The 72,089-nt window shown below is 31.5% G+C and overlaps 7 protein-coding genes across 18 annotated transcripts; 2 read left to right on the top strand and 5 right to left on the bottom strand.

Moving 5' to 3' along the window:
- Positions 1-11,350: 11,350 nt before the first annotated feature.
- On the top strand, positions 11,351-13,044 carry LOC123204638 (flavonol 3-O-glucosyltransferase UGT89B1-like). Its single transcript, XM_044621409.1, has one exon. The coding sequence runs from the start codon at positions 11,428-11,430 to the stop codon at positions 12,826-12,828; it is 1,401 nt and encodes a 466-aa protein (XP_044477344.1). The 5' UTR covers positions 11,351-11,427; the 3' UTR covers positions 12,829-13,044.
- Positions 13,045-20,361: 7,317 nt separating this feature from the next.
- On the bottom strand, positions 20,362-22,107 carry LOC123204215 (UDP-glycosyltransferase 89B2-like). The gene has a single exon (XM_044620808.1). The coding sequence runs from the start codon at positions 22,048-22,050 to the stop codon at positions 20,479-20,481; it is 1,572 nt and encodes a 523-aa protein (XP_044476743.1). The 5' UTR covers positions 22,051-22,107; the 3' UTR covers positions 20,362-20,478.
- Positions 22,108-27,635: 5,528 nt separating this feature from the next.
- On the bottom strand, positions 27,636-29,129 carry LOC123203844 (flavonol 3-O-glucosyltransferase UGT89B1-like). The gene has a single exon (XM_044620293.1). It carries the CDS (start codon positions 29,068-29,070, stop codon positions 27,688-27,690), a length of 1,383 nt encoding a protein of 460 aa, XP_044476228.1. The 5' UTR covers positions 29,071-29,129; the 3' UTR covers positions 27,636-27,687.
- A 1,410-nt stretch (positions 29,130-30,539) lies between these two features.
- On the bottom strand, positions 30,540-33,534 carry LOC123204933 (phosphatidylinositol 4-kinase gamma 7-like). 2 transcript variants are annotated; one of them, XM_044621751.1, is made up of 2 exons: positions 33,309-33,534; positions 30,540-32,667 (listed from the first exon to the last, which is right to left on the bottom strand). In XM_044621751.1, exon 2 carries the CDS (start codon positions 32,455-32,457, stop codon positions 30,676-30,678), a length of 1,782 nt encoding a protein of 593 aa, XP_044477686.1. In that variant the 5' UTR covers positions 32,458-32,667; positions 33,309-33,534; the 3' UTR covers positions 30,540-30,675. The 2 variants fall into 2 exon arrangements, with proteins under 2 accessions (XP_044477686.1, XP_044477685.1); XM_044621750.1 differs by having other exon boundaries at positions 33,304-33,533.
- Positions 33,535-46,723: 13,189 nt separating this feature from the next.
- Positions 46,724-52,152, top strand: LOC123204596 (transcription factor BIM1-like). 8 transcript variants are annotated; one of them, XM_044621343.1, is made up of 13 exons: positions 46,784-46,879; positions 46,954-47,101; positions 47,284-47,680; positions 47,814-47,891; positions 48,421-48,786; positions 49,107-49,197; positions 49,313-49,443; positions 49,547-49,655; positions 50,128-50,197; positions 50,286-50,381; positions 50,927-51,366; positions 51,448-51,577; positions 51,807-52,152. In XM_044621343.1, exons 3-13 carry the CDS (start codon positions 47,524-47,526, stop codon positions 51,909-51,911), a joined length of 1,773 nt encoding a protein of 590 aa, XP_044477278.1. In that variant the 5' UTR covers positions 46,784-46,879; positions 46,954-47,101; positions 47,284-47,523; the 3' UTR covers positions 51,912-52,152. The 8 variants fall into 8 exon arrangements, with proteins under 8 accessions (XP_044477276.1, XP_044477274.1, XP_044477278.1 ...); XM_044621346.1 differs by having other exon boundaries at positions 46,801-47,101; positions 47,439-47,521; positions 47,617-47,680; XM_044621345.1 differs by having other exon boundaries at positions 46,801-47,101; positions 47,284-47,521; positions 47,617-47,680.
- A 2,315-nt stretch (positions 52,153-54,467) lies between these two features.
- On the bottom strand, positions 54,468-58,003 carry LOC123204661 (rhamnogalacturonan I rhamnosyltransferase 1-like). The gene is made up of 8 exons (XM_044621442.1): positions 57,158-58,003; positions 56,990-57,057; positions 56,771-56,859; positions 56,527-56,692; positions 55,995-56,284; positions 55,691-55,895; positions 55,444-55,601; positions 54,468-55,199 (listed from the first exon to the last, which is right to left on the bottom strand). Exons 1-8 carry the CDS (start codon positions 57,456-57,458, stop codon positions 54,950-54,952), a joined length of 1,527 nt encoding a protein of 508 aa, XP_044477377.1. The 5' UTR covers positions 57,459-58,003; the 3' UTR covers positions 54,468-54,949.
- Positions 58,004-66,943: 8,940 nt separating this feature from the next.
- LOC123203906 lies at positions 66,944-71,544 on the bottom strand. 4 transcript variants are annotated; one of them, XM_044620384.1, is made up of 5 exons: positions 71,030-71,544; positions 70,563-70,663; positions 68,728-68,936; positions 67,920-67,972; positions 66,944-67,265 (listed from the first exon to the last, which is right to left on the bottom strand). In XM_044620384.1, exons 2-5 carry the CDS (start codon positions 70,661-70,663, stop codon positions 67,212-67,214), a joined length of 417 nt encoding a protein of 138 aa, XP_044476319.1. In that variant the 5' UTR covers positions 71,030-71,544; the 3' UTR covers positions 66,944-67,211. The 4 variants fall into 4 exon arrangements, with proteins under 4 accessions (XP_044476319.1, XP_044476316.1, XP_044476315.1 ...); XM_044620381.1 differs by having other exon boundaries at positions 68,728-69,926; positions 71,030-71,543; XM_044620380.1 differs by having other exon boundaries at positions 67,920-69,926; positions 71,030-71,543.
- Between the last annotated feature and the right edge of the window lie 545 nt (positions 71,545-72,089).

Here is a 72,089-nt window from a genome sequence, read left to right as displayed (position 1 = left end):
ATCAGGACTCCAGCAAAGTACATCCATTATAGAAAGGTCATAACCAGTGTCAGGAGCAGCACCTTTAAGAGTATGTACTGTTACTCCACACTGGAGTTCCCAGTATAGTACTGTCCCGATTGAATCAATTGACGCCAAGTATTCGCTATTGGAATCAAAAGCTAAACCAGTTACAGGTCCTCAATGCCCTTTAAGAACCGTTGCGATCGATCCATCTATTGTATTAATAAGCTTAATGCCTTCATCACCACCGCCAGCAGCCAGAATGCTCCCAGAATTATTAAATGCAAGGACCCGAATTGGCAATGTAAATCTAGTAACATTGCTCTGAAATTCTCCACCTGATAAACAAGATTGCAAATACTAATCAAGCTACAATCACAAAAACAAGCATAAACGGAGTCATTGCCACAAGCTACAATCACTATGCATACTTAAAGTGTTTGTATATAGTTTTATTGATAATATTTTTCCTATAATTAAGAACAAAGAATATATTTTCATAGAGTAATATTATATATATAAACTTATTTATATAAAATAAAGTCATAACATTTGATTAAGTGATTTTAAAATTAGAAAAATAAATAAATTTATATATAAAAACTTAGTGAGAATGTTGGTCATTAGGGTTGGATTTGAGTCGAATCGAGCTTGAGCTCGTCTCGATTTGTATACAGTAGAGCTCGAGTTTAAGTTTAAGCTCGAACTTGATTCGAATTACATTTGGCTTGTTTCGAGCTCGAGTTTTAAACTATTTCATCATTAAAACGACGTCGTTTTAATATATATTAATCAAAATGATATAGTTTATATCAAAATTTTTAATTGAAAATTTTGATGAGTAACTCAAGCTCGAGCAGGGCTTACTCGTTTCAGGATCGTTCGAATCGGGCTCGGTTTGAATCCAGCCCTACTGGTCATGCATACAAACAATGTAGTTCATCTTGATGACAGTAAAATATGCTTAACAACAATGGCTTCCATGTGACAATGTTCTTTAAAGCCAAAGCAACTGCTCTTTCTTTAAACCTAATTTCGATCCAAACTCGCAAACCAAAACCCTAATTTTCAAACTGTTAAAATTTCACAGTGCGCATACTAGAATCCACATAAATTTAGAATCCCGAAACCCTAAAAAACCAGCTCTCTCGTACCGTTTAAAGTACAAACTCTCTTAAACCCTAAAAATAAATTTGAATGGCAGTTCTTCCACAGCATCGCCATCATCAAAAACATCCCACTGTTTTTCCAGTATCTGTATCTGTTCTTGTAAAACATTTAACTTTAATCTTCTTTATATGGAATTAGATTGACCAGTCTGCCTTAAATGACGAGATATTCTAAGTAAATAAAACGTGAAAATTTTTTATTATTAGTTTCATATAAGCTTTTTCTTCATCGTCAATGGAACAGATTAATTTATTAATTTTTGCTAATCATGCTGGCTAAGTGATTCGATGCAAGATCACTTGTTCATCACGTTCGTCAACTGTTTTAACTTTGATTCTGCAGCTTCTTGGAATCCACAGTTCCCAATCACCAAGTCCCTTTTTCTCGTTTAAATATTAATTATCTAAAACAAATTTACTTAAGTTAATTATTATTTGCTAATTATATTTCTGCAGACCTGCAACTCTTTCTCGTTCTTTAAAATTTAGCCTGCTATTACGCTTCAAGGGGTATCCTTGTTTTACTATAATTAATCTTGCTTTATTTTATAAAATCTGGAGATAATATATAATATTTGTTGTTGAAATATACCGTAATAAGCTGTACAAATTCTTGTTATTCTTATTATTCATACTTTCCTAGTTTAGAAGATTACAATTAATTAGAGGAAATTAAGGGGCTGTAATTGAGCAAATAGGATGGTGATTGTGGAATCATAGCTTAATTATAGGGATTTATAGGGATTCATTTCATGTAACTTCTCTATTTAATCCTGTGCTTGTACATATGCAAGAATATAATAAAATTCATTGTGATTAAGATGGTATCAGAGCCTGTTTTTAGACCGATACACGTTTCCTAATTTTTTTTTTGTGAGTGATTTAAAAAAAAAAAACAATATGAGTGAAATATCAGGATCCAAAACATTTCTTGTTGTTGTCCAATCTGAAGGAATATTCAATGCAGGAATAATCCTTACAGAAACAAATTATGATGTATGGTCTCAGCTAGTGGAAATGCAAATTGCTGAAAGGGACAAGATCTCTTATATTCGTGGCAAGACTAAGCCACCTGCAGAAGGAGATGAAGGCTATGAAAAATGGTATGCTGAAAATCAAAAGGTAAAAAGATGGTTATTAATGTCTATGGCTCCAGAAATTATGAGGCGTTATTTACGCTTACACACTGCTTACGAAATTTGGGATGCCTTGTCAAAAGCATTCTATGATGGAAATGATGAACTGCAAGTTTTCAATTTGAATCAGAGGGCCTTCTCAGCAAGACAAAACGGACGAGTTCTCTCTGTGTATTATGGGGAGTTGACTGAAATTTTTCAAGAATTAGACCATCGTGATAAGGTGATTATGAAGGATCCAGATGATGTCAAAGCTTACCGTAAATCCATTGAACGGTTAAGAGTTCACATATTTCTTGCTGGATTGGATGAGGATTTTGATCAAATCCAACGAGAAATTTTGTGCAAAGATCCAGTGCCAAATCTGGATGAGTGTTACTCTTTGGTTCGACGAGAAGCTGTACGTCGTACCACCTTGAAAAATGATTTCGGAACTTCTGAATCCAGTGCCATGGTGGCTAGGAACCGATCTACTCAAAGTCAACAAGATCGTGTTCGATCAAAAAATAGTAGAACAAACAATGGGATTGACAAGTCCTCTTTTAAATGCACTCATTGCAATCAATCTGGTCATACCAAAAGTAGTTGTTTTGAGCTCGTGGGATATCCAGAATGGTGGGATCATAGTCGCTCAAAGAAAAATCAGAAAAGGTCTTCAACTGCAGCAATTGTTGAAACAAAGATCGAAGATGATGTTATTGAACAAACCTCAGCATTGACATTATCTGCAGACAATGGTGGTAAGGCTTTAAATATTTCTACACCTATTTTTAATAGTGCATGGATAATTGACTCTGGTGCTACAGATCATATGACATTTGATTCTAGACAGGTCTCACCACTTGATCCTTCCAATCAAAAATTTGTCTCTACTGCAAATGGAACATCTACCCCAGTCATTAGGAAAGAGCCCTTGAGTCTAACTGATACATTAAATTTAGACTCTGTGTTAGTTGTTCCATCTTTAGAATATAATCTTTTGTCAGTTTCTCAAATAACAACTACCTTATCTTGTGTTGTAATTTTTTGGCCTGATTTTTGTGTATTTAAGGACATCAAAACCAGGAAGACGATTGGTTGTGGTATTAGGCAAGGAAGGCTATATTACTTGGACTTGGAATCACAAAGTACCGAAAGCTTACGACAAGCTTTGAAAATGGGTAGTCATGAGGAGGATAAAAGGAAGTCAGAAATCTGGCTATGGCATCGTCGTTTAAGACATGCTTCTTTTGGATATTTGAAAAAATTATTTCCTAATTTATTTACAAAAATTGATGTTGCTACTTTCAAGTGTGACGTGTGTGAACTTGCAAAGAGTCATCGTGTTTCTTTTCCATTACGATTGAATAAAAGTCCACTTCCTTTTATGCTCATTCACTCTGATGTTTGGGGTCCATCTAAGGTCACTACTTTGGGTGGGTCACGGTGGTTTGTAACATTTATTGATGATTGTACCAGGATGACATGGCTGTGCTTGATGAAATCCAAAACTGAAGTGAACTCAATATTCCAAAAGTTTCATAAAATGGTTGAAACTCAATACAATGCAAAGATTCAGATTTTTCACAGTGACAATGGTGGAGAATACCAGAATATTAAACTTCAACAATATCTAGAAGCACAAGGAATGATTCATCACACTACGTGTCCTAACACACCCCAACAAAATGGAGTTGCGGAGCGGAAAAATCGACACTTGTTAGAAGTTGTCCGAGCATTATTAATTAAAGCTCATATGCCATTATCTTATTGGGGAGAAGCACTTACTACTGCAGCCTATTTAATAAATCGGGTACCCTCCAGCACTATCAATTTTAAAACACCATTCCAAATCCTTAATGACATAGTTGATGCCCCATCTGTCCCAAATTTACCTCCTCATGTCTTTGGGTGTGTAGTGTTTGTACATCTTCACAAGCATCAACGCACTAAGTTAACTCCTCAAGCAGTGAAATGTGTTTTTGTTGGATATGCCACACATCAAAAGGGATACCGGTGTTACCATCCTCCAACCGTCGACTATTTGTCACAATGGATGTCATCTTTCATGAAGATACAATGTATTTCTCTGAGCCTGAATGTCAGGGGGAGTACTGAAAGGAAATTCAGACTCTCAATTATGATGAAAATGGGAACATGGATGTGATTAACTTAGATCTAAGTGGTCCAACATTGGACTCTAATGATGATGACATTCAGACTAGACAAAATCAAGAAATGGGTGAATTGACATTGGATCAAGGTATAGTCGAAGAAGTGAGGCTACCTCCAAGTCAACCTCACATTGAGATCCTTGAAAATATGGCTACACCTTCATCTGACATACCACACCAATCGCTTGCTGAAGATAATCCTGAGCCACACAAAAGACAGTTACCACAACGTCAAAATAGAGGTATTCTTAAACCCACATATGAACATGAATTGTCTAGTAAAATAAAATATCCCATGACTCATTATGTGTCTAACCATCGGTTGTCGGAATCAAACATGTCATTTGTGAATCAATTATCTGCTGTATCTATTCCTAACAGTGTGCAGGAAGCCTTAGCAGACCCAAGATGGAAGGCAGCTATGAACGAGGAAATGAAATCTCTGGAAAAGAATGAAACATGGGAACTAGTTGATCTTCCACTCGGAAAGAAGCCAGTTGGATGTCGATGGATTTACACTGTGAAGTATAAGGCAGATGGCACAATTGAACGCTTTAAAGCGAGGTTAGTAGCAAAGGGATACACTCAGACCTATGGGATTGATTACACAGAAACGTTTGCCCCTGTAGCTAAAATCAACACAATTCGTGTATTGTTATCCTTAGCTGCAAACTTAGATTGGCCATTACAACAATTTGATGTGAAGAATGCTTTTCTACATGGTGAACTATTCGAAGAAGTCTACATGGATCTCCCACCAGGGCATAAGATACCAGAAAAACATAACCAGAAGGTCTGCAGGCTAAAGAAATCATTGTATGGGCTAAAACAATCTCCTAGAGCATGGTTTGGACGGTTCACAAAATCCATGAGAGCCTTTGGCTACAATCAAAGTAATTCAGATCATACTCTTTTCCTCAAAAAGCAGCAAGGAAAAATCACTGCACTCATTGTATATGTGGATGATATGGTGGTTACAGGAAATGATCCTGAAGAAAGGAAAGCTCTTCAAAACTACTTGTCCAAAGAATTTGAAATGAAAGATCTAGGCTTTCTAAAGTATTTTCTTGAGATTGAAGTATCCCGATCTAATAAAGGAATATTTCTATCTCAAAGAAAATTTGCTTTAGATTTATTGTAGGAAACTGGTATGCTTGTATGTCAACCAGTTAATACACCAGTAGAAGAAGGCTTAAAGCTTCGTGAAGAGACCAGTCAAGTACCAATTGATAAAGGAAGATATCAAAGACTTGTAGGGAGATTGATGTACTTATCATATACCAGGCCAAATTTAGCTTATGCCTTGGGTATTGTTAGCCAGTTTATGCACAATCCTGGAGAACAACATATGAATGCTGTTATGCGCATTCTGAGGTACTTGAAATCTGCTCCAGGGAAAGGAGTATTGTTCACTAAAAATGAAGACTATCAAAGTATAAAAGCATATACTGATGCTGATTGGGCAGGTGATGTCAATAACAGGCGATCTACATCTGGTTACTTTACCTTTCTAGGAGGTAATCTTGTGACATGGAGAAGCAAAAAACAAAATGTTGTAGCTCGCTCAAGTGTTGAAGCTGAATTCAGAAGTATGGCACTTGGAATTTGTGAGACGTTATGGTTAAGACTCCTCTTGCAGGATTTGGGTTATTCAACTAACCAACCTATCCAACTATTTTGTGATAATAAAGCAGCATGTGATATTGCTCATAATCCAGTACAACATGATCGTACAAAGCATGTCGAAGTGGATAGATTTTTCATTAAAGAAAAGCTGGATGAAAAGATTGTGGAATTGCCCGAGATTCGATCAGAAGATCAATTGGCTGATATACTTACCAAAGCAGTCTCAAACCGAGTATTCTCAAATTTTGTAGACAAGTTGGGCATGCGCGACATTTATGCACCAACTTGAGGGGGAGTGTTGAAATATACCGTAATAAGCTGTACAAATTCTTGTTATTCTTATTATTCATACTTTCCTAGTTTAGAAGATTACAATTAATTAGAGGAAATTAAGGGGCTGTAATTGAGCAAATAGGATGGTGATTGTGGAATCATAGCTTAATTATAGGAATTTATAGGGATTCATTTCATGTAACTTCTCTATTTAATCATGTGTTTGTACATATGCAAGAATATAATAAAATTCATTGTGATTAAGATTTGTAGCCGTTCTTTTATGGTGCATTTGGCAGATTCAGCCGATTCCATTGGGTTATGTGTTGTCAAGAGTGATAAAGATCTTTGGACAAAGAAGGTCATTGACAAAGAAGACAACCAGAGCAGAGAAAGTTGATGAAATCACTGCTATTTTTTAAATAAATCCTAATAGAGAGAAAATGTAATTTTTTAAAATTTTAAGTAGAAAGAAATTGTTATTTTTTAAAATTAAAACAGGAAATATGATAAAATTTTATTTTAAAAATATTATTAACTAAATGACAATTATACCCTTAAATTTAACAAATTTTATTATCTTTAATAGTTAATAAATAAATATTTGAGTTTTTAAAACTTACTCTCAATATATACACAAAGGACAGAATTTTTATCCATTTTGTGTAGCAGCCTACTAGGCAAATCTTTTCATCAATTTTTTTATTTATAATCTTACTTTATTTATTTAAATTTTCTAAAATTTTAAACTTATATTATATATATAATGAAACTAGCATGTGGGTGCTAAGAGTTCATCATCCCCAGTTTGTAGTTAGGGTTTAGGCTTAGATTTGAATCTGTCATAGATTCCCAGTCAAACCCACATGGTCTTAACGATTTGATCGAAGTTGGAGACCTAGAGCTACATCTTTTTAAATTATTTTAAGCCTGGATTGTCTCCACAACCTTAAAAAACTGTGCCGTGGTCTGACTTTGGCAGCCGTGAATCTCTTTTACTGATTCACATCTTTTACATTACACCTTGTGATCTATTAACACAAAAATTTACCTTTGGAAAGTCCAATTATATTTTTGCATGGGGAGTGCAGAAGCAGAAGTATATATAAATGAAATCGGCAAAGCTTTGTGTAGCCAAAGCTTGGTGATCACCAAGACAAAACTCTCTCTGTTGCATGCATGGCGGCAGACAGGCGCTAACACCCCGTATCTTTCATTACACGCTGTCGTAGACCTTTTTCCTTATTTTAACAGAAAAACATTAGCCTAACAGTTCCTTCGAACAGATCTGACCAAACCAATCAAGTGAAACACTAGATCTAATGATAACCTTACAAATTAAGAATTTAATTTTGAAATATTATTAAAAGAGATTTAAACTTTTATTCTTATGTTTGAAATCTCCTCTATTACCATTCAAGTTATCATTTCGAGTCTTTCCTAACATTTTTTAAGCCTACCCATAAAACAATCTCAACTTTTGAACTCAAAGTTTTGGACACTCCTTTGGTTTTTTGAGTTTCCCTATATAGCTATGAAATATGAATCTATATTTTATCAAGAAACTGGAATAAAAAAAAGTTTTGGAACCGCAGCTTTGGCTTGGTTTGGAATCTATAAAGACCATACTCTCTTCAACTTGGCATTTCTTTGTTGCCGTTGAATTAGTGACCAATTACCTAAAGAAGAGAAAGGAAGACAAAAATGGCGCCATTAAGGTTTATTTGTTTTGTGTTTGTGTTGGTTTTGGTTCATTTAAGAGACTCCACAGCGCAAACCCGCCAAGGTATTTATGTTTCTTTTCGAGTCAGGCTATGAGATTGAATTCATGAATAAAGCTTAAACGATATTTCTTGAATCTGCAGATATGAAGAAAACTGTGCTTGAAGCCGCAAGAAGGAGCTCAACCTCAACACATGTTGAAAAGGATGCAGGCTTCGCTGTGCTTGGAGGACGGAAAAGGAGGCTGAAAAAGGTTTTAAAGAAAGAGGAAGTTTTGAATCGAGAAGATTCAATTTCAGGTCTCAGAAATAGAAGTTCTCGAGCTCATGATCATGAGAAGTTCAAAATGGGTGGTTCTACAGCTCTTAGTGCTGATTACCATGTTCCACAATCTCATCCACCTAGAAATAACTAAGGAAAAAGCAGTGAGGCTAACACAGATATAACAGCAAGAATCATTCTGTCAACTCTTCCAATTTTGTTTCCAGTAGTTTGCTCTTTCTTTTTGATAGATTTTGTAGCTGTTCATGTATGTGCGGAAGAATATCATACTTGTACGTAAACAAAAAGAAACATTTCAATGTTGAAAAGCAATTTCTTCTGTTAATGGTTTATTTCTAGAGTATATATGAACATTAGGCTCTTACTATCAATGACATGTATTGATTCTCTCGTCACAATTTTACTATTTTAAGGATATTCATATATTTATACAAGTAAAAAACAATTGATGAAGGAATTCCATTTCTATAAACATGGCATAATCACAAATTAATACTAATACATTGACTAGATGATTAATTTTAGAGCACTCACTCTAACAACATGTGAGACTTGATCCTATAGTATATGTGTGAGACTCAATATCATAAATTTTTAAAGTTTTATGAAACTAACAAAAATATGATTTCTTTTAATTAGTTTTAAAATGATAAGTTTTTTAGAAGGTTGTTGCGATGAGATTTCTTGTGAGGTTTCCATATCTATAGTAGGGCACATCTACAATAAATGTGTTATGAGAATCTTATTACATGCATTTATAATAGAGGTGTAAAGACGAGTTTATTTATATTATGTCAAATTCTTACTTCAACATAGTTTTATCAACACAACTAATTATAGTTAATTTTCAAAAAAATATTTTTATAAAAATGTTTTCACCAAAGTTTTCTGGAGTGTTTAATCATGAATTTTATTTCATATCAACACAGATTGGATTCGTAGGTTTACCCTAGATAATGAGTTCATGAGATAGAGAATATAAGATGTTATGTATAGAAAGAAAGAGAAAAGGAATGTAAAGTCTCGTATCTCCTATTTATTTAGTGGTTATCATTCACTTCTTTCTTTTAATGTTTTATAGGTAACAAATGATGGCAGCTACGAAAAGACAGTGTTAGTCGAGACATGCATAAGGGGATTTATTAGTTTAACATACACATTGTGACTAATTCATTGTTGGGATGTCTTTTGTGCACGTCTTATTTTGTGGAATTCAATAGTGTTGGGATTTGTTTGGTTAAATATAATAAGTTGTTTACTTGATTCTACAAGTATAAGTTTATTCATGTCAAGTAGTTTAAGTAACATCTTTCTCTGAAAGGAATCTTCTGAAAGAGGGGTGTTACAAACCCCTTGTGATTTCATCATCTACTACATTATTATGCATCTATTGAACATCAATGTTGGTTTCAAAAGATACATTTCTTGATTTAAAGATATTTATCACATAAACTATAGTACATTCTCTCAAATGTTAAGAAAGACTGATAAAACAATTAACATTTTCATTATCCACTATCTTGATAGGTCTTCTACCGTTGACATCTTCTAGTTTCATGTTTATCTAATATGGTTCTGTTTACAATCAATATGTGAAGATGTTTGCTCATTAATCAAACTAATCCCTCAAATGTAATGTTCTCAAGGAGCTTTACCTTTTTTTTCCGCATCTAATGTATTATATTCTATTATCGTCTATCCTTATCCATTTTTTCCGTACTAAACCAAAACAATCAAAACTCGACATATTGATCAAATCCTAAAATGGTAAGATATAAAATTTCATAACTAAACTAAATATAAATTTCATAACTAAATGTATAAATCTAATTTGAAAATGCAATTACTTGAAAATTCTCATTTAAGCTACCATTTTCAACAATTTTCCTATTCAACACTTATGTTGAAAAATATTAATTAACTCTCTATATGATAAAATTATCATTTAACCTCTCATGATAAAACATCATTCAACCTCATTTTACAAACCGTGTGTATGTAAAACACAATTTAACCACACGTGTAAAATATCTAGTAACCCCTTAACATTTTTTCTACGTGAAATTTAAGTTTGTTAAGTTTTGATTATGATGTTGGTTTGTTTAAAACTTTAAGAGACATTTGGTTGAAGGTATTTAAATCAATAAAACTATATATATCTATTTTAAGTACTTAAATATGTACATATTTATATGTATTATCATGTGATTAAGTGATTTTAAATTAAAGATAAAATAATAGTCACTCATGTGATAACATGTGTAAGTATATACCATGTGTGTACCAAAATGGATACACACAGTATTACTTATAAACATTACTTAGATAATATATATTTTATCAATAATGTTACTTTGTTTAGTTTGTTAAATAATAAAATATTTTGATAATCTTTTATTATCAATAGTGATCTAGTAAATAATATAATAAGTAATTTAATTATCACATTCATGATTCATTTTAGATATTGACATATTATTAATGTAGAATTAATTTTATTACAATTTTTTCTTACTTATTAATTTTTAAGATAAAAATACTTTCATTTTTAATTAATATAATAAATATAAATTTTTTTTTTAAATTATTATATTTAAATAAAATAATACCTTATTATCATTATATTAAACTAAATATAATAATTTTTTATATTTTTTATTATTATTAAATATAATAATAGTTTATATTAGATAATTTTTAAATTAATTTATTTTTATAATAATTTTTTATATTTGATAATAATGTTAAAACTTATGTAAAATGAAAAAAAATATGTGAGCATTTAAATTTACATTTTAATTAAATTAATTTTGTAGGTAAATATTGCGAATAAAAGCCTTATTACAAATCGTGCCCCAAAAAAAGACACGTGGAAAATGACGTCATTAATGACGTTAAAGGCGTGGAAAACTTGGAATCTCGCAGAGCAGAAGCAAACCTGAGTCAAAAGAGATATACTTAATTCAAATCATCGAGACTTTTGTCCATTCCTATATAAAGGAAACTCTTTCGTTCCAAACTCAACAACAAAGCTCAAAAGCAAAGCACTCTAAAATTCCGAAAATGCCATCCGCCGGAGCACATATTCTCGTCTATCCATTCCCAACCCCAGGCCACATCATCCCTCTACTCGATGTCACACACCGCTTACTCAGCCGCGGCTTAAACGTCACCGTTTTAGTCACCCCCAACAATTCCTCTTTACTCGACACCTTAACATCCTCCCACCCTTCCTCCTCCTCACTCCAAACCTTGATCCTCCCGGCACCGTCGTGGTCAACTTCTTCAACGAACAGGCTTGTCGGTGTGATCCGCGGATTGCAAGAACTTCATTATCCTGAGCTCCTTGCTTGGTTCAAATCTCACCCTTCACCTCCTGTTGCTATTCTCTCTGATTTTTTCCTCGGTTGGACTCGAAAGTTAGCTTCTGAGGTCGGCGTGCCACGTGTTGTGTTCTCGCCGTCCGGCGCTCTTGCACTGTCGGTTGCTTATTCTATGTGGACGGATTTACCAAAGAACGAAGATCCAAACAACCTCAATTTTCAGGTACCGTTTCCGAAAATTCCCAATTGTCCGACTTACCCTTGGTTTCAGATCCATCGTATTTATCGGGAAGGTGGAGAAGGAGATCCGGATTGGGAACTGTACAGAAGCTGCTTTCTTCAAAACAAAGCGAGTTGGGGAGTGGTGTTCAACTCAGCGGCTGAGTTGGAACGAGATTATATCGATCACATTAAAAAAGACGCCGGTCACGATCGTGTTTGGGCTGTGGGGCCTGTTCTGCCACCGGATGACGATTCGGTCGGATCCACATCACGTGGCGGATCCACCGCCGTGCCAAGTCAGGACGTCCTCAAGTGGCTAGACTCTCGTCAAGACGATTCAGTCGTTTATGTATGTTTCGGCAGCCGTCAGGTCTTAAATTCTAAACAGACGGAGGTGCTAGCCGCCGGTTTGGAGAAAAGCGGCGTCAATTTCATATGGTGCGTCCGGGAAATCAACGAAAGAAACGCCGGATCCGAACACGGCGAGCTCCCTGACGGATTCGAAGATCGTGTTGCCGGTAGGGGTTTCATCATCAAAGGATGGGCTCCACAGGTTGCCATATTAAGGCACCGAGCCACCGGCGCGTTTTTGACGCATTGCGGTTGGAACTCAACCTTGGAAGGGATTTCCGCCGGCGTTGTGATGCTGACGTGGCCGATGAGCGCCGACCAGTTCACAGACGCGCAACTCTTGGTTGATGAACTGGGAGTGGGGATCCGAGTTGGGGAAAATACAGAGAGAATTCCTGACCCAACAAAGTTGGCTCAATTGTTTGCCGAATCTGTGGATGGAAGAGGACCTCAGAGAAAGAAAGCGAAAGAACTCAAAAAGGCTGTGATGAGGGCGGTAAGAAAAGGAGGAAGCTCAGATAGAGATTTGGATGAATTTGTTGAGAGTATAAATAAGCTTGGAAAATGAAGTTGGGGTGGAGATGACCGGGTTGTTGAAGGCATTCTCCATTTTATCCCAAAAACAAATTGTGTTGCAGATTGGATTGCAAAAAAAAGGCGTTACTTCCGTAGATTTTTCTTAAAATGTATTTTTACATTTTTTCTGAGCTTGGAGTGATCCTAAAGCGTGATTTTAGAAGAGTCTTAGCGTACTTTCGATTTATTTGAAACTATATTTTATGTATTTCATATATTATATGTTTTAAATATGCGATAAACATATAATATTATTTAAGAAATTTATGATAATTTAAAAATAGATTAAATCCATTAATTATTTGGTTGAATAGGCTGAATTATGAATTAATAAGATAATCGATTCAACTATCTATCTGGCTCTAAAAATATTGATTTTTCTTTTTCTGATTTACACGATTAGGATGTCCATGTAGCTAGTGCCATAACTGGACCGGTGTTATGAATTGGTGTTGAAATGTAACACGGAAAAAATGAAATTACACATTTGATATATGGATATAAATCTTAATATGTGGTCCAACCTCTTCCTAGTGTAATATTTTAAATATACCAAGAAGATGACTAGCTGTGGTGAGAATTATGGGGGTCAACTGTCAAACTCTTCCTAGATTCGATACCAAGAATATGACCAGAGACGTCAATGGGCCGGGCCGGGCCGACTCCAGCTCGGCCGGTTGGGTTAATGGGTCGGGTCGAGCTGGGCCTGAGAGCCAAACAGTAATAGGCCTTCGAGCCGAGCGACCCTTTAAAATATAAAGGCCCAAAGCCCGGCCCATATACTAACAAGCTTTAAATGGGCCGGGCCTTATTAAATATTTAAAAAAAAGTTTTAATTAAAATTTTTAAACACAAATTATTTTTCAATTATTAAAATCGAGGACAGTACCCCGAATATTTTATTTATAATCTCTCACTTATGGCGGAGGAATACCGTGGTTACATGATAAAAAATATTATAAATTGTTAATAAAATATAAATAAATTAATTTACATATTGTATAAATTACAAAACATAAATAAAATTTATCTACTATATAATATTTATCTATTCATCTTCTACATCCAAATCTTTGAATTCTTCAAAGACATCTTCTGTCACACGATTCTGTAATTTAAAATCAGCTTTGATCCAATCTTTCATACACATTATCGCTTCGACCATATTTGGATGTAAATTGGATCGTCTATCATCCAGCACGCATCCCCCTGCACTAAAAGCGGACTCCGATGCTACAGTTGACACCGGAGGTGTTAGTAGATCTCGAGCCATGGGTGCAAGCACAGGAAAGGCTTTTGTCTTGTCTTTCCACCATGCCAAAACATCTAGTTTTTCAATATTATATCTTTGAACAATTTCAGGATAATGGTCAATATTTATATAATTGTAAAATTGACTATAATTTGTACTTTGACTAACAGTTTGTTTACCTTTGAGCAATAAAGACCATATGTGTGACTTTTTTTTACCTGAACTACCAGAACTTACCTCTGGTGCAGAACTTTGTCCAGTTTTTTCATATTTTTGTTCATAAATACTATACATATCAAATAAAAATTCTTGAACATATTCAACAGAATTTGCATTGCTATTAATTGACAAATTTTCATTAATAACATCAAATAAATTTTGTAATCCATTAGTTTTTGCCTTAGGATCTAAAATAGTAGTTGCAGAATAAAGTAAAGGAATTTCACTCCAATATTTTTTAAATTTTTGTTCCATTTGCATACATATATTTTGAAAAGTATTATGAGAGTGACGATACCTATGTTCTTTAAAAATATCACTTATTTCTACCATACTATATATTATAAAACAAGTTGTTGGATAATACACACCTGAGCAATGATCTGTGGCTGTTTTCAATGGCTCTAACAAGTTCATTAAAGTCATAGCTATTTCCCAATCTTGATCTGTCAAAAAAATAGGATCTTGCGAATCCATTGGTTGGGTATTGAAGTATCGTGTTATAGGAACTTCATACCCTTCGCATGCTTTCAACATGAGATATGTTGAATTCCACCTAGTGCTAATATCTATTTTTAATTTTTTCCTTCTTAACCTCATTGATCTACATAATTGATGATATGCTTGTACCCGTGATGGGGATGATGAAATATATGCAATGACATGTCTAATTACTTCTAAATGTTTTTTTGCCAAACTCGAGTCATCTTGAGCGATTAAATTAATAATATGACATGCACACCTAACATGAAATAATTTTCCATTAAATGGAGGAGATAAATGATTATACATATATTCAATAACTTTATTATTATTTTTAGCATTATCAAAAGTAATTGAAAAAATAGAATTATTAATTTTATATTCCTCAAAAATATTTGCTAATACACGATAAATTGCAAGAGCACTATGTGGATATTCTAAATTTCTAAATGCAATAACTTTTTTGCATAATTGTCAATCATAATTAATATAATGAGCAGTTGCACAAAGATACCCTATATGTTGATTTGTAGCAGTCCATAAATCAGAAGTTATTGAAATAACACCATTAAAATTACTTAATTCTCCAATAATTTTTATTTTCATTAATTCATAATTTCTCAATATATCTGACCTAAGAGTTGACCTAGGAATTCTTCTAAATGCTGGTTGAATACTATTTTGCATCATCCATTCTAAAATTTCATCTTCTGCATAACTAAAAGGTTGATCAGAAGCAACGACATACCTGGCTATGTAATCTCGCACCTTCATTTGATCGTACGTAAAAGTCAACATTTCTCCCATATGTCCAGAACCGCTCGGACCTCCTGCTGAAGTGGCACCTGGACCAACAGATCGCGATCTGGTGAATGCAATTTGTTTTTGTCCTCTAAGTTCATGTGGAATTTTTTTACAGTAATTAGTAACATGTCGGCGAAGATGTCCCGTCCCACTTGTACTTGCACATGTTAAACAAGAACCGCAATGTTTGCATACTGCTCGACGAATTAATTTCCCCTCTATTGTTTCCTCTATTCTATCAAAGTGTTCTCATACCATTGACGTTTGTTTTATTTTTCTGTCTGTCGAATAATGCGAACCTGTACTCATACCACTTTCACCTGTTAGTGCTCCACCTATTCCACCTTGTGCATCATCAATAATATCATCAGCGTCAGCATGATAATATTCAAATAGATTGAATTCATTTGACATTGGATCCATTTGTAATATTTTGTAATGATAAAATTAAAATAAAATGAGATTAAAAATATAATAAATAGTTGAGTTTGAGAGATTGGGAGTTTGAGAGTTTGAGAGGTTGAGAAATTTGTAATTGTAATTGAAAGTGAAAATGAAAAATTGAATAGGTTTTTATAGGAAAAAATAAATTAATTAAAAAAAAAATTTTTAAAGTTTGGCAACGGCTACTAGCGCCAATAGTCGTTGCCAACGGCTTCTGCCTTGTGGCAAAAGTTAGCCAACGGCTTCAGCTTCTACCATTTGGTAGAAGCAAATTCTTGCTTCTGCCGCAAGGCAGTTACGACAGATATGCAGAAAAAATTAAAAAATTATATATATATATATATATGAACAGTGTCGTGTCGGGCCAGTCCATGGGTTTAATATTAAAGCCCAAGCCCCGGCCTGATAAGCCATGGGCTTGGCCCGACACGCTACAGTACCGGGCTGGGCTTTGTTGTGCCCGTGCTTTTTTTCGTGCTTCGGGTCGGGCCTTCATTCGACCCGACCCAATTGACTTGTCTAAATATGACTAACTGGACTTTCTGTTTGTTACTTTCACCTTGATCACCTTTGATGGAGAGATGACTTTGGAATGCCTGCTGAATTGGCCTCTCAGGATGCTTCTTCTCATTCATTTGATGCTCATGGGCTTGCAATTCACTAAACAATTCCTGGATTATCAATTCGGACAAATCATGGGCTTGCTCTATGATATATCGGGGATACCTATGACTATGACCTATTTTATTCTTCATCTAACAATCGTGTACTCGAAGGATATCATGATAATAACTGAGATGAAGATATAGATGATTGTGATAGTATTTTTGAATACCGTTTTAATTTTGGTGGTACTATTTATTCATGCTCATTAAAATAAACAATCTATTATTGCACTATTAACTTGCGAAGTAGGGAATGTAGCTATTGCACACACTTAAAGCAATCTAGTTGCATAACTTAATGAATCAAATTTATGTTCCCATTGAAGGATATTTCTACAATCATTTTGGCAAAAAACCCAATCACACATGAAAGGAGCAAGCACATGGACACATGCCTTCATTTTTTGAGAAATTAGGTTGAAAAGAAGAAGATTAAGTTGAAGTATTGCAAATTAGAAAATCGAGTGGTTGACACCCTCACTAAACCTTTGAAATATGAAGTTTTTATCAAGTTGAAACATTTACTGGGAATGCCAAAGTTATTAGACCGAGCTTAAAAGGGGAAATGTTAGTTGTAAACCTAATTTTCGAAATATTTTATATTGCGTTGAGTAAGTTTTTATCAATTGAATCATTATCTGTTGTGTTATTATTTTGGTGTCACTACAATACTACTCCCCTGGTATTTAGTTGACTATTGTAGTGGCATATCATTAGGAATTTAGTTATGTTATGGTTTCTTAAGTAACCAACTTAGTCATTTATTTCAAGTGAGTTGTTTTCTTCTTCTTAAAAATAAAATAAAATTAGTTTATCCTTTTTATATTTTTTTTAATCTTATTTAATTATTAATAAATTATCACTTGTTCAATAGACGTCAATTTTGTGTAGCTTTGGACACAGTGGGTAAAAGGAGAAGCTCGAATATATGGATAAGTTCATTACGTGCATAGACTTGGATATGATCTGAGCCGATTTGATCTCGAAAGTTGATTCAAATCGATTGAGCTCTACTCAAATTCATTTGATTTAAATTTGAATCGAATTCAAACCAAATGATTTGACTTTTTTTCAATTTAGACCGAACTCGAGCCAATGGGTGTTCGGCTCAAATTTAACTTAAATTTTGGGCTTAAATCAAAAATTTGAATTCGTGGTTTGAATGAAAAATTTTGAATATTATTTAAATAAAATGGTATCGTTTTATCAATTAACCACGAACTCAAGCCACAAATCTAAGTCATATGTTTGAACTATCAATTCAAACCGAACCAAACTATGAATTCGAACTTTAAAATCAAGTCAAACTTGAACCAAACCAAGTCAAGCTAAGATATTTTTTATTTGAATAGAACTTAATTTTGACATATGAAACTTGAGCTGGCCCATTTTCCATTCAAACCAAGGTGTGTGGGGGCTCGGCCCACCCCAAGTCCACCCGTCAACGTGCACGAAAAAAAAACTTCAAAAAAGCAGATCCAACCCCAACTGTTACTTCATATATATAAAACTGTAAACTCATCAATTTATTTTTTAATTTTGGGCGATTTAATTTAGGTAAAAAAAAATTGGTCAAATAGAATAACAATATTGAAATAATAAAGAAAACTTGAAACTTGAATTTGAGCAATAATAGTCTCATAAGTTCTTTTTTTATCTGGAAAATATGAGTCTATATATCCTAAAAAGATGAAATTCGAAAAAATGAAACTTAAATTCGAATTCTAAACGTTGGAAACCCTAAAATCATAACAATCGAAAAATTGTTCGAAAATCTGAAAAATACGAGTCGATATATCCTAAAACGGTAAAATTCGAAAAAACGTAACTGAAATTTGAATTTTAAATGTTGAAATACCCTATAATGGCAACAATCAAAAAATTCTTCAGAAATCTTGAAAATACGAGTCGATATATCCTAAAAAGGTGAAATTCGAAAAAACGAAACTTAAATTCGAATTCTAAACGTTGGAAAACCCTAAAATCGTAACAATAGAAAAATTCTTCGAAAATCTGAAAAAATACGAGTCGATATATCTTAAAAAGATGAAATTCGAAAAAACGTAACTGAAATTCGAATTTTAAACGTTGAAATACCCTATAATGGCAACAATCGAAAAATTCTTCGAAAATCTAGAAAATACGAGTCGATATATTTTAAAACGGTGAAATTCGAAAAAACGAAACTGAAATTCAAATTCTACACGTTGAAATACCCTAGAATGACAACAATGAAAAAATTCTTCAAAAATCTGGAAAATACGAGTCGATATATCCTAAAACAGTGAAATTTGAAAAAACGAAACTGAAATTCAAATTTTAAACGTTGAAAAACCCTAAAATGACAACAATCGAAAAATTATTTGAAAATCAAAAAAATACGAATCGATATATCATAAAACGGTAAAAAAAAAACACCTCGTAAAATGTGTCAAAAGACATAAAATTCAAAAACCCGAATCTCAAACTCGAAAACTACATATGGAAAAACCCTAAATCAGAAAAACGGATATAAATTTTGAAAACCACACATTGAGAAACTCTAGATAAGAAAATTTTCAATTTACCCCCTAAAAAACTTTCTATTACAAACAAGTCTAATATTTATCCCTAGCGTCTCATTAATTTTTTAGTCTCTTAGCGCTCCTGCAGTTTCAAAAAAACAAATTTCCTCCCTGCCCATGGTATACACAGGAACAACCACTGTCACGTAGCAAATTTCAAAAAAAACCTGCCGTGAACTAAGGGGTTTCCCCCAGCTCCCTAATGTTTTAAAAAAGCTAATTAATCCCCCTAACCCACGGTCAATCTCTGCTGATCGTGGGAGAATTCGTTTCACCATGGGAAACACTGTTCCCACGGTCGGACTGTCGATCGCTTCGAAGGCCATTTTCAACCAAAAATTCGTTGTTTCGGCCTCCAATTTCAACATAAATCAAAGCATTGTTCAAAATCGAAATCCTAAAATTTCGAACCGTAAAATCTCACTCAAATCTCAGTAATATGAACAATAACTTGATTCAAATAAGATGATGGAAGATATGTTAGCGTTCTGTGTCATTTTCGGTTGCCAGAAACAACGAAAATCATCGAAAATTTCCCCGACAGTGGGATGACCGTGGGACAGGGGAAATTTCAAATTTTCCATGGTCATTGAATAGTGAATTGCCCAAAAATCACCGTGGGTATCGGGGAAATTTGCTATGTTTATATATGGGCAGTTTCAACATTTCACAAAAGTTTGGCATTTTTGCTTGAATCTGAATTTTTTGAGCATTTTTACTTAAACCCCTTTACTTTTGCCTATTTTTTATAATTTCCCTAAGTAATATAGGTGGTAATCTGATTATCACCTTCCCCTTAAGTATTTAAATATTAGTGAGATAATTTTGAGTTTATTATAATTATATTATTAATTATTAATTTTTTGAGATAAAAATAAATTTATTTTTAATTAATATGATAAATAACATAAAAAAATATTTAAAAATAATTATATTTAAGGACATTTAAATAAAATAATTTACTAGTAATCTTTTATTACTTTTAACCAAACACAATAATTATTTATACTTATTAAATTTTATCAAATATAGTAATTATTTATACTCAATAATCTTTTAAATAATTTATCTTTAAGATAATCTTTCTATTTTAATAATAAAATATTATTCAAACTAAGTACCCTTCCGAATAATACAAAAGTATCGTTTTGCTAGTATTTCAAATATGCCTTTTTTATCTCTTAAAAGGGAAATTATTATTTTTTATTCCTTCACGTTTCCATGCTTCTTATTTTCATAACTTCCAGTCCACTAACATGCTTCACCAACCCATCTAAATCCTTAGCTGAGCCTCCGCCTTTAATTGCCTCAAAAGCCGCCTTACTCAACTCCATGGCTCGTTCCCTCATAACTCGGTTTTCACCCACCGATTCCGCCACCGCTTTGGCCAACTCGCTTGAGTTTGGAACAGTTTGTGCACCCTCGCACACTCTTATTCCCACCTTCAACTCATCCACCAACAACTCCGCATTCGCAAATTGGTCAGCTCGCATCGGCCACGCCAACATCACCACACCGCTTACAAGCCCTTCGATCACCGAGTTCCAACCACAGTGAGTCAAAAAGGCACCCACGGCGCGGTGACTCAGTATGGATACTTGTGAAGCCCAGCCTCTAATAATAAATCCCCTCCCCGCCACACGATCTTCAAACCCTGGTGGGATGGTGCCGTAGATTCCCTCCACGTGGCCTTTTGTGATACCCTTAACGGACCATATAAAATTAACCTGACTTTTATCTAACCCCAGTGCTAGCTCCTCCATCTGCTGATTGGTCAACACAGCTTGACTCCCAAAACACACATACACCACCTTCCGATCGTGACACCTGTCAAGCCAAGATAACACATCATCAACCGAAACAGAACTGGATCCACCTCGTTCAGTGGGGCCAGATGAATCATCATCCGGAGGGAGTAACGGGCCGACGGCCCAAACCCGCTCACAGCCCATTTCCTCAACGAGATGGTCCAAATAAACCCGCTCTAAGTCACTGAACGAGTTGACCACGAGTCCCCAACTACCGACGTCTGCTAGAAACCCTTCTTTAATGAATTCCGAAACCGGGTCGCCTTCAACATAACTCCGATATATCGGAGAAATCTGCCACAAAGGGAATTTCGGAGCATTTGGAATCTTCTGCAACGTAAAAACTTCCGCCGGATCATCAACATTCTGCAACTTCGGCATTTCTCTCCATAAATAATAAATGATAGACAAAGCCTTGGCCCCGGATGGAGAAAATACAAGGCGGCGAATATTAAGCTCAGTGGCTAGTTTATTCGTCCAACCCAAGAACATATCGGAGATAATAGCCACCGGCGGTGAAGGATGATTTCTAAACCATTTTAAAAGAGGAGAGTAAAGCTCACCGAGGGTATGAATCATAGTAACAGCGTAATCTGCGGGCAAGTCTTTGGAGTTTTCTACGCCATTAGGAATACGAGAGTGAGAGGGAAAAGGAAGAACAAGGGTTTTGATTGAAGGGTGGCGGGAGAGAAGAGGATTTAAGAGATGAAGGTTTTTTGGGGTGACCAAGATGGTAATGGCGAGGCCACGGGCGGCGAGCTGATGGGTCAAATCGAGGAGCGGTATCATGTGGCCTTGAGCTGGGTAAGGGAAGACGAGGACATGCGCGGGGTTGCCGGTGTCGGAGATTGTCATGGTGGTTTTATCAGTGAAATTTTTAAGAGAATATTTTCTGCAAAAATGGTGATAGGATTGTGAAGGAAAAGGGGGGAAGCTGTTTCTCTCATGGTGGTGATTCTTCAAAGTATGATGCATATGTAGCGTAGAAACAGAGAGACATGGATTCGATTCGGTTGGCCACAGATGGTAAAGATGTAAATGCGGGGGAGAAGAAAAGGAAAGGAGCTTAAGGTGGTGGGCTATGTATAGTAATTTGTATTAGGCCAAAACAATTATTCCGGCCCAATGTTTACTGAAATCACTGTCCTACCCATTAAGCTTCAAAAACTCAAATATCCCCCCGTTAGATTTTAAAGTTAACAAAACCAGTCAATTACTAAAACTAAAATTATCATTTAATTAATAATATTTTTAAAAAAAACTTATATATTTTCCTCGTTGGTGTGAAAAACTAACAATTTTTCCTAATATTAAGTTTTAAAAAATTATATTTTCCTATCATAGGGTTTCAATTTTTTAGGAAAAATTTTTTAGCAAAGAATTGGTTTCTTCGACGCTCTCTCTCCCTCCCAACAATGGCTCACCCTCTTTGGTGCTCATACTTGGCTTCAATTTGCCTTCATAAAAGACAAAGACGATGACATCTAGATAAATCGATGTTGAAGACGAGTGTAAAAAATAGTGATGAGAGAGAAAAATATCATTGAGAGGGAGAGAGAGAGCACCGAAGAAGCCAACTGTTTGTCGAGAAATTGTCCATGAAAAATCAAAACCCTAAAGAGAGAAAATATAATTTTTTAAAATTTAATTATAAAAAAATTATTAATTTTTTAAATTAATAGAGAATATAAAATAAAATTGTATTGTTATTAAGATATTATTGATTAAATAATAATATTATCTTTAAAATTAATAAATTTTTAATATTTAATGGATAGTAATTTAGAGATTAAACAAACATTAGGCAAGAAGAAGTCCTTTGGCCTCTTTATTATCAGGAAATTGATTTGATATTTTCTGAAGGATATGTCGGTGTGTGAATATGTATATATATATATATATATAAAATAATGTGAAAGTTACGGTACTGTAGAATTTATTATAAATCACTTTAATGGATAGAATAATATAATATTGAGCAAATCACATTGTGGCACTTAAGGTTTGGTCTAAAAATATTTTTTCAAATCTAGTTACCATAAATATTATTTTTCACCCAAAATCAAAATATATTTTAAAAAAATAATATTATGTGTATATATAAATAATGATATATAATCATATAATTGAATAGTTAAAAATTAAAAATAAACTAATATTTAATTATAAAGTAATATATCATTATTTATATATAAAATTATATACATAATTTTATTATTTAAATAATTAACGATACAATGACAAAATAATATTTTTATTGCATCATAGACTTAAGGATAAAATGATAATTTTATTTTTTAATAGCATTGTTTCATTAACCTAAGTTAATTTTGGGTAAGAAATTGTTGTTTAGGTTTTGTTTTAAAACCTAGGGTGGGAAAATGTAATTCTCTCTAAAATATTTAAAGGTGCATTTGGTCAAGGTTTCTGATAATATTCTATTATTAACAGTGATATGACAGATAATATAAGAGATAATCTGATTATCATATTTACCTTAGATATTAAAAGATTATCAAGTAATCGTAATTTTATTATAATATATAATTTTTTTGTTATTTTTTTAGGGTAAAAATAATTACAATAAAACTATATGTATCTATTTTTGGTACATAATTTATATACACAGATGAGATATTATTATGTGATTGAATGTTTTTTTATCGTATGATGACATATTTTAAAATCACTTAATTATATGATAATATATCACTATGTATATGAATTGTGTATCACAAATAGGTACACATAACATTACTTAAATAATTATATTTTTAATTAATAAAATAAAAAATATAAAAAATCTTTTAAAATAATTATATATAAAGATATTTAAATAAAATAACATATTATTGTTCTTTTATTATCTTAATCAAATATAATAATTATTTATTTTTATTAAATATAATAATAATTTATATATAATAATTTTTATGATAATTTATTTTTAAAATAATTTTTAAAATTTAACTTTTTTTTAAAAAAATTGCATAGTGTTAACGGTGATAACGACGATGATGCTTGTAGAAAGAGCCAACTGGCAGAAGGACAAACATTGGATGTAACATGTTAAGCTTTTGTGGAACAGTCGTGCGTTGTGCTTTTGACAGTTATCGGATACTCTTTCATGAATTATAATATTTTTTTAAGATTATTATTTTATTCAATAATAATTTACCTAATTAATTATTCTTAAAATACTTTATTATGGTAATGTAATGCGAGGAAATCAACGTGAATGATATAAATTCAAGGCCAAGGGGCTAATCCCACCTCCTAAGGTTCATTGGACTCTCAAATTAGTACCTAGTAATTATTAAAAGCTTAATATAAAAAGAAGTAATTAAATTTTATAAATAAAATCGTTATTTTATTATAATATATTAAAAATAATTAAATTTTATCAATTTTTTCTTAAGTTTAAAAAATTAATAATTTTTTTAAAATTAAGTTTTGAAATATTATATTTTCTCTTATAAGAGTTTATTCTTTTCTCTCTCTCTTTTTCGATGTCATCACCGATCGGCTTCTTTCTCCCTTCTCTTTTTCAACATCGTCTCTGAATGAAAGATATCATCTTTGTCCAGTGATAAGAACATTTTTTGTTTGCAAATAACATTAGAAAATGGGAGGGACAGAGAAGTTGATTGGTGACAACACCAAAGAAGGGAGAGAAAGAAAAAAGAAACCTTAGAGAAGGAAATATAATATTTTAAAGTTTAATTCTGGAGAAAAAATTATTAGTTTTTTAAATTTAAAAGAAAAAATATGATGATAACTAATTCTATTAATTTTAACCGCCTACAAATAAATATTTAAATTTTTTATAATTAATGAATGCTAATTTAGGAATGCAATGAACCATGTGTCGGAATAAGTCCTCTGGCCTAAATTTATATTTATAAAATTATTATTCAAATTATATGCTTGAAAACATTATTTTTACAAAAATAAGACCTTAACAATAAAAATAAAACGCTAATAATTTAAGACCTTAACAATAAAAATTTTTATATTTATAATTATTTAATTAAAATTTCCAAATTTTGTAATAATTTAAGAATTAAAAAATTATAATGGAAATTTTAGTTAAAATAAATAAAAATATAAATTATTTCCTATTTATTTCAATTATTTTTATAAATAAATTGGCATCAGTTGATTTTATATAATTTTTAAAAAATATATAATTGTAGAGTTGGGGAAGAAAAACCGCGAGAGTGAAGTGGGGAGGGGGAGAAAATACCGCAAATAAAGATAAATGGTCTTATTTGGAAAAAAATTATTTTTCATTTTAACCTTTTAAGTAATTTTCTCCTGTATTTATCAATATTTTGATCAAGGTTTTTAAAACCGGATTGAGATAAAAATCATTTTAAGTACTGATTTTGGTCGGAGCGGTTGAACCGTTTGAACCGGTCGGTTAGACCGAAATTACAATTTAATCATAAAATTTGTATGTGTACGTTGTTGCTTTACTTTCTGCTTCTCATATAAATACTTTTTAATTCTTATACGTTACAATTTAGTCAAAATCGGATCGGGATAAAAACTGTTTTAAGTACGTTGTTGTTTCAATTCAGTTTTTATCACTTTATATTGTTTCAGTTCCCTCACTATACAAACACAAACTCATAACATGCAGTATTATTTAAAACTTTTAATTTGAAACTTTCAAAAGTTTTTACAACCTTAAGCAATTGATTCACCAAAGAGTTTATAAGGCCTTACAAAACACCAGTTTCTCGTCATTGCATGATAAGTCGACGGTCACAACAGCAATGAAAACTCATCATCGTCAGCCATTGTCTGAGCTTGGGAAGTCGTCGTGAAACTGCTGCCTTGTGAGCCTGCAAACCAACACCCCTCGACGGTAGCGTCGTCGTCGGCAGCCATATTTAAACCATCGTCGGCAAGGAATAGGAAATTCGTTGGCTGTAGCAATTGAGGACTGCGTCTGCGTGCACTGCAAGGAAGAGGAAAAAAGAAAAATAGTGTTTTATATGCAGCCTTGAACTGGGATCTGTATGGACCGGATTGAACCGCAATTCAAGCGAGAACCGACTGTTCAATTGCTGTTCAATCTGATTTCTATTCCAAAACGGTTTTGCCTTCAATAGAACCCAACTACAATACCGGTTCACAGACCAACCGGTTTGATCAACTGATCCGATTTGATTTTTAAATCCTTGATTTTGATAATTAGATCGAGCCTTGACCTATACAAAGGTCTTATATGGGTCAAATTTTGTCCGATCTATTGATCAAATTAATGATATCAATGTATTTCATTAGAAATAGAAACAAATTTTAAATTAGGTTTATTATCTGGATTTCTTGGATATTTTTGAATAATAAATATAGGAGATATCTTTTTTTTCATTAAATATATTGAATTTTATTTTTTCCTTTTAAGAGATTTAATTTTCATATTGAATAAATCGAACTTCCAAGTAAACTGATTATTTTATAGTAATTTAGGGTTTAGATTATTAGATTAATGAAAACATTAAAAATAAATGAAGCTTTCATTTTGCCCTCCTTTTTATAAAATATGAACAAAAAGACTTATTCTCAGCCACACTTTATTAAAAACTCAAACTAATACCCACTAAATATTAGAAACCAAACTTTCACCTATAAACTATTAAAGTTAATAAAATTTATTAGTTTTAAGAGTTAAATTATTATTTAATTAATGATATTTTAAAAAATAAAATTTTATTTTATTTTTCTTTAAATTTTAAAAATTAACAATTTCTGTTAGACCTTTAAGTGTTTTGATTATATCAAAACTAAGTTTAAAGTTGTTAATCAATATTTAACGAACTAATAAAGTCTATGACATAAAATTCTTACGATCGAAAAATGACCGAAATTTATACTTTCAATTTTTTTGATACAAGATATTCGTCCTTATGAGATGTCTATCCTTGAAAGTTTGGAGTTCTAAAAAATTTTTGTCAAATAGATAGGGACCCCTATCTAGTTTGGAGGACAACCATGTAATGCCCGTCCCCTCTCCAATATATTCGATAGCCATTTTGTATATATACACATTTGTATAACCAAAATAAATATACTTGATATTACTTAATATATAATTAAATACTCGAAACTGAATATTACTAATTTTGTCCTTAATTTAAACCCTTGTTAACACAGTTTTAAGCCATTAATCCATTACAATATAATGATTTAATAGCTGATAAATGGTAATGAAAACATTCAACCACAGCTTCCATCTGATATCCATTAGATTGCAGTAAATCAATAATTATTAAATTATGTTGTAATTTAAATTAATATATTTTAATTCTATTTATAAACATAATTAAAAGATAATGAACAACTTTTTTATTTTTGAATACTATAATGATAAATTATTTTTATTTTTGTATTTCATAAGCACTGAATATTACCGAAATGCCATCAGCATTTGGGCTTTTACCATTAGCAACATTCTAATTTCCTTTTTTTTTTTTAATCGATGATTAAAAATTGATTGCGGTGTAAGTAGACTGCAAAAATTAATACTACTAAGTACACCCCATTCAGCGTTTCCTTTAATTGGGCCATGGATCTGACTTCTGAGCTTTCGGCCATAGCCGTTTACTCGTTCAAGCTTCTGATACTCTTAACAAATTCATCCAATTCTCTATACGAACTTCCTCCTTCCGCCACCGCCTTCAACACTGCCTCTTTCACTTGCTTTGCTCTGCCCCTCTCTGCTCTGGCTCCATTCACTGACTCTGATAACAATCGAGCCAACTCGTTTGACTCCGGAATGTTCTGAGTCCCCTCACCAACTCGGATCCCCAAGCCTAAGTCCTCAACCAATACCCGTGCATTCATGAACTGCTCCGCCCTCATCGGCCACGCCAGCATCACCACACCCGCCACCGTTCCTTCCAGCGTGGAGTTCCAGCCGCAGTGAGTTAAAAAAGCGCCCACCGCTCGGTGTTTTAATATCTCCACTTGTGGAGCCCATCCCTTGATGATGTAACTCCTCCCAGCCACACGATCTAAGAACCCGTCTGGGATGTCGCCGTAATCGCCTGCCACGTTTTGCTCGTCTGGCTGCTTCACGCACCAGACGAAATGGACTCCACTTTTCTCCAACGCGGCAGCCAGCGGGTCGATTTGCTTACGTGTCAGAACGACACGACTCCCGAAGCACACGTAGACAACAGAACCGTCTCCACGGGCATCGAGAAACGCCATCAAATCGTGACATGGCATAGAGCTGGACCCACCACGGCCGGCCACGTCATCATCTTGAGGCAGAACAGGTCCTACTGCCCAAATAAAATCGTGACCGAGTTCTTTCTTCATGTTTTCAATGTAAACTCGTTCCAACTCAGTGGAGGTGTTTAAAACGACTCCCCAACTTGCCATATTTCCCAGCCAAACGTTCTTGCGAAATTCCCAAATTGCCTCTCCTTCTTTGTTTCTTGTATAAAGAGGAGGGAGCTGATACCAGGGGAAAACTGGACAATTTGGTAAGTTCGGAAATGTTACTAACGAGTTTCCGTTATTAGGGTCTTCTACTTTGGGTAAATCCCGCCATAATGTAAAAAACATGGACAAGCCAAAGGCGCCAGACGGCGAGAAAACGACATGTGGCAGGCCGACCTCGGAGGCTAATTGGTGAGTCCAACCGAGGAAGAAATCGAAAATCATGACGGCGGGAGGGGGCTTTTGTGATCGGAGCCATTGAAGGAGGAGGGGATAGTGAAGGTCGTGCAGGGAGGTGTGGAGATTAAAGCTTCCGTTTGCATTGGAAGCTTCTGGATAAGGGAAGATTAGAGGGTGAAGAGATTGGTGAGAGGATAGAAGTGGCTGGAGTAAAGATAGGTTGTTTTCAGTGATCAACACGGTGACGGATAGGCCGCGGGCAAGTAAGCGGCGCGTGAGGTCGAGGAGTGGGGTTACGTGGCCGGCGGTTGGATATGGATAAACGAGAATGTGGGGTTTGGCGGTGGACATGGCCATGGCTTCGATTGGTTCACCAAGAAAATAAGATGTCAGATGTTTGAATTTCAGGTGATTGTTCGTTTTTATAGGCTTCGTGCAGTATTGGTGGACTGAAATACGTCACGCATGACGTCATTAATACGATTAATTAATGGATTACGAGAGCCAGAAAAGGCAGTTTAGTTCAGGACCACATTACGTACGGGCCAAGGATGCATTGGTGGTGGATTACTTGCTTTAATTGTTTATTTTTTATTTTAAAATAATATTATTTTAATTTATATAATTTAATTTATACAATTAATTAATTTATATATATAACACTGCACTAAAAAGTTTTTATCAAACAAATTTTAATTATTATATTGATGTAATAATGAACCTACACATTAAAAAAAAATATTATTTATAATACCCTACTTTATTTATATTATTTTTCTAAATTATCCTATATTTAAACAATATTATCTTTTTTTTTTTTTTTGTCTCTAAAATCAAATTTTAACTTACGTTCCCAGATAACAATATTAAACTCTCTTTTCAATTTCACTTTTAATTTATATGTTTTAACTTTCGAACTTAGTTTTGTGGTAAAATTATGAATTTAATATATATATTTTTACATCCCTAGTTCATTTGGTTGATGAGTTTTCCTATAAGTTTTCATTGCAATTTTCATTTTATACATTTTTTTAATATATATATATATTATATGATTAAGTGATTTTAAATTAATAATAAAATAATATTTAATCATATAAGGACACATTTATATACGTATATATTTATATACAAAAAAATATATACACATAATATTACTCATGATAATATATTATTTTTTTACCGAAATTATATATATATACACACATAGTTTTATTGATTCTACATATCCATAAAATTTTTCTGTAGAGGTTATATAATAAAGTAATGATATGTATATATATTTTTTGTATACAAATATATTCACACGTAAATATATAATTTTTGTATATAGTTTAGAAATATGGATAATATATTATTATATAATTTAATAATTTTAAATTAAAAATAAAATAATATTTAATTATATAATAATATATTATCTATAAATATGTTAGTTGTGTATAAAAATATGTAAACATATGGAATTATCGTCAAATGGACCTGTGAAAAATTTGGTAGGCACCTTGGGTGTAATTTTTAGAAATCATAATTCTGCCGGCCCCAGTATAACCTCCCTTCTAAGTTAGTGCTTGAATAAATAATTCAACTTGCAAAATGGTTTTCATCTACAGTCTCATCTTTGGTTGTGCATCCAATTGGGTACTTATTTTATATAACATATTATTTAAATATTTAATTAATTATTTAAAACTAAGTGTAAATAAGACATGAAATATTTATACCTATTCTTTCAAGAGGCAAATTAGTAATATATTTCAATAAAACTATATACACATATATAATGTGTCCTCATATGATTAAATGATTCTGAATTAAAGAGAAAATAATATCTAATCACATAATAATATATCATCTATGTATTTAAATTGTATACTAAAAGTGTAAACATATAGAATTGCTCGCAACATTTTATTCTTCACTCTTTGCCTTTTTACTTAACGCAAAACCTTAACCATTCATTCAGAACTTGCATGAAGTTCCAAGCCTCTGTCTCTGTCTCCACCCAATAGTTGAGCACCTTCTTTTGGTGAAAGCAGGGTGGAGCAGCTCCTTAAACTGTTCAAGAAACACACTCCATTCTCCTTCCTTCATATCAACAAGCTTAACGAAACATTGGCAATTCGATAGCTTTTCATCTGCACTTCTTATGCTTTCAGATATGGAACCCATCAGTTGACTTTCTTCTGGTTTTGCATCGAGGTGAGGCCAGCTTCTCTCATGGATGTTAACAGGTTGGGATACTTTGGGAGTTGTTTGAATCCAGTTCCATTGTTCCTCTTCAAGAGTCTCTAGTTCAGATGGAATGTCTCCACTCTCAAACTCTGCATCTTCACAATCTAGATCAAACAGACATTGTTCCTCTCTTCCATTGCCATCGAAGTATGATAACTCCCTGTCAATCATGATTCTCCGAGCCTCGAGGCATAAAGCCTCGAGCTCACTCGGCTCCTCCTCTTTGGAACTAAATTCTCTACTCATCATCTCACCAATCTCAGAAAGGCAGAGTCCAAAAGCAGCTGCTTCCTTAAGGAATATTGTGCAGAGTACCAAAACTCGGAGACATCCCTCTCGAATCATGGGTAGCTCTGTCCGTAGCATCTCAGAGTCATGAAGGGGATCTAAATTTTTTATATACTCGAGCTCATCCTCAGAGAAGGGAATTGAAGCCTGAGGCCAATGAATCCACTCAAAGTATGGATCTTCCAAGCACTCTGGCAAGCAAAGGCCATGATCAATTGGAATGAGCTCCACTTGACTGAATCTCCCAACACCACCAAGCTTCCGCACTAGAAGGTTTCCAGCATGCCTATCGGTGTTAAAGATCCTGATATCCAATATCCCTATTCTATGTATAGCAGCGACTGGAAACCTTAAGGTTCCGTAGTCACCAGCATCAAAATCATGAGGCATGAACTGCTGCAGAGATGCAATCTTGCTAACTTTCTCCCTCTTGTGAAGCTTATTTCCCACCACAGCATCATTGAGATTAAAGATAGAGTGTGTAACTTTTACAAGAACAGTTGGAGGCACATTTGCAAAGTTATTGTAGTCCAAAAGGTAGGCAGCTACTTCGCGAAAACCTGTTTCACCAACTCTCACTGATCGTTTCAAGCCTGGCTGCCCAAGAGCTTTCCCTAAAAATCCTTTGGGATTATTTGGTGCAAAAGGTTCCTCATCAGTTGGCTTAACAATAGCAATATTGTCACCTTTGCAGTTCCTGAAGAAGTAAGCACCGCCAAGCCCACTATGGATGGGGATGGGATCAACACCATTCTTGATAGCCTTAAAAATATCCTTAATAAGTTCATTTGTTCTAGGGAAGCAACTCAAGCTTCCCAATATCTCAATTGGACCACTCTGATCCCTTTGTTGTTGATCCTTTCCAGTAGGTGAAAGACATGGAGTTGATGAGCTCCGGTGCATGGCATTCCTAGTCAAAAGAAGAGGAGAATCATTTCGAATGGCACTGAGATCATTGTTGAGCGTAAGATCTCCAAATGTCAAGGAGCTCTCATCAGTAGGTACATTGAGTGCAAGCTGCAGCCTTCTCTTCACCGTGCGAGCATTGTCATTTCTATTCAACTCCATCCCCAAAACACATCCATTATCAGTCTGTACAAACACTCGCCTTGTCCCTGTGGATTTTGTTCTTAAGTCACCATGATACTCTATACCGCAATGACTATTCAAAACTGAAACAACCATCTGTGTCTGAACGGGACTCCCAAAATTCTGAGACATCCGAAAGCCTGTTGTTTTCAAGGCCCGCAACAACTGTGATTTCACGGTAGAGATTATTCTTCCCCCTCAAGCAGGTGCCACAGCCTGACACCAATTGAAAGAGGGAGATATATGTGTGCCGATCAATCATCAAATTATCAATGGAACCGCCACCCAATCACCAATTCAAATCCAAATCATGAAGAAATAGCCAAAGGCTCCATCACCAACCTGCATATTCGAAACATAATCAGCAAAATTCAAGACATAATTACATAACATAAAGTCCAACTTAGCAACAAACAGAAACGATCTTCATGCAGAAAAAGTAAATTTCTGAATTCAATCAAAGAAATAAACGATCATCATCAAATATATGTAAAGAAAAGAAAAGAGAAAGAAACAACACGGTTTCTACACATTAAAACAATATCTCACTACCTGTACCAAGTACTAATTTGTAACTAATTCTGTTTGGTGGTTGAGAAAACTAAGGGCCTGACAGAGAATCGTAATCCAAATTTAGTACCCCTTCACTCGGCTGATAAAAGCCATACAGCCTATGTTTAGTACGCCCTCTCATTTTGTTAGACATTGATCAGCGAATAAAGTAACTAGTTTAATTAAAATTTTTTATTTCCTTTCTTCCTTCCATCCATTTCTTTTCCTTTTACACATTTTCTTGTTAAACAAGCAACAAACCGCACCTCAAAAGAAGGCATAGAAAGACTCACTTTAGCTTGTTATCAATTCATGAAAGAAAGAAAGCTTTGAAGAGTAAAGAACAAGAATGCAAAAACCGGATAAAACAAACTCATGCAAGAAGAACAGAGCATCAAATCATATAGTTTTGAAAGGAAAACTCACCGAACTGGAGAGACTACCGAGGGAAGATCAGTGAGAGAAGAGAGAATCGGGAGCGTCGAACAAACTATTCTGAAAGATCAACGGTTGAGAATTCAATAGCTTGAGAGTTGAATAGAGTGACCTTTGAAACTAAAAACTAAGCCTCTCCTTCTCTCTCGCCCTCTCTCTTCTTTCTTTCTTTCTCTCTTCTCTATCGTGGATTCTCCTGAGAATGTTTCTTTTTTAAAGTGGTTTTCCTTCTGGTTTCTTATGAGCATCGAGGAAGAAACTTTGACGGTTCTCAATTGAATTTACCATAAGGTTCTCCGTTTCACAACTTTTTGACTCATAACTATATACAAACTTTATAGATTAGTTTATTGGAATTTTTGCTCTCTCCTCAATTTAAAATTTTCTTATTTGTTAAAAAAAAAAAAAGGAAAATTCATGCCTGAACCTATATAGAATGTAGGGATGGCAATAGAAAAGGATCGAGAGGATATCTCAATTCTCATTCCTATTACGGGGATAAAAAAAATTCTTCATCCCCTCTTTGGGAAAAATAATTCTCTCCCTAAAAGAAAAAATCTTTTTTATATATTTTATAAACACAATATAAATATATTAAATAAAAAATTAATTAACATTAAAATCAATCCACCATTTTAAATGTTACAAATATTATATATTAACCGTTTTAACATGAATAACAAAAATATAAATAATTTAAAATTATAAAAATATATTAGTATTTTAAGTAAATATTTTAAAATAAATAAATTGGGACAAAGATAGAGACGAAGATAAGGATGAGGGCAGAAAAGGGATACGTGTATCCTAACTCTGATTGCAAAGATTTTTTGTCCTGTCCTTGTCTCTTTTCTTATTTTTATTGGAGAATTTTCTTTTCATTAAGGTCGAAAACCTTAAATTCAAACTGAAATTCCAATCTCTTAATTACCATGAGGCAGAAAAAATGAAAAAAAATAAATAACAAATTAAAAATTTTGGTCCTTGATGGTTAAAAAGCCCGTACTCTAGTCCTGGACGGTCAATTCAATACACCTCGTTTCTAAGTGAACAACCCCAAATGAAAGCCGTCTGATGAGATCAGAAGTTGCAATCATCAGCGCAAGGGTGACACGTGTGAATGACGTGGAAGATAGTGATTGGTTGGGTTGGTGGAAATGTCCCCGTTACACAGAGCAACACCTGCTTCCCGTATACCGGGCAGACATAATATAAAAAGTAAATATGACAAATGTCATACCAATCAAACAAAACCGGTGGTTTACTATATAGGCCAAATAACTATGTCCCACCCAAGGTTTGATGCAAGTTACTTCTCACCCATTAACTATAAAAAATCTAAATATTTATCTATTTGTTAAATTTTACCATTACAATCAAAAATAAAATCATTATATATAAATTTTATTTAAACTCATATTTTAAAATTACCTTTAAATTTTCAAATTTTTATTTTTACCATCTAAACTCATATTTTTCAAATTTAAAAATTAACTTTTTTTATCAGAAATTTAAGATTACAAAACTCTATCTTTTTATCATATACAGTTGCCCCTCTAAATTTTTAAAAAATTTTAGTTATACCCCGATCTTCCTTTCTCCTTCTCTTCGATGACAATTTATCATACTAACCATTAATCTCTCATTTTTATATTGTTTGTTGCTTTTCCTTTCCTCTCTGATGAAGACGATCGAAGAAGAAAAACCAATCAACCAAGATGGCAAGAGGGATAAAGCCAATGATGGTTGGTTGTCCAAGAAGAAGATCTATAAACCGAAGTAAAATAGGGATTAAATTGAGATGTTTAAAAAACTCTAGATGGCCACTATTATTACAAAAAGATGAGAATTTAGGGCGAATTTTGGAAGGATTTTAATGCATGATGTCAAAAATTTCTTTCACACTTTTTAGGATACTGACTGCGAATCAGGTAAAATATCAAAATCCGTAATAATATTTCATTAATAAAACTATGTAAATAGGCCGGCGCATATAATTTTATGAGCAATACTATATGTACCTATTTTAAATACACAAATATATACATATTCATATGTGTCATCATATGATTGGTTATTATTTTATTCTTAATTCAAAATCATTCAATCATATGATGACACATATAAACGTGTACACATTTGTGTATCCAAAGTGGGTACACATAGTTTTATTGTAATTTTATATATAAATAATATTATATTATTATATAATTAAATATTATTTTATTTTTAATTTAAATTTATTTAATTATATGATAATATATTATTTATATATAAAATTAGACATATAATATTATTTATATTTGATAGATTAAAAAATATAAATAAAACTATATTTACTTATTTTTGAGACATAATTTAAGTATAAAAATAATGTGTCATTATATGATTGATCGATTTTAAATTAAAAATAAAATAATACCTAATCATTTAATTAAATTATAATTTTTAAAACATAATATAAATATATAAAATAATTATGAAATATATATATATAAAATAACAAAATAAATATGAAAAAATAAATTATACACTTAATTATTTATTAAAAAATTTTGATAAATATAATTATATATATGTATTTTTAAAAAATATAATTTAGTTTGGTTCAGTTTAAAAATTATTAAAACTGTAACCCAAACCGAAAAAAATAATTAAAAAATTTTTTAATCTAAAACAAACCATTTTATAATCCAAACCAGAACGTAAATTTTACGCAAGATGGGAAAGAGTCATTCGGCCTATTCAAAACCCATGAGTGTAGACGAAAATTCTCTGATATTGCCTTTCAATCCATTCCCGTGAATTGGCCCCACGATGAGTTAGAAAAGGGTTCGTCTTCTTCTCTTTTTCACCTTTTGAATTCCATTGGTTCTTGACTTTTATCCACTCTCATCTTCAACAAGTGGCAAGTCTAGAGAGAAAATGACAGGCATTTTAATATGAGAAGATTGAAGTGATCAAAAGTGCAAGGCATCAAAGGGACAGGTAGATCAAAATGTGAGTCAAATATAAGAAGATAAGGATTAGGTTTATGATTTCAAATATTTCCAATCATTTGAAAAGATCATCTTCATATGGTTTATAGTTTCTTTTCTCACTTGTAAATCACAGTACAATGCTTCCAACTTTACTCTCTTTAGAATGGTTCAAACTGAATTACGTTTGTATTAAGAGAAAGTTTGAATGGTTAAGTATGAAAATTTCAAATTAAATTATGCATTTTTTGTCTCTATCGATGTCTTTTGCAAAACGAGAAGATGATCGGAGTTTTGAAAAAAGCAAAGATGGCGATGGCTACTATCACCGTCGATAGAAAGGAAAAAAAAACCCTAAAGATTTGGGAGAGATAGAGTTAAAACTAGAGTAAAATGTCAATTTTTAAAATCTGAAAAATAAAATAAGATAAAATATAAGAAATAACGGTTTTACTATTTACTCTAACAGAAAGCTAACTCATAAATTAGTATTTGGATTTTTAAAACTTTACGGATGAAATTTTTTGGAAATACGCTAAACCTTGGGTGGGAGTAAGTCTTTTTTCCATAGTTTTAATGAACAACTGTAACTAGAGGGTTGTTGAGAGCTGACCTTTATTTGCTTTCGGAATTTGTTGCGTTTTGCAGATGAGAAGGAGAAATGCTGAGTGAGATAGATGACTCTTCACTCTTCAGCCGTTAATGTCTACCTAAAATCATTGCCAAGGCAAGTAAAAGAAGCTATGCATCAGACACTAATTTGGTACAACTTTGATTTGCGGTAAACAAATTAGGTAACAAAAACCTATATTTTTGCAATATATTATATTATAGGACAGTATTTTAAAAATAAAATAATAAAAAATTACAGGCCAAATACTATTTTCCACCCGAGTTTAAGTGCTATTACAAAACACACCCGTGAGGTTTGAAAAATCTAAAATCTCACCCATCCATTAAAAATCTTAGTTAAGGGAAAGGGTAAAATTATCTTTTAACAAAAAAATTAAAGTTTTATTTCTTTGGCCCCCCTCAACTTGAAAACTCATAATTCAGCCCCCACCTGAAGTTTAAAAAATTAAAATTTCTCCCCTAGGGTTTGCAAATCAAGGTTAGAATCATCGGAGATGGTCGTCTCCGGTGGCGTTGGCTCTTTTTCCCGACTCAACTTTCCTTGTCGATCACTTCTCAGCCACCAGCATAGGCTAGTTCCTCCTACACGTCTTCGTCGGATTTTCTTCGTCTCATAAGAAGAAGACCTTTGGAGGTTTCAGACGGAGATGACGTGGCCATCTAAGATCACCGATAATCATCTTTGTCCGAGACGAAGACACTCCGACAAAGATGATTTCTTTTTTGTCTGAGAAAATAGCCTACGTCGATGGCTGGGAAGTGATTGGCAGGGAGAGTTAAGTCAAGATGGAGAGCCAACGCCACCAGAGACGACCATCTCCGATGATTCTAACCTTGATTTGCAAACCCTAGGGGGGAAATTTTAATTTTTCAAACTTCAAGTGGGGGCTGAATTGTGAGATTTCAAACTGAGGAGTGGACATGTAACAAAACTTTAAATTTTTAAAATTTTTTATTAAATAACTATTTTACCCCTAACCATAACTGTGATTTTTAATAGATGGATAGAATTTTGAATTTTTTAAACCTCATTGATCTGTCTTTGAGATAACACTTAAACTTGAGGGTAAAATAGTCCTTTGGCCAAAATTATAATCATCACTTCATCATATTAAAGAATATAACAAACACTCCAAAAAATTTAAAATTTTTCATATATACTCTTATTATATCATCATTTTTTTTAAAATGTATCAATATGTAATAGGTAATATATATCGTATCACAATATACATATTGCATTATACGATATATCTACTGTATCCTATTAATTTGATACACTTTAGTGTATATATTATTTTTTATTTATATCATATTGTATTAGAGCAATATTATGCATACTTACTTTGAGTATACAAATAAATATACACTTATATGTGTTACTATATAATTAAATTTTATTTTATTTTTAATTTAAAATCATCTAATCATATGATAATATATATAAATATATATTTATTTATATATTTAAAATAAATATATATTAATTTTTTAATTATACCGTACTATATATATTATATATAATAGAATACTAACACCCATAACCCACAGCCGCAAGCATATCCATACCTTATTTTCTTGCAATTTTAGAATTGGAATTGGGCTGGACTAAAATAAGCCCAAAACGACCCAACCCATAAAGCCCTTTAATTCCAAAACGAATCAGAATTTACAAACTTCTTGTAGATTGGCGTGCCAAGAAAACCGGCCACCAACAGGTGTTCCCTGAGGTTAGGTGGCCTCGATCAATGAGCTACTGTTTTAAAAGGCCTAACGACTACATACAACCCAATGTGTGAAATAAATTCAATTTTTATTTGTTAATTACTAAAAAAATTAAATATTTATTTAAAAAAATTAAATATTTATTTATATATTTAATTTTATTTTTATTATCAGAAATAAAATAATTATTTAAAAATTTTATTCAAATTTATATTTTAAAATTATTTTAAAATTTCAAATTAGCATATGGCAACCATTACCGTCTCTGACAGTTAACTCTCTCCCCTTTACCTTTTTTTTTTTTTTAAATTTTTTTTTCTCTCTGATATTTTTCATGAGAGACAAAAAAATTGAAGGCAAAAAACAAAAATGGATCCACAAGGAATTGGAACCCGCGAATCTAAGACACTTGTCCCACAAGAGATTGGGCCACGTTTCACAGGTTATTACCAGCCAAAACAACACGCCAGTCGTGCACGTGACACTTACACGTCAGCACGTGAACCCCCTTTCACTTTCAAAAATAAATTGACCCGTAAACGACAGGTCACTTGGGAAAGGATTGCACATGCCCCCACTAAGTTCAGTTTTTAAAGATTAATAATTTGTTGGGTCCATTTTCCCATCTGCACGTGACACCGTCACGAGAAAGAGAGAAAAGCCACCGCCTACACTACCAGCACGTGCTCTCACGTATTCTTATTGTTCTTCTTTCTCTCTATCAAATCCCAAATCACGCCCATACCGCCGTTAAGCCAAAACAAACGGCGTGACGTTCCCACTGAAAAAAAAGGCCAAAGAAAACGGCGAATGTGACCCCACCGCACGGGAGACGGCAGGCAGGGTCGTAGATGAACGGTTGGGGATGGGCACACGTGGGCTGCTTCCTCCATACTCACGTGCCCTTTGTACGCCCACGTATTTTCTACAGTAAGGAATGAACCAACAAACAACCCCCGGCCCAGTAACAGAAGAAACAGCTCGTCGCCTCGACAGTTCATAGTATCAGATTGCGTTTACGTTACATCAGTATAAATTTTACAGTAAAGAATTTTAACTCTAATTTTATTTAAATTAAAATTATATCGAAAAATTTTAACATTAATCTAACGTTCTAATATTCAAATTAATTCAACACAATTTAAAATAACCTAAATTTGCCTATTAAAATTATTTTTAATAATTTAATTTATTTATTGAATTACCCTAACATACTTTAATAAAACGCACAATAGAAGATTTTGTCTTGTTTAAGTTATATGTCAAAACATTCAAAATACGTTAATAATTTTGTTACCTGAATTACATTCTTAATATTGAATAAAAAAAAATAAAATATTTAAATAAAAATTGAGAATAATATAAGTAATTACAATTATATGTAATCGATAACGATTATAATTGTTAGTGATGTTGTTCTTCAATATTTCTCTAATTTATTTATAACAAATCCTATTGAAGTAACATTTCTCTAAATATTTGTGTCGGTTCAAGTTACTTTCGTGTTAACCTTAATACTACCCATTTTAGTTTTGAATCGTATTAAATTGACTCAAAATAAATTTCATATAAAAAACTTTTTGTAATTTAAGTTAATAGGTCATATTAAAAAGAAATAATATTGTATGTATAAATAATAATATATTTTTATTTTATTTTATTTTAAAATTATTTAATTATATAATAATATATTATTATTTATGTATTAAATTATATATTTTATTAATATATTAAAAATTATAGATTCTAATCTTAATTAAGAAATTTTTAATTAAAAATTATATATTCTTAATTTAAAAAAAATTAGCAGAAATGTTTGTCAAATTTAAACCTATCCATAATTAATTGATCAAATTTAATATTTACGGGATTTAATTATTAAAATACAAGGAAAGTTGATGTGATGTGACAAGAAAACTAAAGAAATTGACAAAACAAAAACGGGATTTCTTTAATTATTGGTAAAACCACTTCCAATTAAATTAAAATATAAATGGAAAAACGGGATCCCGTTTATATTGGTGGGGGCCCAGATGAGTTGGCCACGTGATTTGGGAGGAGGCGTGAGGAAGTGGTCGGCAGGCATTTTTATTCACGTGATGGAGAGCGGATTCCACGGGAATATTGACAACTGTCTTTATTCATTATTCCAAAGAAAAAGAACGATTATTTATCCTAATCCACAGAATAAAAAGCATTTAGTTAACCCATCCCTAAACGGATTCCTTCAGCAGGGAATGTCCACCGTTACTGGCCAAAACTCTCATTGAACAACGTCGTTTGGTTCGCACGTCAGCCGCTTTCATGCAGAGCTGGTTTTGAATCGAATCAATTCAATTAGGGTTAAGTTAATTTAAATTTAAATTTTAAATTTTGAATATTTTTTAATTAAGTCAAATTTAAACTAACAGATATTTGATTTAATTCAAATTCAGTTTAAATCTATTATTTGAATTATAATTATTAATATCTTATAATATAATACAATATAAGTAAAAAACGATATATATTATAAGATATATTGAATTAATATGATATCATAAACATATCATATAATATAATATTAACACACTTTTTTTTAAATGAAAATAGAGTAAATGTGTATATAAATTTTTTTAAAAGTTTTAAAATATTTTAATATTTTCTAAAATGATGATGTGTCAATTAAAATTTTTTATTGTTTTATTAATATTTTATTATATTATTGTATCAAAGACGCATTATATGACATGATATTCAATACATGATATAAGAAAATTTGATTTTTGATATACAATAAGATACATGATTTAATTATCATGATTCTAATTAATAGTTCGATTCAGTTCAAATTAATGACTTCACTTATTATTTAGGTAGAATGATATCATTTTAATAATGAATCATAAACTTTAACTACAAATTCGAATAATTAATTCACATTAAACTTAAGTTGAATCAAAATAAATTATTTTTTATTTGAATTAAACTCGAATTATGCTTAATTTTGACTTAATAAATTTAAATTAAATTTATATCTAACTATTTTCTCTTTTAATCGAACTTAAATATAAAGATATTTAAATTTTACGCAATTGATATCCACCCTTATTTTTGTGTGTGCTTTTGCTTCACGCTAATTCTTTCTAGTATTTTTAAATTTTATTTTTTAAATCATAAAACATTAAAGTTGAAAATTAGTGTGAGACACAAAGATAAGTGGGAGATGGCTTTAAGGAATTGAATAATATTTGTGACACTAAATAAAATTGGAAAAGGAAAAGCAATATTATTTGTTGTCTTTGGAATCTTTATTTTTCTTTTAAGTCTACTTGTTTATTGACTCGAGTTTTAAAGGAGTAGAATTTTGTGCATGAATAATCAATATAATTTTATTTATAAATAATAATATATTATTAGATTATTAAATATTATTTTATTTTTAATTTAAAATTACTTAATCACACGATGATGTATCATTATTTGTATACATAATTTTATCAGTTTAAAGAATGATATTCCCTCAATTTTAGAGAATTATTTTCTATTTGTAGTTATGATTATAGGAATATTATTTATTGTATTAGTCTACTTTGTAAGTATTATTTAATAATAAATCGAGATTCTAGTGTGATATTAATAAAGAGATAGTCTTAGCTTGTCATGTTTTGTGTGTTTGGTTTGAGTTTAAAGAAATGGTTCGATTTGAGTAGAGTTCTTCATTGCAAAAAAAATTTGATTTCGTATGGGAATAAACAAAGGTGATTTAGAAACCCTAGTCATACAACACTCCATCAAAAATTATCATTTCCACTTTTATATATTGAAAAAAATATATGGGTTTAATAATTTATAATATGATATTTACATTTTTAATTATTTTTATTTATTTAATTATTTGAGGCATGACTGTCATTTTTTAAACTATTGAAGGATATAATGCAATTTATAATTTTCAAAACATCTCCAAATTTTTTTGGTTTACCAAAAATTCCCAAAAATTCATTGACACCTCTATTTTACTATTATAGTTCACCTGTGTATATGTTATCGACACTCTTATCTATAGTTCTAATAGTACAATTACCATTACAATTTGTCATCGTTTTTTGCTTAAAACTTGAAAAAGAAAAAAATGGTGAGGGTAAAAACAAAGAATAATAAGTGGGTTTTTATGTGATTTAGATATTTAAAAATTTTTATTTTTTATTTTTGTTATTTTTAACTATTTGATAATTTTAAAAGATAAAATAATTATGATAAAATGATAATTTTAGTTTGTTGATTTTTTCATTAATAGAATTTTATTTTGTGTGAAAAATGTTATTTATGCCATTTCTGCCTGAACAAGTTTGTTAGACTAAACTTCGGGGGTGAGAATGGAAGTTATTCTTTATTTTATCCATAATATAGTTATAATTTATTTATTTTATTATTATTGCCTAGAAAAATTATAGGTTTTCTGGAAATAAATGAGTGGGACCCAGTTCTAAGTAGGGTTAGTTGGTTGGGCTGGCCCATTCAAAGCGTGGGTGTCATTTTGGGATGCCCAACCGTAAATTTGCACGTGAGTTGCGGGGTCAACTCACGTGGCCCACCTCATCCTTTTGTGACGACAAACATGAAATGAGTTTCACGTCACTTTCCACGTTAGAAAGTTCGTGTAAAATGATGGAATAAGGAAATAAAATTGATGAGAATTGGAATCTATAAATAGTTGAGGCAATTTAATTAATTTTTTTAATAAAAAAATATATATCTATTTTAAATAAAAAATAAATATATATTATTATATTATTATATAATTAAATAATATTTTAATTTTAATTTAAAATTATTTTATCATATAATAATATATATAAATATGTACTCAAAATAGATACATATATGTTTATTGTAATTTTTAATTATTAACAAGCAATGTTATTTAAAAAAATAAGACTGTATTTAGACACAATATAGCTCTCAAACAATTGTTATCCATCTCCCCACCTCGTCATCGGTCTAACTTGTTCTTGTGGAAAAATTCTCTCCCTTTTTCATTGGAAAAAATTTTCACACTTTCTCCTTTACATCCTCATTAAAAACTATGCATACATACTTTTTATATATAATTTTGCTATATAAATTATGTGTTATCATATGATTAAATAATTTTAAATTAAAAATAAAACAATATTCAATTATATAATAACGCATCGTTTACATATCCAAATTATGTACATATAGCATTGCTCAGCTTAAAAAAAAAAAGAATATTTATTAGATGTCATGTGATATTTGTAATTATTCAAAACTTTGAAGTATAATTCAATATGTAAAGATTTAGGAAATATATATATAGGAGAGGAGACTAATTGAATAGAGGACAAGTTGAGAGAGGGACAGATTAGAAACATATTTAATTCGTCTTCGTTTTGTCCCCAACTGTTAAGTTTTTAGTTATTTTAATCCTCATTTTTATTAAGAAATCTCTTCTCTATTTAAACAGAGACGGGTCAAAAATGTAATTCTCTAGATCAAATTGTACTTTCTAAATTATATAAACAGAGTCGTGTTATAATTTCACACTTAAAATAAAATAATAATAATTTTGTCATAAGATTGACCCAACATTGCAATGGCATATCACAATCAATGTACAAGGATAGGAAGTCACAACATGTACCAAATCTTTGAATTTTCTTAAGAAATTGAAATTCATGTAAAGAGTAATATCCTCATCACCTTTCTTGACACAAATTTATTATGTTTCACATTTGATGCCTAATTCATGTCCCCTAAATATGTATCATGTGTAATATATGTTCAAAATTTTCTCGAAAATATTGAACTCAATGGAAGCAAAATATTCGCCATGTTCTACCAATTTCCATTATCAATAAAACTATATATACATATTTTTATTATATAATTTAAATATACAGACGATATATTATTGTATGATTGAACAATTTAAATTAAAGTTAAAATAACACTCAATCACACGATAATATATTAACTATGTATTCAAATTGTGTATTAAAAATATATACACATAATATTACTCTTTAATTAAAACCATGTATTATAAGCATTACTATGAAAAAAATACCGATAAAACTATGTATATCTATTTTAAGTATATAAATAAATAAATATTTAATATATGTTATTATGTAATTTAATGAGTTTGAATTAAAAATAAAATAATATCTAATCATGGGATGATATATATAAGTATATATTTATTTATGCATTTAAAATATATACGCATGCCTAGCTGTTACTATTGTGTTCATGCACGATAGTGTGAACACTATTAACCATGATTGTTTGAATTAAAAAAGAAACATATGTTTGTAGAGTTCTCTATCAAATTAAAAAAAAAAAAAAAGACAACTAGAACTAGAGAATTAAAAAGAAAATTAAAATAAACATGTAAATTAATTTTTTAATGCACCACGTTCTAATTGTAGGAAAATAATTTAACTTTTACTGGCTTCAAGCCAGAGTCATCTTTGTTTCAGATAGAGTTAGATTCAAATTGAATTGAATTCAAACTTAGTTCAATTTACATATAGTTGAGTTTGAGTTCAAGTTTGTGAAAATCAAGCTTGAACTCGGTTTGAATTTGATTCAATTTATTTTTTGTTATTAAAATGATATTATTTTAATACATATTAATCAAAATGATATCATTTTGTATCAAAAAATTTAATTGAAAAATTTGAAGAATAGCTTGAGCTTGTAAAGAACTCATTCGAATCGAGTTTAAGCTAGAACGGATTCAGTTTAAATCTAACCCAAGTTTCGGGTTTGGCCATTTGTCTCTAATTTCAGAGATTTATATGTTCTTATTTTTTAATTTAAAAATTTAAATCTTTAAAAATTAAAAAATATAAGTTTTAGATTACTCTTATCCTTGGCTGGGAACAAGTCTTTTGGCCAAAGAGAAATGAGGGAAATGTTAGCTACGGAAAAGGAATAAGAGGCACATGGGAAACCTAAAGGAGACTGAGAAAAAAGGTCCCGCGTTTCCCGCAAAGCTAAATCCGTATTTACAAACTAGTGGCACGTGACATTTCGTCCTTCACCACCAACATCCTCACTGCTCCGTAACTTTAATTAATTATTATTATTATTATTATTCTTAATTTCCTTAAATAATCGGGATCTGTGCTCTAATCATCACCTGTAAATATTAACATTATCGCGTTAATCTTTCTCGGTGTCAGGTAGTTAACCGTGTTTCCAAGTCAACCTTTTCTTGCCTACTATTTTCACGTGACTCAGCCTCTCTCATCGCCTTTGCCTTCACCTACAAAAACAAAACCCGCTGTCACCGTTACTCTCGCCTTGTAATCTCCGGTGCTATCACGGTGACGTAATTAAATAATTAATAGGGATTTTTCCTTTCACCGAAACGAAATCGTATTAGTAATTTAGATGTTTAGGTTAGTTTAAATTAAACTAAATTAAACTAATTTATATTAAATTAAATCAAATTGAGCTAAGTTTCAAACTTAAGCTAACTTTGTTTAAGTTCAACCTAAATATATCTTTTCTTCACAAAAAAAATAATATTACGTGTAAATATTTTTAAATATATATATATATGATATGTTATTATATAATTAAATCTTATTTTATTTTTAATTTAAAATTATCAAATTATTTAATAATATATACCAAATAAATACTTATATATATTTTAATGAGTGTACAAAATTAATAAATTAATATGTTTTATAAATAATTTTTATATATAAATAATAATATATCACAATATAAATAAATATTATTTTATTTATAATTTATAATTATATAATATCATATTATTATTTATTCTTCTTAAATAATTTTGGACAAATATTACTGAATCTCGTCAGTACAGTAGATCCCGAAAGCTGTTAAAAATTCTCAAGTCTGTCTATATTTCTGAAACAAATTTATTAATTGGGATTAGCGAAGCCGTAAAAAAATATAACTCGGGATTGTCAAAAAATATTAATAATTAATAAAAATAATTATCAGATCAAACGGAGTCCGTAGACTCTTTACCCGTGAGACTAACGCCGTCAAGCGCGCCGCAACGTCGTTAGAAAACGCCGTTTTGTCTAACGGTAGTGATGAATAGAATACTTTGGATAAACAGAAAGCAAGCAGAAAATTGTATAAAATTTCTTGAACCAAAAACACACGCCGGACAGATAGAGAGAGAAAGCAGGCAGAGTTTCTCTTCGATCTACAGCCAAATCTCTGGCAACACTGTAAGTTTTTAAGAATGGAGAATAATTATTAATAAAGCTGAGATTTTGAGAGAGACAAAAATTTTTGCTTTCAGTCGAAAAACGAAGTAGATTCCTCTGCATTTGTGAATCCTGATCTCTCAATTCTAACAAAGACATTCACCAGGCTTTAAAAAGTTCTGGTTTCGTTTCGCTGTTTAAATTCTCCTTCTTTCGTCGGAGCGTTGCAAGTTTAGATCAAAGGTTCGTGTGTGGATTTTGTCTATTTGTTTGGATTTCTTCTTTTGTGGATTTTTTTTTGTTAATGTGTTGTTTGTGTTTTCAACGGACAAAAAAGTTTATTGTTTGAGAGAAAATTTTGACTTGAATTTTCGATAGTAACACTTTGAAATATTGAATTTGACTTGAACATCGTGTTTGTCTAGGTAATTTTGATTGCAGTCTATGATTTTACGTTTGAAGAAACTGTTTGGACTGAATTATTTGTAGAAAGATTTTTGTGTGAGTCAGTGAAGGAGATTTTCTCTGAGAAAACTCACGACTGCTTCTTCAAGAATCTGAAGTCGATTGCTTATTACAGAATTCACTTTTAGCCAGCCGTGAAAGCGAATGCGTCTCCGATCTCAGACGGAGGCGTGATTTTCTTTTTAGAATCTAAATTTTGTATGCAAATCGGATCTGAGAACAAACTATTGAATTTTCCAAAAATTCAACACTTGAACAGTAAATTGACTGGAGAATTCACCGAATCTCCACAGAATTTCCCGAAAAACTTTCAGCTGGAGATGGAGCTTCCTCAATCCCGTCCCTTCGGAACCGAAGGTAAATTCACAGAAAAAACAAATTAATAAATTCTCTGTAACTTAATTTTCATTTTCATTGTGGAGAATAAAAACAGAAAACATTTTGTTTTTTTGTCATACGTTTTAACTGTGATTTAGAAGATGTTTTCTAGGAAGGAAACCAACACACGACTTTCTGTCACTGTACAGCACTCATCCAACAGTCCAACAAGATCCAAGACCGTCTCAAGGTAAAATTCTTCTCTCTTTTCAATTCATTTTTGAGATCCCAATAGCCTGGTTGTTAGTTTCTCTCTTTTTTTTTTTTTAAATTAATTTATTTTTTGAATAGTTATTTTTTAAACGATTTAGTTATTACGCGATCACGATTTGTCTATGCACGTGACTGGATCTGGGCCATGAATTGCAATGGGCTAAATCCTAGCCGTTGGTAGTAATTAGCACCATCTGATTGGGTTATTGAATGGGTCCCATTTTAGAAGTTAGGCAATGATTTGACAAGTCACATGATTTACACCAGGCCCTGATGGTATTCACAGTTCCAAAGCTGCCTCTGTAGTACAGCACGCGCTCCTTTCTTTCTTAATTTGGCAAAGTTTAGTTTCTGTTGCCTTTAATCTCAAAATTTAGATGATTAAAAATAATTGGGTTTCTTTTAATGGAAAACATACGAGTTTGTCAACATTTGGTATTAAAAATTTACATGATTATAGGTTGGATTCTGATTATTATTTGTTTTTTTAATTGATTCTTCAACAGGTAGTTTCCTTAAAACTCATGATTTTCTGCAAGTAGGAAAGGCTAGTGCCAAGGGAGAAAGCACGGTTGAAATATCATCGAGTCTGGAAAAGCCGCTGCCTGAAACACCACCTGCGACTTCTGTTGAACATATTCTCCCCGGTGGGATTGGGACTTACAGTATAAGCCACATTTCGTATATCAATCAAAAGGTTCCGAAGGCAGAAATATTCACTGTAGCTCAGGCGAGTAGTAGTGAGAGACACGATGAGAATTCTAACTGCAGTTCGTACACTGTAAGTGGCTTCACTTTATGGGAAGAATCCGCAGTCAAGAAAGGAAAGACAGGGAAGGAGAATGCAGGCGATCACAGACCCAATGGAATAGGTATTTTTAAAATTCTCTTATATTAATATCATAACTACACTTCACGTTTAGATTGTTTAACTAATTAATCTCATGCAAGTTTGTGGATTACATGTTCAATCTGGATTCTAAATTGAACAAGTATACAAATTACTCTAGCGTAATTGCGCTGTGTTTTTCTTTTTTTAAACGGAAATGTGATTTTTCCGGATATAGTGTTAGACTGGGTTTGAATTATGGACTATAGGATGTCCAGTTGAACTTGCTTTAATGTGAAGTCTAGAGACAGAAACCGAATAAAACTGAATGTAACAAGCTAGTGGGCTACCGTGCATGTACAGAAGAGGCAGTGAAAGTGGGGCAGTGGCCGTCACAATCGTCTTCTGACAACAGTTATCATCGCAACAGCTTCAACTCTCTCTCTTCCTCTCAGTCAGTCGCTACCTCTTTCCATTTTCTTCCTCTTTTAACTCTTTTGTTTTGTGGTCAACTTTAGTTGGCAAGGTTTATAAAGATTAATGGTGGAATTGTATTGTTATTTGAACAGACAATCGAGGCTGAAGAGCCAGAACTTCATAGAAATGATAAAGTCTGCAAAAGGTAGTACCATGGATGAAAATTTAGACGATGAAGAAGCGTACACTCTTAAGAAAGAGAACTCTTCTCCTATCTTTAAAGGTAACTTTCTTATGAACATGTAATTTGCCAACTAAAAGGTCGTCAGGGTCCTTTAGTTCATTTACCATTTTTTCTCGCGATTCAATGATTTTGATTTTTACAGGGGAATTGAAGGTAAAAGTTGATGGGAGGAACACTGATCAGAAGCCCAACACGCCACGATCAAAACATTCTGCAACAGAGCAACGAAGAAGGAGCAAAATAAATGACAGGCAAGTGTAGCTTTCCTTTCCAAATTTATGTGACATTTTTTTTAAAACTCCCTTTATCACGCTTTTAAGTAAATCCCACGTTATTAAAGCAGGGGAGAGATACTGGTCCATATATATAGCCCACATGTTTTAAAGAAGCCAAAATAAAATTAATTAAATAACTTTCTTAAATTATTAAGATGTATTTTAAATTACAAAATCACGATGAAAAGATGTTACACTCTCTAACTCAATCCTAAACAGACTGAAATTGTATGATTCCTTATCCTTATTCTTTTTTGGGTTACAGGAGTTTAGATAAGTTTTTGGCAAAAATTCCCATTTTTAAACCCTTTTTTCTGGTGAGAAAATTTAATCAAATTGTAGTCTTAATGGGTTGAGCTGCTGTCTAGTATTGTTGCATATCTTGTCTTTAGTTGCACTTGATTGATCAATTACTATCAGGTATCAGAATTTTGAATTTATCATGCAGATTTCAGATGCTGAGGGGACTCATTCCTCACGGTGACCACAAGAGAGACAAGGCATCATTCTTGCTGGAGGTGGGTACACTTCTCATAACAATTTATGTTTTTCCGGAAGGTCACTTTAAATTAATTGTTGGATATTCAAACATTAAAATCGTTGCAGGTCATCGAGTACATTCAGTTCTTACAGGAAAAAGTACAGAAGTACGAAGTCTCATATCAAGGATGGAACCAAGATGCAGCAAGATTGATGTTATGGGTAAACTCATATACCTACCTATGTAGATCTAGAGATGGCAATGGAGCGGCCAAAACGGAATTATCTTAATCTATCTTTGTCCCTATAAGAAAACACTTTGTCTATCTCCACTCCATGCTCTCTCCCTCGGAGAAAATTTCCCTTCACTTTTCCTCTTCATCCTTGCATAGGAAATTTTCGACACTTTCCCCTTTTTATTTTTGTTAAAAAAATAATAAAATATTTATTAAATATTAAGATATATTTATAATAATTTAAAACTTATAAAAATTATTCAATACGAAAAAGTTTAAGAAATATATAGAAAAAAAGGTGAATTGAGGAAAGAATAGGTCAAGAATATATAATTTCATCTCTGTCTTATTCCAACTACAGAGATTTTAATCATTCTCATCTTCATCTTTATCATGAAATTCTCTCCTCAATTTTGTAGACTGAATTACCATCTCTTTAGATCTATTGTGTATTTTGGGTTGATATATACATTTGAATTTCCATATGCTTATCTTCATTTTGATTTAAATTCATCTCTCTACTTTTTGCAGCAGAGAAACAATCAGAAGGCTGTAGAAAGTTATGCTGATCAGTCTCTGGGCATGAATACCGGCTCTGCCCCTGCATTGATGTTTTCTGCCAATTTTGATGAGAAAAAGATACCAATTTCTCCAGCAACTCCAGGAAATACACAGCACCCAGTGGAATCTGACTTGAGTGCTGCTACTGCATTAACAAATAAAGCAATGGCCTCTCCCGTGGCGCCACTTCAGCAAAACTACTTCCCTCCGGTCAGGAGTGGCAGTATGGCAGCTCAACTTCCTCTCAGGTTGAGATCTGATGTAGATCACACAGCATCTCAGCCGCAAACACAGTTATGCATTACTAGATCATGTACAAGTAATGAGACGGCTGCCAGTAGTAAGCTGAAAGAACAAGAGCTGACTATTGAAAATGGCACAATAAACATCTCAACTGCGTATTCTCAAGGGTGAGTTTCTTTTTCATATTTTTTCTGCATTCTCTGTAGATATCTCAATTTCTTAACATATTGACACAAGCCCTGGAACAGGTTGTTAAATACACTGACACAAGCACTGCAGAATTCTGGAGTAGATCTGTCACATGCCAACATTTCAGTGCAAATCGACATTGGAAAGCGTGCAAATAGTAGTTCCGTCGATCCATCAATCACTATAAAGGTATTCCATATCCCTTCCTGTAACTTCCTATAATTTCGAATAGGGTAAATCCGAATCGAAACTAATCAGTCTTTGAAATAGGTTTGACTCAATTTAATTCGATTTAAATTAAAATTAAACAAATTTTAACTAATTTTGAATTAAAAGATTTGATAAATTAAGCTAAAAGATATTCAATTGGATTTAACCCAAATTCTTAATTCGAATAAATGGTTGTTTATAATGATAGGAAAATAAGGCTGCCTCCGGCAATCAAGGAACCACTCGTTCTAGAGGCAGAAATAGTGAGGAATTAAATCAAGCAATAAAGAAGCGAAAAACAGATAAAAGCTAGGTCAGAAAACTGCATAGTATTATTATTATTTTTTATATTTTTGTAATTTAATTAATTCATTTTGGGGGGGCGATTTATTCCTGTATTCTCCTGGTTTATAAAACAGCCCAGTTATGGAATGTACATGTAGTGGGTTTGAGTTTTGTTGGGATGCACAGAATTCCTAACAAATATTTGTATCAATTTTTATTTTATTTTATTTTGTTGAACCATTATTATAAATGGTTCCTTACTATTCAAATATTGTTTATAAGGGTGTACACGGTCGGAGAGTTTTGTCAAACTAAATTGAAAAAACGGTATAAAAAATTTATAAACTAAACTAAATTAAACTGAAAAAATATGGTTTTGTTTGGTTTAGATTATTGTTTGAACTAATTAAAATTATTCATTTTTAAATATTTATTATTTAATAAAATTAATTGAATTATGAGTTTCTAAAATATAATATAAATATATATAAATACAGTTTACAATTTGGTTTGGTTTGAAAACCATCCAAATGGCAACCTAAACAGTTAGAAAAATTTTCAAATCAAACTATAACTTTTAAGCGGTTTAATCTAATTTTATGGTTTGAATTAAATTTTACACACTTCTTTCAATGCATGTGCACTTGCAATTTTTATAGTAGAATTACAACAAAGATTAAAGAAAATGGCCTTCAATACTTTCTCCAAAAACTAATGTTTTTTGTTTTTTTAAATATTAATCTTGTGTAATCATTTTTCACATTTTTATCTTTTTCCAAATTTTATTTAACTATTCTACTTGTATGAAAATCAAATATGAGATTTTGGCAATTTAGAATATATAAACAAATAAATTAGATGTGCAAATTTGGGACTTAGTTGTGTTTATAATCATAGTTTTAAAACGCTGACTAGTTAGTGAAACCGATTCAACCATAACTTTCTGGTTAATACAATTAAGGTCAAATTTTAACTAATATTTACTATTGGACCGTATCAACCTACAATTGAATCAGATAAATTATTTTAAATTGTAATTTAACCATTGAATCAATCTAATTAAACTATCATGCTAACATTAGCATACCTTTTATTAAAAAAAAAAAAACTGCATATTCACCAAACCATTACACAATAATTTTGTCTGATTATATATTTTTAATTTTATTTAATTCGTTTTAACTTAATTGAATGTTGGAAAGAAAGTGTAATATATATATATATGTATATATGTATATATATATATATATATATATATATATATATATATATATATATATATATATAAATGTATGTATATATATATGTACCATACCATGAGACCACAATTTTGTTTAGTCATATATTGTTCTAATGTTAAAAAAAAAAAAACGTTTTCTTTCAATCTTGTATTAATTATTTTAATAGTGTTTGTTTTGGGTTAACCAGTCAAATTAATTCTTTGATAGGGTTAAAACTTGGGGTGATCGGTTCAGATTTTAAAACATTGTTATAATACTTTTAAGTTTAAATCATTTTACTCAAATATTATAATAGGGTTGATATTACATACAATTCTAATAGTATAAGCAAGTTATACTTTAACCATGAATACTTTACTTTTTTCTTTTTCTTCTCTATTTTTACTTCGCCCATGCAACTTCTTATTCCCTGGTGAAAAATCACATCAATAATGAATGTTCTCGAAGAATGTTAAATTTTAAATTTATTTTAATATTTAACAATATACTATACGTATTGTATAATATGATATAATACGATCTAGGAGAAAAATAATAAGTATTATAAAATGTATCAAATTAATACGATATAATAATATCTGATGATATGATACATATTACTAATATAAATCGATACACTTTTTAAAAAAAATAATGATATAATAAAAATATATATGAAAAATCTTAAGTTTTTAAAAATATTTATAATATTTTGTAAGATAAAGACTTCTCAATTAAATTTTTTTATTATTTTATTTTTTAAAAATTATATTATATGATATGATACAATATCCTATTTACAATATAAAAAATTAAATTTTTGATATATGATATAATACTAATGAATACTTTCAGAGAAAAAATATCAAAACAATTCGAGTGACACGACAGTTGAAACGTAATCCAACTGGCCCAAATCCGAACCGTTATAAGCTGGAAAGCCCAACAAAGTTTGAGGATGTTCATTGGGATGAGACCAATTAATCAAGTACTAGTGAAAAGAGACTGGTTTTGGCATGTTGGTTTGTCATTCAACACCCATTAAATCATTTAAACTATTAACCCTATACGTATTTATTTTAAATATATAAATAATATTACTCTTCAATAAAATTATATATATATATTTTTTATACATAATTTAGATAAACAAATATGTGATTAGATGATTTTAAATTAACAATAAAGTAACACTCACTCACATAATACCATATTATCCCTGTATTCAAATTGTATACCAAAAATATATAAACATAACATCACTCTTATCAAAACCAAGCTACACTTTGTAGACATCTTTTTGAACATCTATTTTCACAACTTTAAAAATCAAGCAACTTAGGCACTAATGTTGCAACTGATCAGAGAAGCAATGAATTTGCAGGGTGACCTGGCAGATAAAATTCAGAATGTAAATATAATGCTAGGGAACTCACAAGATCATGGCTGATCTAAAAGAAAAGGAAAATGGAAGGCCGAGGGAGGGAAAGGGTCAGATCATTCCATGAATCTCAGGTTCCAAAGTAAAACCAATTCTATATTTGCTTCCCTCGGTGTACAACCCAATTTTTATCTCATATCATACTGTGATGGCAGGCTACCCTTCTATACACAAATTGAATTATTAGCATATATTAAAAGAACTTCACCTTCTCCGGTTCCTTCTGAAGATTTCGCTCAGGCCTTTTTGAAGTTTACCACCGGTGATAACCTTCATAAATGCTCTTAAGAAAGAAAACCACCGTAATCACTTCACCTCTGTGTAGGGAACTATCACCTTTTCATCTGTCGAAGTAGCTACCACCCTGAGAGAACACTGGCAAATGTCACTCTCACAACATGACAATCATGTAGTACTTAGTGGATCAAGTGGTGATGGTTGTAAGCATTCTTCAGGGTTGGAGTAGAAGTAATCCTCCTCTTTTGGTCTGTCTGGGATCACCATCCTAACACTTGGTCCCCCAATGCGATCCGCATGAGCTTCCTTTACAGCAACAGAAAACTCATCCCAACTTAGAGATCCATTAGTATACTGGTCAATCAGATCCACCAAAAGCCTTCTGTCCAACAAGATTGTCTTCTTGTAGCCAAGGAATCTGAAGAAACAATGAATAAAGCCGTGTCATGCTCAAGATTAAAAAAAAAAAAAACAATTCACACAAAAAATATTAACTAACTAAATAATAATTAGCCTAAATTCAACCTAAAAAACAATTTAATGAATCTAAAATTAATACAAATCATGAAACAAAGCCAAACAAAACAAATATAACATAATACAACTAAAATCAGTTAAAATTCAATATGAATGATATGACTACAGTGTCATCACAACAGTACCTGCGATGGCCTTCAACAACTTTAGCCATGTTTCCATCATATGTAGGAACAAAAATGTCACTCTCCAATGACACAAGATAATCTAATGCTGCCATCTGGGATGAGTGGTTCTGAAAGAACCTAAGGTCTGCTGGCTCCAACAGAGTTTCCTTTCTGACCTGTTCCAGAAAGCAAAAGTAGGTTATTAATAATAGTGCAAACCAAGCAACAAAATCAAATAATATGGCTTCAGTTTTCATCAACTAACCAATCTTGGATAAGCTGCAGCAAGACTTGCCATTCTCCTTTGTCCACCATATATTTCACCAGCAGCAATATAAATCTGCATACTAGGATCGATGTCCAGGGCCCTCAAAGTAAGAGCAGTTTCCTCAGGTGTCAAAGGGCACAATCCATCTTTCCTCTTTAAGTCGGAATTTATAATTTTCTCTTTCCACCAAGGATATGCATATCTGCCAAAACATTAAAAATTTGGCCAGCATTAAGGATCAAGTTTATAATGCATCCTTCTCTTGAACCAACTGAAACTTATGCATAGATGCTTCACTTACCTCATCCTTGTCAGTTCGTCTACCTCCTCCTTATTACAACCTTGAGCGCAGCCAGAAAATGCCAACATGTCCATTTCATATCTAAGGTGAAGTACCAGGAAAGGACCATTCTGTCTTAGGAGTCTGATAACTCTTTTACCCAACTCCTCTATTTGAGTAGTAAATCTTAGAGCGCTAAAATTTACACGGCAACGGAGTTTCTGAATCTCCAACGGTTGACCATTGTTGGCAAGTCGAGCATCTGTTCTGTTCAGATGTACAACTTTGTACTTCTGTATCAGAGGTAGAATCTATTCACAAGGAATTCAAACCAAACCATTTACTGTGAGAAGAGTCTTAAAGCGGAAAAAGAAAAGTGTGCAAGCAAAAAGACATACAACTAAACATTTCACTGATTTAACATATCAAGATCATCCCAAGACACCTTAAGTTTCGAGGTACTGAGATAACCAGTGCAAGTTTAGGTTGTACAAATTCTAACAATACACGTGGTGAAATTCAATACAGCAATTAAGCGAAAAAACAAACCCACCTGATTATGATAGTAGGATATATCGGACCAACTAACTGGGGGCATGGAATAAACTTTTCCTAGTTCCACTCTCCTCTTGAGTCTAGGAGGCAACTCTTTCAATATCCGGACCTCATCTCTCAATGATGTAATAAAATGATCCACATCAAATATATCTTGGAATTCACTGGATAAAGATCAGTAAATCTGAGTAAGAACTATCATTCTATTACAAAAATAGAAGATGAAGGTGAATATGACACACCTGGGATCAGCCCAGAAGGAGGCTTTATCCAGTTCAGGGACTATAAGGGTGACATCCAAATGCCTCGCAATAGCTACCATATCACAAATCTGTTACCATACAAACCCACATACAGAAAAGAATCAAAATTTTCAACAGATGCAAAACAAACAACAAATTAAGAACAAGACAATAATGAAACGTCGAGCAATAAAAAAAAGCCTTCAGCAAACCACTCACCGCCGCTCTCATTTGATTGAGACCTCCATTGCACGAAACCATCAGGTAACCATTGTTCTTATAGACCCCTAATCCAAACATACCAAGAACCGACAAAAAAAATTAAATTGTCAATCAATCAAACAAAATTCTAAAAATGTTAGAGGAACAAGTAACAATTTTACTCACTCTTAGGAGGGAGAACACGCGCAGGAACAGATGGAACCTTATCCTGAACAATGGCAGAGGCTGCGTCGGACTCGCGGTTAAAACAAGGTGGCCAAACGTTCAAGACTCTAGGACCCCAAGTCTCACCAATTGCCGTTAACTGAACTATGCAAGTCCAGAGCAAAACTGACGTCGTAGCCCTTATCATCCAAAGCTTCGTTCTGGAACGACCACCACTCTTCAGTTGATGCTGCTTTTCTCCCTTAAAAATCCCTCCTCCTCCCATCTCTCTTTTTCTCTCACTCTTCTCTACCCTGCACATTTACACATCCAAAAAAATGGGAATGGCGACTTTTATTTTTATTCTTTTTCTATCAATGTAGCACCCGTTATGGTGAGTAAATCATAAAATCAACTTGCTCTTTTTGGCTGTTTGTTTTACCCAAATCTTGCAGATCCAAACCTTCCAAATTAGGATCGCCAATATGACGCCTTACATACACCAAAAAATTCCCAAATTAGCAACCTTTCCTGTCTAACTCACAAATTCCTTCACTCAATTAGAACCAAAATCCCTAATTTCAACTCACATTACACAAAAAACACGTCTAATTTTCTTCTTTCCAATCTTCACCCACCGACCAAACCCTAAATTAACTCAATCAACAAAATTAATCAACCAATTATTCCTCGCATTAAAAAGCAATAACAAAACAAAAAACTTAAATTCGACTTCGATCAAACCAAACGGACGGCTGTTACTCCCGCCGGCAACTATGAAAGCGCCGCTAAACCCTTCAGAAAGAGAAGGAGAGAGAGAGAAGACAAAGAAAAGATGGCGAGAAATAGAGAATTTATAAAACGACGCGTTGTTAAATAAATTAAAAGCCCTTTATTCTGAAGGTGTGTGCCGTACACTTCTGGGTCACAGTCACACGTCATCAATCATCTAACCATGGTTAGATTAGAGCTGACTATAGTTAGTTTTGACTGTGGTATACTTAGTTTGGAAAATACTACCGGGTCCACTAGATTTATTTGTTGGTTACGTGGCAGCCATCTGCTGGTGGAGGTTCAGAGCAATTAATAAATTGTCGATACACCGACAATATAAAAACTAATGATATGGGTTTGTAATTTTTCGTATTTGGATCGTATTTATTGTTCCGATTGTTTTAAAATTTAAAATTTAAATATTTTAATTATACATTTAAAACGAAATATTTATAATTTAATCGAATGTTTTGAGAATCAGATTCGATCAATTAATTCAACTGATTTAACTAAGAATTAATATGTAATCTAAACCAATTTTTATATAATTATTGACCGATTGGAATTTGATTAAATCTAATTGAAATCAGCTAAACGAGTAATATACAAATTTCAATTAATACAAAAGAATTTGTGCTAGTAAAATTTAAAGTGAAGAACTCTTTTTGAATCAAATGCATTTTATTAGAATTAATTGTTAAAATTTCAAGTATAAAGTATAAGAATTGGATCTCATATTGAAAAATATGACAACTAGTGTAGGATTTATATAACATTAGACTCTTTTATCTTATAACTAACTTTTGAAGTATGATTTTCTCGAGATTTATATCATTCGGTATTAGAGTCATTATCACATTTTTCAATTGTAATCATACAGTTTGAGTAATGACGCCGACATTGCAATATTCATACGAGACCAACAAGGAGTTAGCACACAACTAGCTCACGTGGGCTCATAATTAGTGTAGTTCTCTCGTCTCAAAATGTTAGGATCTCAAATGTAAGGTATGAAGCTTGAATCCCATATTAAAAAGTATGAACAATTGCTGTAATTCTGTAATCTCAATAACTAATTTTTAAAGTATAGTTCTCCCCATATTTGTATCAATTATATTCTAATGTTGTATATTATATTATTAATATAAATAAATAGATTTTAAGTCCTATTGATCATTTTTTGTGATAAATTTGGGAGTACTTGATAGATAATACTCACATTAATTAATTAAGTAATTATAAATTATTATCAACTGTTAGTTCAACCCTTTATAATTATTTATTAAATTATAATAATTTAAATTAAAATTGATCAATTAAACTAATTAAATTATAAATTAGTAAAATAATTAGTTTGATTATTAATTCAATTTTAAAAATCAAATAAATAACTCTATTTTTAATAAAAAATAATATATTTTTGAATCATTCCCATATTAAAAGCAAAATTTAATATTATAAATATTTATTATCCATAATTATGAAATCTCATTAAATTTTTATTTTATTTATTGATGAATAATTAGCTTGGTATTTTGGCGAGGAGGGTACTTGGGTACGAGTTAGTCTCCGTCTGAGTGTCGGTTATGTCGTCATAACGGCGTCAACTGTGCAATGTCAGAACGGTCGAGTAAATATGATCGTATGTTAGATTGACGTACCCTGCGTGCCACATGGCAAAAAGTTACGGCGGACCAGACAGATGAAGATGCACGCGCTACTTAGAGGCAGTGAGGACGTCGTTAGTGAGCTATGTGTCGGAATGTTATCGAATGCAGATAAGTAATGATGTAGACAAGGGAAGTATTTCGCACGCGCTTGAAAGTGTATATTGTGATGTACTGTGGTTGTTGGGAGGTTGTGACATTTTGCGGTAGGATCCAGAGTACAGGTCCGAATCCAGTGTGCGACTTAGAATTTGTAACACAACAACATCAGGAACTTATTATATAATATATAAATTCTACCAGTATAACATAAATAAAAAAATAATATAATATATATTATCAATTAAAATTAATATATATTTTAAAAAAATATTAATTTAATTAAGTTGTATAAAAAGAATTTTTATTTAAATAATGTTTATGATAATATTTTAAAATGATGGTATATTTATTAGAATTTTTTTATTATTTTATTTTTAAAAAATATATATTTTATAAAATCGATACTATAAATTAGGTTTTTGATATGTGATATGATACCTAATTTGAGTATCATGCCCAAAAAACCAATAAAAAATTATTACACCAAAATTTCAATAATTTAATTATTTTAATTAATAAATTTTGATAAATTAATAACCCAAAATAAAAAACCACATGCACCCTTAAATTCAATTAAACACTACTAAAAATGATTAAAAAAAAAAGTTTATCATCTATAGAAAAAGGTTGAAATTATTGACAATTAAATATTATAAGTTGCATATGAATAAAATTAAAAGGCTAATTACCCGTAAGGGGTAGTTTGAGTAATAAAAGAATATGAGTTCAAGTTTCCTCTAACGACATCTAAAAAATTATTCTAGCTTAAGTACTAAATGATGAGATTTTATGCATTAAAAAGTACGAATTTAAGTTTTTTCTAATAATATATCAAGATTCTTGACTTAACTGTTGTGGGATTAGTCACAGGATTCTTCAAAATTTAATCTATTCAGTATGATTAATTCTGATCTAATATAATAATCCGATCCGAATAAGATTTTTTTTGTTATTAATTACAATCCTATGAAATAATTATAATAAAATAGGTACATATAATTTTATTATATAGCGTAATAGGGTGAGAGGTAGCTGGCTTTTGGAAATTCCAAGTATTAATTTTAGTGATAGTTGAGAAGAAAGCAACAATTAATAATATTAAACATGCCAATCAAATTTAAAATAGGGGGCTCTCTCCATTGTATGTTGAATTTACTTTCCTACCAAACTTGCATATTAAAATTTTTAGACCTTCTAAACTTTGGAAATGTAAATTTTATTATCATTTAGGTGAGATGCTGTGATCCTAGTACTAAAGTGTGACAAGCCTGCATGAGATTCTTTGTTAAAGAAATGCCCAAATGACTGTTTCCCACTCAAGGTTTGCTCAAATCACAAATTTTTGCTTTTTAATTTTTGAAAAACCAAATAACTACATATGATTCATTTTTCTTAGTAAATTTGATAAGTTTTTCTAGAAATGATTATTATTTTATTTTTTTATTAAAACTATACAATTACTATTAATACTTAATACAAATGTAAAATTATTAATATACCATTATTAGTTTAAAATTTTATCACTAAATGCCTAAAAATATCAATTAAATTTAAAATATTACATTTTGGTCTATTCTTTAAGAGTATAACTATTATTTTTGAAACTATTAAAGGCATATTGAAATTTCAAAAACACTCATATACTTTTTTTGAATTTCAAAAACCCTTAAAAAACTTCATTAAAACTCCTAATTTTTTTAAAATTACAATTTCTCCTTTAAAGTTTTGAAAAGGGAAGATAGAAAATATAAGGGGAAAAAGAAAAATAAAATGAATAAAGGAAAAAAAAGAAGATAAAACAAAAAAAATTATGTAAAATGACAATCCTACTCTTTTTTTTAACGAAATTCATTAACAAAAGTAAATAATGGATGAAATTTTGATTTTTTGAAACTTAAAAAGATAAAACTTTGTCATTTTATCATAATTTGGGTGGGACATAGTATTTTAGCCAAAAGTTATTTAAGTTAGAAATATGATCCAAGTATTCAGAGGTGTATATATATATGTATGTATGTATGTATGTATGTATGTATTACCAAGGAGAAAACTCTAAATAAGTGTCAACTACACACAAGTTTTTTTTTTTTCATGCCAAAGGAATGTCAACATTGAGTACTTTAACATGTACCAACTACCCTTTTGAAATGGAAACATTCAACCCAAATTATGCTAGCGTTTTATACAATATCATATTTTTTAAGGTCGAAAGACTATTTTCTACGTAAGGTTTAATAAAATGACAAACTTTCATCTTTTAACTTTGAAAAAAATCAAATATCCACTTATAAACTATTAAAACTAATGATTTATTAGGTAGATAATGATAAAATAGACAATTTACATATTATAAAAAAATTAACTTTTAATATATACGAAACTTTTTCTCCCCCATTTTATTAAATGGATCACTCACTCCTCAACTCAAGTATTAAATAACAGTTTTTCCCCTTTTTCAAATTACTCTTGAATAAGATGAGAGAATACTAAGTCGTAAATCACTCATAAGGTGTTCATCTTCGCGTTACTTGCTTGGTCGTAACTTTACATCTATTAAACAACAAAACGATGAGGTTTAGAAAATAAGGATAATGTTTTTAAAGGTAAATTTGCAGAGAAATCAAAATCCAATGATAATGAAAATAATGATGATGAAGAGGAGGCCGAGGATGTTGGTAAAAGGAGAAGGAAAAAGATGGGGGTTGAGGAAGATTATCCAAATTGGTCCTTTGATGGGGTAGGAAATTAGGGCTTATGAGTATTTTGTGCTATCGTGGGGAAAAATAGTTTCGAGATTGACGGGGAAGGAGAAGTTGATGATAACTCAATGAAGGAGATAACTATCTTTAGTGGGGAGAACTTTGCTTTCCATCCAAGTCTTGAATAAATGATTTAAACTAATAATTAAAGTTAATGGTGGATATGTTTGTAATACATAGGATAAATGAAGATTTTCAATTTTTAAATTTCATTAATTAACCATGTTAATTATCATTAATTGAAAATTAAAAATTTTTTTAATTATAATTAATTTATTGATTTAATTTAAATTTTCATATAAGGGTAATTTTGTTTTTTCAATTAAACAGTATAAAAAGAATTTTTTTTAATTATATAAAAAGAGTAAATTAGCCATTTATGTTTAAACTAATATGGGATATTAACAAAATTAAATAACAAACGAATATTTAAATTTTTTTAGAGTTAACAGATGAAAATTTATCATTTCACTCCAACTTCGATGGGAAATAGTCTCTGGCCTGTTATTTATTACAAACTACAAAGGATAATTTCAACGATGTCATAAGATATTGTAAGTGTTTGATTTTCTAGGTTTTGTCCGATTTAGAGTTTTTTTTTTTTTTATATATATATATATAATTGTAAAGAGTATTAAGTAGTTTTGAAAAATTAGGAGTATACTTGATGATATTTCCTTATCATATTAAAATTCACTATTATAATTGTTGTTGTGATTTTTTTGTTAATAACTAATATACATAATTTAGAGTATTTGCGCGAAATAAATTATGATAGTGATAATTAGAATCGGTTAATTTAAATAAGCTTTTAACATTGTTCAATACGATATTTAAGAGTATACGTATACATTTATATTATTGACAACTCTTAGAAATTATTCCGACAAAGTGTAAACTAAATTTACAATACTTAATTTCGGAGAATTATTTAAAGAGGTTAGTTAGATTTTTTTTAAGAGTCATCTCTCTTATTTTATTAAGAGACTTATCTTATCATATACTATAGATGCAAACTATTTTCGTGAAGGAGACCTAGTTTGTTTTTATTTTTTCTTTCCTCTCTCTCATAGTGATCCTTTATTGGGTGAAAAAGGAGAGTTTTACAATCATATTGGTTATATTTCAAGCTTGAATTCCAACATATAACTTATTATCAAATTCATGATAATAAGATCATGATCATGGTCCATTGCATTTTATCTTGAGCATAAGATACGAAAGAAAAACAAGTTGACAAATCACTTTCTTGTGGCGAGAGATGTCTACACATATATACTATGTCATTGGTTAGTATTCCTACAACTTGATTTCGGAGACTTATTTAAGGAGCTTAGATTTTTTTAAGAATCACCTCTCCTATCTCTATACGAGGTTTATCTTATCTTAAGTTATGGATGCTAACTATTTTCATGATAGAAATTTTGTTTGTTTTTCTTTTCTTTCCTGTCTCTCATAGTGATCTTTTATCGAATGACAAATACAACTTTATAATCATATTATTACATTTCAAACTTAAATTAAAAAAACTAACTTATTATCACATTACATGATGATAAGATCATGATCACCGTCCATTACATTTTATCATGGGCATGAGATATGAAAGAAAAACAAGCAGACAAATCACTTTCTCGTGAAAAGAGATGTCTTCACGCATACACTATGTCAGTATTCCTTCAACTAGTTGTGTCTCTAAATGTCGTTCCACATTTTTGGTCAAGAGAAGTATGTTCCGTATAACAATAATGGTTAAAAATGATAATAACAAATTATATATAAACAAGCTACAAACACAACAACTCAGCCTGCTTAAATTTTGTTAGACATAGTGAAGTGCATGGGCACTTGAGGCAGCTTTCTTTTGCTTGCAAATTTAAATGAAGAAACAAACACCCAATTTTATGATTTGCCTTAAAATTATAAAGTTCAAGCCAATTAATTAATAAGCATGTTATTGGTACAATACAATTGTCAATGCATCACCCAATTTTAATTTAATGGGTTCATCTGCCTAGTTGAAAATTTACACCATTTTAGGTTAAGATCATGACATGTCAACTCAGCATTTATAAAAAAATTTCTCAAAATTTAATGAGGCTTAAAGACTATATCTTCAATTTAATTATATGCCAACTAAGGAGCAAACATGTTGGTACATTTCTTAATTGTATACATAGCAACAATAGAAGAGTAATCCTACGAGCATAAATAATATACGTAACTTTGTCTCTGATCAATGACATATCATCATATAATCAGATAATTTAAAATTAAAGATAAAATAATATTTAATTATATAATAATATATCATTGATTATGCATATAATTTTATTGACAAAAAAATTATGTATACACACTTCTAAATTCAAAATCTCCTAATTATATGATGACACATATCAGTATGTACATATCTGTATACTCAAAATATATACACATAATTTTATTATTATTTATACTACCTATTTTTATTAAATTTTATCAAATATATTAATAATTTATATATAATAATTATTTGAATATTTCAATTTTAGTAATAAAACATAACTCAAATCAAACACAACCGTAAAATAATATTACGTACATTATGTTTTAACTATTAAATTAAATATTTAGATAATATATTATCATATGATTAAATATTATTATTTAATAAATTTAAAATTATTAAATTATATCATTATATTATTAAAATATTTAATTAAATATTCAAAATCACAATGCATACAAGTTTTATCATTTTGCTTTATCCGACATCCCACCATCTTTAGAAAGCTAAAAACGACTTTTTACCATATAAAATAACTAGAATAGTACAAAGTTGCTAAAGTTTTGTACAACGTTACAAATTAAGTGTGTTTAGCATGGTTAAAAGTGTTTTTTAATTAACATAAACGTTTTCGAAAATATTTGTTTTAGGTTGACTCGAAATAAATTAAAAAAAAAAACCCATTTTAGAAGTACTAGAAATGCTTTATAGGCAAAAGCATATGATGGTTTTATTCTATAGAAAAAATAATATTATACGTATAAATTTTTGTATATATATAAGTATGTATATAATATATTATTTTATAATTAAATATTATTTTATTATTAATTTAAAATCATTCAGTTATATTATGTATATATATATATTTATATACTCAGAAATGAGAATGTATGATTTTATTGATATTAAAAATCTTTGAAGGGTAAAATTAAGTGAATAAAACAATGCATACAAATAAATGATATAAACTGTGGTGATAGACTGTAATTAAGTAATGTAATTGTTTTTTTTTTTCTCACTTTAAAGTCCTCTAAACTGATGTTGTTACCTCAGTTTGTATAATTTATTTATACATATAGTATTACTCATGTCAAATTAAAACAATAATATTAACACAGTTTTAAATATATAATTGATTATCTAAATAATGTATCATAATATGACTGAGTATTAATTTATTTTTAATTTAAAATTATCTAATTATATAATAATAAATTATTTAATTAATTAATTATATATTTAAAACTATGTGTATATAATTTTTTTAAATAAATTATCCGAGACAATGAGTTTGTTGGAACATGAAGCATGAATAAATTAATTAAATAAAAAAAAAGAAATATAATATAAGAAACCCAAGATGGAGGCAAGGCAAGAATAAGAACAAGTACAAGAACGTGGGTGAAATTTGTGTGGAAAAAGAAAAAAAAAGAGAAAAGGAAAAAGACTGGGGAATCTAAACGCTCACTTGTCAAAGGTCATATTGGCAAGGAAAATGTTTTTGTTTTTTAGATTGGGTTCCATACCCAAGGATTAGGTGTTGGTTTTGTAGTTAAAACAGTGAATCAGACGTAGCTTTGATGAAGACAACAAAAGTTTCTTAGTGTTTAGATTGAGTTTCTTGCAAGAGATTAGAAGGAAATATGGGGAATTTGAATTATGAGTTCGAGTGGGTTCGGATGTAGGATCAGAGTCTTTTACGAGAAAATGATTTTATCATATTATCATATTAATTTGATATATTTTATAATACGTATTATTTTTCATATATATCATATTATATCGTGGGAAATTGAAAGTTATAATTTGTATTGAAGAGTCCGAAGGTGGCTTCATGACTTATGAATAAAGATTAAATATTATATTCTAATTATATTGAGTATCGAAATGCAATCGGGGTTAAGGAATATCGTTGCTATTCCTTCCATATGGGCTTGTTAATGGGCCTGACGTTTGATTTTGAAGTAAGTTTAGGATCAAGCGGATATTCCCCCTTTGGTCCTCAAATTTATCCTATTAAAAACAAGGATTATTTTAAATATTTCTATAAAAATAAAACTATGTATATTGACAAATTTTATAAATAAATTTTACTAATTTATGTGTACAAACTAATGTGACAATATATGATCGGATGATGTGATATTTTTTCTTTTATTTTAAAATCACCCATACATAAATTCTGTTGGGTGGAAATTTATACAAACAAAACTGATTGAAAAAACTCGAGACATTTTTACAAAAATGCGCCGAGGAGAGATCGGGACTGAATAAATTGACTGAAATTTACAAGGGTGATTAAACCAGTTGTAAAGAGTAAAGGAATAAGTAACATTCTTTACATGGAGAGATGGCTTAGTCTACCCATCTTGAAAGGAAAAAGGAAAAGGGGAAAAGAAAGATAGAAAACAAATAATAAGGATTTGAAAGAAGGAAGGGACAAACCTTTATTCCATTCATCATCTTGACAATTGTTCTCTTCTTTTAAATCTGTGCAGCAATCATGATGTCTTGGACAATTCAGTGATCTTTTCTGATTTCTCTTTCTCATCATCCTGCAAGTTTAGCATGAAAACAATGAAAAAGAACTTCAACTGTGAGTTCAATGAGTAAAAGACTGCTGAGAAACACATTGAATCCAACTTCAGACGAACCTAACCTTGTCAAATTCTATCAAACAAATCTACAGCACTTCATCATGAACAATGAATTAAACTTAGTAAGGTTTGAGTCCTAATAAATGCTTTCCCAATTTATGTTGACTAAAGCATCAGCAGAGTTGTGACATCTTAGATTCCCAATGTGTTGTTATGTGTGTATGTATCTGTATGTCCACTAGCATGTGCATACATTAATTGTGGTGCATCCTTGATAAATTGGACTGGTAACAACCAGAAGTGGCTCTGGTCTTCTGTGATATCTTTTGCTGTTTCCATTGTTCTTCACAACAGCATAACAAGTACATTCAACAGCTACAACCCTAAAGGGAATGGCAGGATTGTGAAAATTTTGTCCTAGGTAGGAATCAGTCTCATCAATAATCTAATCTAGGGGATCTAAATGCAAAATATTCAGCAGGTAGATCTACTATTATAAATTAAATATGATCAATTCTAATGTGCTTACCCACTCAAAACCAGTACATACATTGATAAAGATAAGAGACTACCACTAAAGATCACGAGGAAAGAAGAAAAAAATTTGCTTACCGAACCATCCACCATCTTGTCAAAGTCATCATCAAACACTTCATCACCATCATCTGAAAAACGTGATTTATCAACAGTACAATGAATTACACAACAAAATTCACAAAGCTTAAGGTAATCCCATTGTTTGTATAGCTCTTATGCAAAAACTGATGTTACAAATACAGATCTCTCTTCAGTTTCAAGCTATTTGACATTTACCTAACTAATTTTTTTGTTTTTTTTTTTTTTTTGAGCCTATGTGCTCTTTCTAACTTTTAATGACTTTTTCTTAGTTTGCTTTCAGGAGTCTGTGTGCTCATTTTGTTTTGTTTTCTAAGTCTTTTGTGACTTTGCTTGGGTATGTCTCTCGTATTTTGTATCTTATTTTATCGGTTTTATACAATTTCTTAATTTCTCTAAAAAAAAAAAAAGAAACAGGGGTGGATAAAGATGCTTAGGACGAAGAAACACGTGTGGATAAGTAACAAAAATAGGTACACTGGATTCTCTTTGCCTATTAAAAGGGATAGTATTGATGGGAAAATATGCTAAGAATAAAGAACTAGCACTTAATGCAACTTAAACGGTAGCCAAGGTTTAGCCAATAGAAGCAACCCACTAATTGCAGGATAAAAAGGAAAATTCACTCACAAAAAATGTTGCATGAACAGGGATGCAATCAAATGTGTGTAACAAAAGCCACAAAGAAGAAAAACAAAATACAGTAAATAAATCAAGGAAAAAACAGAGGACATAAAAAATCAATCATCTTAACAAATAAATATGGTCAATAACTTGACAGATTAATGAAAAAATCCTATTATACCAGGGCCTTTATCACTGTCTCCACCCAGAAGAAATACATCCAAGTCTTGTTCTGTAGTCGAAGATGCTGAAGTCTTACTCTTTTGCTGGTTTGCTTCTGGTGCACCTGATTTAGGAATTATTCTAACCTTCGAGCTTTCTTCCACTCCATCATTCTTTACCTGTTCTTTAGATTTGACCTTAAAATCTTCCATGTATAGCTTCTCAGAGCTAAAGGAAAAAGAAGAAAAGAAAGAGAAAAGGTGTGAGAAAATCGGAAACTAAGTCAAAGAATGGCAAAGGTACAGCTACTCTAGCAATACCAGAGTGCAGCAAATGTAGACGTAAGCAAGCATTTGCATCAATATCATATTTCTATGTGCAAATAGTAAACCCTAAACCCTATTGCTTGCATGCATCTTCTCTAACTTTACAAGAGGAAAAAAGGTGAATTAGGTTGAAGTAGAATTCAAGTATTCTAATTCCAGATTCCAATTCTATAGGAGCTATATCCCACAGATTTTCTCCCAATATCTGACGATCTTGCAAGAGGCTGCAACTGCAGAATGGTTTAGCTATTGAGACAAAAGCAGAGTTATGAATTACCTGCTTCATGACATTTTCCACCTATTAACTTTTATTTTTCTTTATAAAGAAAAGGACTATTGTGTGAAAATGCACAGGCCTCTTTCCTCAATAAAGAAGTCAATTCATATATTAGGAATAAAATTGATTATATATTGAAGCTCTTGAGAAAATCTGTACAGTTACGTCAAACGCACACAAATATAGTTACACACACAGAGAGTGAAAAATTACCAGCCACCTATTAGCATTTTTTTTTGGGTAAAAAGCTAAACTGTGAATACCTGTTCAGACCACTTTTATCTAAAACTCGTGTGCGTGCGTAAATAGACAATTATCTACACTTTACCATACAAATTTTCCATATGAAGAAGTAAAATACATAACGGGGGATTGCAAATATGTAATTGTATTCAGCATACACAGCCAATTATGGAAGAATCCCCAGAGTATATAAGTTTCTAAAGGCTGAATGGTAAAATAAAAAAGCCAGTAGAAGCTGGAATCGCAGTTTTTGACAATGAGAAAAGATACTTATGCTGCCACATGGCTGTTAACAAGAATAAAATAAATCCTCCAAAACTTCCTTTCTTTGATATAGTGTGGGCAGAACTCATATCTTAATTTTGATATTTCCTGCATTGGAGTATCAAGGACAGCTATAAAACATAGTACACAAATTGAAAACAGTAAAAGGAAAATGAATACAGAAGGCTACAACTAGAAACTCATATATGCACTAATGTGCTCATGTCTCAAAATGATGCATGAATATTAGCAAGATCATTACATATATCACTGCAAAACTAAAATCTTCCACAAGTACGAACACCACTGATATTCCTAGATTTGAACAGCTAATTGAATCTTCAGATGATATATTTAAGAAAAAGAGTGGGTTTTTATTTTTTTTTTTGGTGTAGGTCTAGGAACAAGGTAAGATATACGCTTATCCAACTGCAAAGGAGATTATCAACTAAAGAGTTGATTCACATGTAAAACATTCCATGTAAGGCCAGATGAAATCATCTACCTACAGAAACAGAAATTTGAAGAAGGGAACAAGCAACAAAAGAAAACAAGTTTGCGTTCCTCACAGTTCTTACTTGTTAAGCTCCTCTCACTAATATAATTCATTCAAAATAATGAGGCTTCTCTCCATGAAACAAATATGTAAATCCATAAAGGATAGCTAAATTAGATGTTGCAGTTTCTCTTCACGCAGTTGATCCACTTTGCCATATTTTGCAGACTTTCAAGAACAGAACTAACCTTAACCGTGGAAAGAACAAGAGTGGCATGTTCTTCTTGCCATTCATTAGGATCCTTCCTAACATTTGATTCAATGGGAACATCACACATCTCTGAATCATCTGCACACCAAAGAATTCAACCAATTTGCTTCAACACTAAAACAATTCAGGTTCATTTTACATTTCAAAACTATGGTGCAAAACCAAAAACTGTCTATTAAAGCAAATTAAACTTAATCCTAAAAGAAAATTATAAAATATATATACAATTAAAACAACCAATCAAATCACAATACAACAGGCAGATCGCTCTTTTATTTCCAACATTTCGTAAATATGAAAATTCGACTAATAGAGCCATGCAGTTGCACTATCTCTATCTTTTCTACTGTTCTCCCAGTAACAAAACAAATGCTATTATCAACACATTAAAAAAATAAGTAAATTCAAATAATAAAGAAAAGATTAAAAGATCAAGTAGCGTACCTTCTAATGGAAAATCTTGAAAGGTGTTAATAGTAAGTTCCTTAACGAATTCTCTCAACTCTTCAGTGATTCCAAACCTCCCCAGATCCTCCTCTTGTTGCTGCTGTGACGCGAGCACACCAGGAGGCGCAATGTTCTCAGCGAGAGACTTGATCTGGTAAGCTCGCTTTGACGCCTCGGCTGCGATCTTCTTTGACCGCTTCGACGATTCTGATAGAATGTCTGAAAACTTAGAGGAATCGGCTGTCAGCTCAGAGGATCGCTTCGCGGCTCCCTTCGTTAGCTCGCGCGACCACCGCGCCGCTTCCTCCACAAAGGTTCGCGCTTTCTGCCATATGTCCATTTGGCTCGGGGCAAGCACAGCTGAATTTTTCTTTCTTCCTCTGTGTTTGTGCTTCGTTTGTGTGTAGAGATGTGAACGGGGCCGGACCGTGCCTCAGGCCGGCCGGTACGGCCTAGACCATTTTTTTTCATGCCCAAAAAATATCGGACCATTCCTGGATGTTTGGGGTGCGACATGATATAATAAATAATATTTAAGTAATTAAAAAATATAGGCCAAATGACTATATCCCACCTAAAGTATGTTTATTTCTAAAGTTTCTTTTCGTTAATTTTGAAAATCTTATTTATCCATCTATAAGTAATTAAAATTAACTAAATTCATTAATCATATCATTTTTCTCTCCTAAACCCTAAAAACTAATAATTTCTCTCAATCCAAGTTTTCAAAAATTATATTTTTCTCTTAGGGTTTTCAAAATTTGAGATCCAATTTCTCTAGTGACGATCGACGATCTCCAAACACCAACTCTTTCTCTCCAATGTCTCCTCCTTTCGGTTGTGGATCTTCCAATGTCGTATGGTGTCGTCGTCTTTATCTCTGAACGAGGATGATTCGTCTTTATCAATGATAAAGACGCGTTATCTTCATTGACGATAATGCCACACGACATCGAAAGATGCACGATCAAAAGGAGGAGGCGTCGAAGAGGAAAAGTAGGTGTTTGGAGATCGTCAATCGTTATCGAAAAAATTGGATTTGAAAGTTTGAAAACTC

This window comes from Mangifera indica, chromosome 20 (genome assembly GCF_011075055.1).
Source record: "Mangifera indica cultivar Alphonso chromosome 20, CATAS_Mindica_2.1, whole genome shotgun sequence".
Classification (NCBI taxonomy): domain Eukaryota; kingdom Viridiplantae; phylum Streptophyta; class Magnoliopsida; order Sapindales; family Anacardiaceae; genus Mangifera; species Mangifera indica.
This window is presented reverse-complemented; position numbering and strand designations above follow the sequence as displayed.

What these genes read in the sequence shown, in the direction of transcription:
- LOC123204933 (XM_044621751.1), bottom strand. Translation starts at nt 32,457, where the DNA reads ATGTCTCAGAATTTTGGGAGTCCCGTTCAGACACAGATGGTTGTTTCA.
- LOC123204661 (XM_044621442.1), bottom strand. Translation starts at nt 57,458, where the DNA reads ATGTGCAGGGTAGAGAAGAGTGAGAGAAAAAGAGAGATGGGAGGAGGA. An exon ending in GCGTGTTCTCCCTCCTAAGA is followed by an intron (nt 57,058 to 57,157) that starts GTGAGTAAAATT and finishes TGTTTGGATTAG; the next exon opens with GGGTCTATAAGAACAATGGT. An exon ending in TCCTTCTGGGCTGATCCCAG is followed by an intron (nt 56,693 to 56,770) that starts GTGTGTCATATT and finishes ATCTTTATCCAG; the next exon opens with TGAATTCCAAGATATATTTG.
- LOC123204215 (XM_044620808.1), bottom strand. Translation starts at nt 22,050, where the DNA reads ATGCATCATACTTTGAAGAATCACCACCATGAGAGAAACAGCTTCCCC.
- LOC123203844 (XM_044620293.1), bottom strand. Translation starts at nt 29,070, where the DNA reads ATGGCCATGTCCACCGCCAAACCCCACATTCTCGTTTATCCATATCCA.
- LOC123204638 (XM_044621409.1), top strand. Translation starts at nt 11,428, where the DNA reads ATGCCATCCGCCGGAGCACATATTCTCGTCTATCCATTCCCAACCCCA.
- LOC123204596 (XM_044621339.1), top strand. Translation starts at nt 46,739, where the DNA reads ATGAATAGAATACTTTGGATAAACAGAAAGCAAGCAGAAAATTGTATA. An exon ending in GCCAAATCTCTGGCAACACT is followed by an intron (nt 46,880 to 47,616) that starts GTAAGTTTTTAA and finishes GAATCTCCACAG; the next exon opens with AATTTCCCGAAAAACTTTCA. An exon ending in CCGTCCCTTCGGAACCGAAG is followed by an intron (nt 47,681 to 47,813) that starts GTAAATTCACAG and finishes GATGTTTTCTAG; the next exon opens with GAAGGAAACCAACACACGAC.
- LOC123203906 (XM_044620380.1), bottom strand. Translation starts at nt 71,372, where the DNA reads ATGGACATATGGCAGAAAGCGCGAACCTTTGTGGAGGAAGCGGCGCGG. An exon ending in TCAAGATTTTCCATTAGAAG is followed by an intron (nt 70,664 to 71,029) that starts GTACGCTACTTG and finishes TTTGGTGTGCAG; the next exon opens with ATGATTCAGAGATGTGTGAT. An exon ending in TTGTTCTTTCCACGGTTAAG is followed by an intron (nt 69,927 to 70,562) that starts GTTAGTTCTGTT and finishes ACTCCAATGCAG; the next exon opens with GAAATATCAAAATTAAGATA.